Source organism: Amblyomma maculatum, chromosome 3 (assembly GCF_055883805.1).
Source record: "Amblyomma maculatum isolate TAMU_Amacu chromosome 3, ASM5588380v1, whole genome shotgun sequence".
NCBI lineage: Eukaryota > Metazoa > Arthropoda > Arachnida > Ixodida > Ixodidae > Amblyomma > Amblyomma maculatum.
The window spans coordinates 116,064,574-116,136,662 of NC_139346.1; the positions used below are offsets into that span (position 1 = coordinate 116,064,574).

The window sequence follows — 72,089 nt, forward strand, 5'->3', positions numbered from 1 at the left end:
AAACGTTCTTTTCAGCAATTTGGATAACTTTTTTCAAACTATTTATTTGTATCACTATAAAATAGCTCCAGTAATCACTTTTGGCGTTTTAACTTTTCTTGGCACCACTCTGATGAGGACGGGCTCGAGAGAAATCGACAGGGTGGACGCGGCCTGCTATAGTTCAGAATTTTGAGCGTGCTCTTTGACTTTAGATGTATTACTTGTACTGGAGTGTATTATTTCCTCTATTTCCAGTGATTCGAAAGAATAAGACGTTTTTTTTTTATTATTCATTCAGCACAACAGAAGCCGCGCAAACTCTCTGCGAGACGGCCTGCCAAATGCCCACCTGATGGAGAGGAAGAAAGCAATTTCTCCTCAGCTGTTGCTGCAGAAGCTGGCTAAGGGAGCCTGATGATTCTGATGACAATTATGACGGCTAGGTTGTGGCTAAAGTCAACTTGCTTTAGAGTGCTTTGTTTTAACTGTTATACCACACTATACACAGCAGATTTACCAGTTTTCTTACTCGCTATTTCGTGGTTGACATCTTTTTTTGTTTATTGCAAATGCTACTTCACAATGCACACACCAAAATGTTCGTTTTATGTTTGTCGCATGATTCGTAATTTGCATCTCTTTTCACGCGTTGCTTTCATATCTTATCTGTAAGGGTTGCAAACGACTGTAAAAACGCGATATTTATGTTCTTCTGCCTCGGTAATATATATTACAGTTGACTTTTTTTTTCATGTTCGACTGCAGGGAACTATAAAGAAAATAATAATTTGCATTCTGCGTTAAAAAATATCCAGTGAAAACAACGCATTCATAATAGAAGTACAGAGGTGGCGCTAGAAACACAAAATAAAATCTCAAGAAAAAATTCAGTGGGGTTTGCAGCGTCGTCCGGTGTAATCCGTTTCGTTTTGAACACGTCTTTTTGACTGGCTTTTTTTTTCACGTACTTTGCATCAACTGCAACAAGCTACGCTTTTTCAAATTCGCATCGTCTTCGGTTTGCTGTTTTTACTGTCTGCGAGAGTGAGGTTGATAAGCTTCGTTACATACTTGTCTGCAGCCGCAAGAAAGCTGAACCTTTAGGTGTCCAGCATTTATTTTTACAACTGCCTTACTGTTTAGCACCCAATTCAGTTGGCTGAAAATATAATGCAGGCATAGTCGTAATAGTATCATAGTATCTGAAGGCATAGTATACTGAAGTTCATGCATCATTAGTATATACCAGCATCTGCATGTAAACATGTAGTTGCTCCTTGTAAGCAATATACGGCCAAACAACTCTCATTTTTACTTCTAAAGATTAGAAAACAGACCCATATCAGGTCCTGCGACACAAAAAAGAGAACAAGCCCACGCGACGAAAGCGAATCCAACCGCAGAGCGCGAACGGCTAGTGCGCAGTCGGCAACAAAACGACGGATTAAAAAAAAAAGACAAAGTGTCATGTGAAAAACAATACGACAATTTCTGCCACCAGCACAGGGCAGCAGAACAAGCCGGCGAAAGGATCTGTTAAATGCTAAAGCGTTTTCCAATCCCACAGCTGCTCACGTTTGGCCACTTGAGGCCGCAAAATTAAATCGTGTAATTGCTTGTTCAGCAACTGGCTGTCAAAATTACTATTAGGTGTTAAATTACTCGCAATGCAATGCTGATGAAAAAAGGCAATTCAAGTCAGAACACTTGAGGTACCGAAATAATAACGGCGCCATTACGACTGCTATCGCAGTGCATCCCGTGCGCTTTAATATGTCGGTGTCGACGAGGTTGTCTCCACCCTGAACGGCCGCGCTGCATCGAGGCACCCTAGACGGTACCATTGAGAGAACGCAATCATGGCTCGGCCATGGCAAGTGGTATCGGTATGTGACACCAACATGGAGGAAGCTTTTTCTTCCTCTATGGACACGAACCAAGCTGACACAGGCACGACCTCATCGCACGAACGCCATGGCTACATCAACCTGCAGCCTTAGCCTTTAGACATCACAAAACGCAAAATGACTGGAAATTACATTGCGAGTACACCAAAACCCTGGCTTGTGTTCTCGTTTCATAACCGTGCCATTTACTCGCTAGAATTAAGAGTCTATGCTGAAATCCTTCAAGTGGTCAATGCCATTATTTTCTAATTTGCTGCTACGGCTTTAGAATTAGCCTAAATGTGCACATGTACGCGACGGCAACGATACACCCTGCATGACAACACTTTTACCTCATTATAAACAAGGATAATCTACCCATAATCTCGAAACGTTTGTCTGAATGTAATACACAACTTATTTGGCAGAAAACGCTGCTATTCATTGTTCGCAACAGGAAAAAATAGCCGTAAATTTTTGTCGCATACAAGCCGGAAGTGTCTGTCACTGCTGCCGGTAAAATTTTCGCTATTTCCGCATTTAAAAATGTGGTAGAGTTCTAAACTCAGCTGACTGGAAGTTATGAATAAACCACTTGCTCCGTGGTAGGAGTTTATTGTTTAAACAGTTCCTTTATTTGATAGATGAGAATTGCGGACGACTTCACACATTCTACCGTAAAATTAACTGTGAGTACCCCAGCCCCTTCGTGGCGGTGCAGTGGTTAGGGTACCCAACTACTGAGCCCAAGGATGCGGGATCGATTCCCGGCCGCGGCGGGCGCTTTACGATGGAAGTGAAAAGCAAGGTGCCCGTGTGCTGTGCGATGTCAGTGCACGTTAAAGAACACCAAGTGGTCGAAATATCTGGAGATCTCCGCCATTACGTCTCTCATAGCCTGAGTCGCTTTGGGACGTTAAACCAAACCACAATGTGGGGACCCTAGTAAGCTTTGTATGGCAGTAAGCTTGGTGCGACTGAATTTTTACTTAAAATGACGCGCGAATTCCAACAACATATAATGCTGTAAGTCCTTGCCTGCATTTAATTTGCCTGTTTATAACGGGCGTTGAAGTATTTGCACGTGAGGTAGATATGACTGCGCTAAAACTCAAAGTTAGAACAAAAATATATAGCGGACGCGTCATATACCCTATTATGGATCTATAACGCGATATCGCAAGCTACCAGCCCACAAATAAATCCTTACCCTAACCACTGCCCTCTTCGTTGTTCACGAGTCTTAACGTAGCTTGTCAATATCCTCAACCTTGATGTGTTTTCACGGTGTACTCTGTATGCTTTCCCTGCTGCCTTGGAACACTATGCCTGCTGTTTACACTTTTTTTTCCACTCCTGTCAGAGCCTGAGAAAGGGTCACAGTATTGTAAAATAAATAAATAAAGTCGTAGGAACGTGACAGCGTGGCCTAGGGGTAACATGAATGCAAGGGTTCTTGGAGACTGACTCTGAACGCCAACGACAGCGAACGGCCGCCAATGACTCATTTTGTAGCGGCTTAGGCTTAGTTGTGAGTCAGCGCATGTACTGTGGCTTTCTTGTTTCTTGTCCCTTGTTTTCGTGTTCGCGCTGTTTATATTAACAATGAATATCTACATTGGCCACAGTTTCGCCATTTCGTCGTGCCTGTCCATGCGTGTTCGGTGCCTGTCCGTGAGAAGAAGAAAAAGAAGAAAAACAAAAAGAAACACGAAAGAAAAAAAGAAAACGAAGAAGAAGACAAATAACTCGGTAAGTGGTAGAGGCGAATGACAACAGCGAGTTGCTAGGACAGAAGGTTAGTTCGAACGTTGTGACGGCGGTGTACCCCGGAGTTTGACGTAGAGACGATGTCATACCACTGAAAGTCGTCTACACCCGAATAAAAATTATCAACCACGAAAGGCAAGGGGTGCTCATAGGTGAAGTGATTACCATATGGCATAAATAAAACTGAATCCCTCGAGTGAACTACTACATGCAAAATCCATGTCTTTACTTTCAAGCTGAACGTACGCGTAGCCATACAAATTGCTCTCGCGTAAATCCAGGTCTAACCACAAGCTAAACAACAGCAACGCAAACCATTTTCAGCGTCGAGGTTCCCGCATGACTTAAGAGGGCAAAAATAATACTAATATATGGAGGCGGGTGCGTTACCAGTGCATAAAACTCCACAGCAAGTCACTCACTAGCACAGCATGTAAGGTAGTCGAACATATCACTGAGAATGGAACAGAGCATGCAGAAAACGAAAACTTATTATCATCTCTTCAGAACTGACTTCGCCGTCGTTGGCCGACTATCTCAAAGTTACCAGAAGTTGTTCGTGACCTGGCGGTCAGGATTGAGCGTAGCATTCAGATTGATGTCACACAATGCGATTTTGCAAAAGGCGTGTGATTTCATGTGTCATCACAAACCAAGCGCACAGTTTCAAAGCATGATCACAGACGGAGCTAGTTACAACTTCCTCTAAAACGTAAGTTCCAATCATGTTGAAATATTTCTCGTCTTTGAAAACATGACGTCTAAAATAGCTTTTCTTAAATCGAGACTCCTGCAAGGCTCTGTACTTGGACTATCATTGTTTTTAGCTTTTACTATTATTAACTGATTGCTCATTATCTTATCCATATTGTAAAAAAATTTAATACAGTTAACATTACGCAAATTAACTGCAATATCCAGCTGTTTGCAGGCGGTTACATCGTTTGCAGAGAAATGAAAAGCTATGATGGCCAAAGTGCACTTATCCAATCAATTGATGCAGTTATAAAATATGTGAAAGATGGCAGATCGCCTACATTCTGAATCTTTTGTCTCCTTGGGTACCTTAGGGCATACGCGGCATTCCTTTTAATAAAGCTCCTCAGCATAAATATCCAGGAGTCGCACTAATAGCTAACCATAGATGGAATGCACACATTACTAACATTTCACGAGCAGTATTACGAGAGCCTTTGTCCCGAGGTATGCATCTGACTTGCACCGCCATGAAATAAGCTTTTAGAACAAACACATGCATAAGACTCATCCTATAATAAGCTCGCACTCTTTCGTTTCTTCAAAAAGTGACGGGCATTGTGAAATAGATATGCTACAAAGAAAGGCACTACCTATCACATACAACTATATAGTGTAAACGCACTGACTCCCCAGCTGCTTTTGCAGTTTTCTTTAACTTAGTGGCCCCCTCCACTAGGGCTAAGTATGCGCAGATAAGGACTTCATATAAACAACGACACCACGGTTATAATATCGATGTGTTCAAACACATATCTTTGTCGCACACGCGTCCGACACGACACAATCATGGCATTCCAGCACATGCTGTAAAACTCTTGAAGATGTATTATCAAAGCATGTCATTGAATTTATTGAGGATAATGGAATTCTAGGTCAGCACCAAAATGGTTTCCGATACGGTTACTAAACTGGCACAATCCTAACAGAAGTCATACATGATATTAGTGAGACAATTGATGAACTTGGGCAGACAGACATTGTTTTTCTTGATTTTAGGAAAGCTTTTGACCAAATTTCCCATCCTAAGCTGTTACTCAAGCTTAAGATGACATTGCAGAATGATAATATTGTTAAATAGATTGAATCTTACCTGTACAAAAGGCAACAATTTGTTTTCCTGAATGGCTCGTCTAGTGCTTCTGAGCAGGTTTGGTCCGGCGTTCCACAAGGGTCGATCATTGGACCTTTGCTTTTTTTCTATCTATATTAGTGATATGAATGTTGGCTTTCACTCGGATGTAACAATGCGGCATTGTGCAGATGACACAATTATCTATACTAAAATAACATGTTCCGACGACCAGGGTAGACTTAACGAACATTTGGATCATGTTTACCGTTGATGCAAAAAGTGGCAAATGGACGTAAATAAGGAAAAAAAAACTGTTTTTATGCCGGTGACACGAAAAAAGACTCCACTTGTGTTCAATTAAAAAATTTACGCTATTCATTTAAAGGAAACAAAATAATACAAGTATCTTGGTATTTACCTAACTAGTGACCTGAACTGGTCTGTACACGTCGACCATCTTTGCAATAAGTCGAACTTTAAGCTATTTACATTGAGGATGAAACTATGTGGTGTGACGCCAGAATTAAAGCTTCTTGCGTTGAAAATGACTGTGATGCCGCATTTCCCATATGCAAGTCATATCTGGCTACCTTATACCAGAAACAATATACAGAAATGTGAGCGGGTTTAGAACCGCGCGCTTAGATTTATTTATACCGCCTACATTAAAACGCAGTCTGGTATAGAACTCAGAAAAAAAGCTGAACTTGTTACTTTATATCAAAGAATGAGATACAATAGGCTGGTTTTCTTTTTTCAAATCTTAACTGAGTACTATAGCGTGCATATTAAAAACACGTCACACCAGATGGTAATTTTCACTCACGAACAAAGCACGCGAAATGCATTACCCCATTAATCTACAGAACCGATTGCTTCAAATATTTTTTTTTTTAGTTCAGTCAATAGACGCGTGGAACAAGCCGGCAAATGATATTGTCCTTCTTACAGAAATTACAGCGTTTGAAAATGCTTTGAGAAAGTGCTTATTAACGGTATGGTGATTGGTGTGCTGTGTAATTTATTCGGGTCACCAAGAAACGTTATCGCATGTAATTATTGAATTATGTTTTGCTTCTTGTTCTATGATAATTAAGGCTGTACGGGTTTCTTGTAAAATGGTGTGTTTTGTGCATGCAGGTACCGATGAACTGCATAGTTTTATCGTTTGTTTTTCTTCATGTATGTAATATTGTTATTGTACATATCCTGCAACTCCTGTCGACTCATGCTGACAGTATGACTAAATAATAATAATTATTAAAATATGCACTAAGTGAACATTCTTACAACACTGGCGCCTTTAGGAACTCCTTTTCTCCCAAAGCTATCCAAGAAAGACATCAAATGGACGCCTCTGTTGGCAATACAGGGACGTTAGAAATGTTTGCTGAAAAGCTAGAACCGATAATAAAAGCCGAATAACAGTTTGTCCAGTACACTGGTTAGGGAACATTGCGGTATCATCTTGCTGTCTTTCTTTGCCACAAAAAGCTCACGTGCGTTTGCGTCACCCCTGCTGTGTTTTATTTTTCGTTGTCATTGATTAAATGTGAAGACGTTCAGATATCCTTGTATTGTTTGAACTACTCGCCTTATCCTTTGTGCAAGCATTTATTTTTCAATTCAGGACATATTTGCTAGTAGGAATTATGGTATGATATTTCCTTATTATACCTTTGCTCCAATCATATATGTATTCTTTCAACCATGTAAATTGAAGTATTATGCTTGTTGCTTAGAGCGCGAAAACTTTGCATGGTCAGCTGCTATGGAATCTTAAATATACCTGCAGTGTTAAAGCTAATTGAAGATAGGGTTACTACGATCATCAATGTTTTGCGCAATATTGTGTGGACGAAATAAGCGGAATGGAAACTGAACAAAAACATGGTGTTGGGGCTTGGCCAGTGGAATTTAGCGCTCTTTATTACGTTAGGACTCATTCGTGAACCGACTAAAAATTAAAAAGGTAAAAACACTTGATTGTTCTCGAAAATCTTTATTACGATGTGTACCGTGCTATTATCGGACGAATCCGGAAAACGAAAATATTCTCTCACATTAGGCAACCTGATGTAGAAAGCGTCTTTTCAATTCTATTCTTCGGGGCGTAGAGATTGAGGTAGGGCTTCTTTTTCGTGACATGAAGGAGCCGCTACAGATGTGCGCGGCACAAGGGTCTATTACGACTTTTCGTTTTGATTGATATCGCAGTTGACTTGTTTTCCTGAGTCTACGGCATTATATTAAAGCGCGTTTTTTTTTCCTTCTTAAAGGCGAATCTGCTTTTTCTCTAATATCTCACGCTTAGATGTATTTTTTAAATACTGATTGAAGTTTCGAAAACTGGACAGTGCACGTGATCGTTTGTTTTCTTGGAGTAAGTCTGCGTCCCTTGCTATTAGACTTCACGCAGAATATGGAGAAACGACATATTCTGCTTTGCCTACTCGGAGTGAGCTTACTGCACCTCTTCAGTAAGTAATGCAAATGCATTGTGATGTTTCTTCAGGAGAGGTAGCATAATGACAAGTCACGCGATTAAATTGCCGTGTAGAAAACGGCTTTAACGGGACAGGGTTAGTGGCTGCCCGTTCTCCAGAATATCCGGTATCAGCGTTGTGAGCGAGCAATCACGGGCATGGTTGTGGCAGCTGATAAGTACAGGTAGTGATTGGTCGTAGGATTGTCTGGCGCCATGAGACGGCATTACATTGTCAATTTGGTATGCACTGCTATCTCGGGCTTCGCAACTACACGGCAAGCTGACGGGAATCGAATCTTTCGTGTAAGTGATTAAGTAAGGGTACCCATTCTCCTAGCATGGATGAAATGCATTAAAGCCAGACTTAAAGGCAATTTTATTATTAGGTGTCTAACCTAAGACGATAATGTGGCCTTGGGCACAGACGTCGAACGACCTAAACACTGCGCCACCTCAGCGGGGCCTTGCAGAGGTTTATCGTTCTCATAAATTGCGAAAGGGTGGTACTGGCTCCGCCGTGTTTGCAACTACGTAACTATGGCAAAAGAAAACTTTCTAACAAGAAAATGAAAACAACGAGCAAGACCGAAGACACATAAATAGTTAAATAATGTCGCCAATTGCAGTCCGCTCGAGACATACGTCAGCTCACACCCTTCGCAATTAACATGGAGAAATGGACTTGTTTCAAACGCTAGTTTTTTTCTTGCTCTTGGTGTTCTTTTTGCTTTGTGTTTGAGACCTCCAGCAACTTATATTTTGAAAAACGTTGAAAAATGTGAACGCGACGCTCCCTCGATCGGCACGCAAAAACGGCTACGATAACACAATACGATCATGACACCAGCAGTGTCCTGACACCGTATAAAAAGTGCTACAAAGAGCCTGCAAAGTGTTTTTCTAATACATTAGGTTGCTACAAATGCACAGCAGCATTCGGAGCCTTCAGAAACACGCATATAGGTGACAATGTTTTTTGACTAGCAGCTTTCTCTACGTAACTCAATTAGCTCACCGCACATAACGTGCCCCTTAGATTAAGTGCGAATGTTTGTGCTGTTAAGCGAAAACAAGCGGCAGGGAAAGCGTTGCTCACGACCAACAAACTACGACCTGCATATAAATACGACTTTGAGACGCCTGTCCTATGGGCGCCAAGAAAGCACTTATAAAACACCTGGTTCATGTCATTAATTGGTTATTCGCCATAATTGCAGCACCACAATTCGTAGAATTGTGCGAATGTATCGTCTTGGCAGAAGCAGCCGTCACTTTACCAGGCTGCCTATCATGAGGCTCTTTAGCATCACTAAAAGAGGCAGAAAAAGCTAAAGAGACACTGAGACAAAAATAAAGCCGGCCTGTACTAATATACAGGAGTGCTAAAATAATTGCCAGTTTTATGGGAAAGGGTGGTTTTATAAGCAAGAATAGGCCTAGCACAGAAATACTCGTGCTGTCATCACCGGCCGATTGCGTAAGAAAAATGAGCGCGAGCGTGCGGCGTTCTTTGATTCTTTAGCGCTGATGATACAAGTTATGCAACAGTACCATTCGTCCTAAAACGGTGGCAACCCACCCTTTCCGGTGCGGACGACACGAGTTCAACTGGGCAGGCGGAAGCATTTTTTGAATGATGCTTACCCAGCCGTAAACATATTTGCTTGCTTCCAGAAAAATCACAAAATAAAAAATGTTTAATGATATATAGATAAAAAAATTTATTATTTTTTTTTCTACGAGAGTTCCTCAACTTCCTTTTTAAGGCACAAGCCCATCATTGAGTGATATATATTTCTGTTAATATTTCTGTTAATATTTATGTTAATATATTTCTGTTAATATGAAATATTTCTGTTAATGGAATACTCTGCGTAATAGATAAAATTAAACTTTCATCATCAGCAGGCACTGATGAAATAAATTCTAAACTTTTAAAGAACATTAAGCATGTTTGTGCTGTATATTTATCGCTACTGTTTGCTCAGTCTCTTTCCACAGGCACAATACCAGATGATTGGAGCAAGGGAAAGGTCGTTCCAGTACACAAATCCGGTAACAAAAACTCACCATTAAATTATCGTCCTATTTCGCTCACTAGTGTACCATGCAAAATCATGGAGCATATTATCTATTCTGAAATCATGCATTTTCTGGATACTAACAATTTCCTTCACCCTGCGCAACATGGATTTCGTAAAACCTATTCTTGCATCACACAACTCGCAGTATTCCTCCATGATATACACGCTAACCTTGATTTGAATATTCAGACAGACGCCATATTTCTAGATTTTGCTAAAGCATTCGATAAAGTTCCCCATCGACGCTTACTGCTCAAACTTTCACAACTGAACCTGCACCCTAACATCTTAAAATGGATCCAAGAATTCCTTGCGTACCGCTCGCAGACAGTTTCTATTAATAATCAGTGTTCTAATTCCGTCCCTGTAACCTCAGGTGTACCCCAGGGCTCTGTCCTAGGCCCTCTCCTCTTTTTAATATATATAAATGACTTACCAGACCTCCTCTCATGTAATATCCGTCTATTTGCTGACGACTGCGTAATCTACCGCTCAATAAATAACATCTCCGACCAAAATGCCCTTCAGGATGATCTTAACCGCGTTAAAAAATGGTGCGATGATTGGCTAATGACCCTTAACCCAAACAAATGCAAACTCATTTCGTTTCACCGCAAACATCAACCCTTTTCTTTCTCTTACAGGCTTGCTAATACTTCAATAGAGCTCATCCACTCATATAAATACCTGGGTGTCATATTGAGTCATGACTTATCTTGGCGCGAACACGTTACTAACATAATATCATATGCGAATAAAACCTTAGGATTCCTCAAGCGCCATTTACGTCATGCACCTACAGATGTAAGATTACTCGCCTACAACACACTGGTAAGACCTAAACTTGAATACGCGTCCCCCATTTGGAGCCCCCATCAAGAATACCTCATCGATGCACTTGAAGCCATCCAAAATCGCGCAGCTCGTTTCATTCACTCGCAGTATTCATACGAAGTCAGTGTATCATCCTTGAAATCGCAGTCTAACATACGAAGTCTTTCTTTCCGTCGCCGCATCGCCACCCTATCCCTTTTCCACAAATTCTACTACAGCTCACTCCGCCAAGAACCATACATCTGCGCACCTCCGCCACGCATTTCCCATCGCACCGGCCACTCACTTCAAGTCGCTCGTCCACGCGCCCGTACCGTAACCTTTTCGTCTTCCTTCTTTCCACGAGCCGCGTCAGACTGGAACGGCCTATCCCACTCCGTCGTTACCATCACCTGTCCATCATCCTTCAGTGCCAACATTGAAATGTGTTTATCACGTGAAAATCTGTAAAAAAAAAAAAAAAAAGTGCAATATTTTATGATTGTCTACCCCACCCCTTATGTAATACCCCGAAAAGGGCCTTTAAGGTTAATAAATGAAATGAAATGAAATGAAATGAGTACTCTCGTATTGGCTGTTTTAAGTGAAAATGCTTATAGAAATTGCGAAAAGTAAGAAAGACGAAGGTAAGAACAATGTGTAAGTTCTTATGACAAAGCATTTAATGAGGGAAAGGCTCACGAAAGGGACTAGAACATGCATAGGGTGGTGCTGCTCACGTTGCATAACCCACTCCTGAAGTTAACGACACTGTCACCTTTGTCTGGAATTTTAGAAGAATTCAAAACAATGTTGATTGCAAGTCTGGCTTGATCCGTTAGGTGTAGGATGACGTAATAATCGATGCTGATGTGTGGCGAAAATAATATGGCGAAAAAATTTAGAGTTTGTTTTAAAAAGAAAAGCAGAACGGTGCATAGATGCGATGTTTCCAAAATTGTCAACAGCAACTTTCAACTTATATACTTTGTTGATAAAAACTCTGCAGCCGTTATTCGCAACCTCAAGTTACTTTCGATACTGGTGCTTTCGCAAGCTAGACAAAATTAGGTGTTGCGTTCTCGAGATTGTGTTGGTTTTGTGGGTATTTGAGCCCTTCCACAGTTCATATGAGAAATGATGTGTGTGTGTGTGTGTGTGTGTGTGTGTGTGTGTGTGTGTGTGTGTGTGTGTGTGTGTGTGTGTGTGTGTGTGTGTGTGTGTGTGTGTGTGTGTGTGTGTGTGTGTGTGTGTGTGTGTGTGTGTGTGTGTGTGTGTGTGTGTGTGTGTGTGTGTGTGTGTGCGTGTGTGCGTGCGTGCGTGCGTGCGTGTGCGTGCGTGTGTGTGTGTGTGCGTGTGTGCGTGTGTGTGCGCGTGTGTGTGTGTGCGTGTGCGTGTGCGTGTGCGTGTGTGTGTGTGTGTGTGTGTGTGTGTGTGTGTGTGTGTGTGTGTGTGTGTGTGTGTGTGTGTGTGTGTGTGTGTGTGTGTGTGTGTGTGTGTGTGTGTGTGTGTGTGTGTGTGTGTGTGTGTGTGTGTGTGTGTGTGTGTGTGTGTGTGTGTGTGTGTGTGTGTGTGTGTGTGTGTGTGTGTGTGTGTGTGTGTGTGTGTGTGTGTGTGTGTGTGTGTGTGTGTGTGTGAAACTAACAGAACATAGCATTGTGCATGGAGGCTCTGAAGACGGTGAAAACTCTGATAACCTCAGATTTGTGTCTCTGTGCGCTCTACCATTTCGCTCTAATACACCAGATTTATTGTTTTCTAACGCATCTGACAATCACACGGAGTTTTACTTTCTTCCTGGATTAAAGGATGATAAAGCAGGGCTCTAAAACTGAGTCCAATTTGTCAGGATGTTTTTTTATTCTCCACATATAATGACTTGAACCAAATTACCAAAGTCGGTTAGTATTTTTGAGACTGAATAAGAGTGTGCGTAGTAAAAAGCTACGCACCAAGGAAGAAAAAAAATACACATATAATTTTTTCCCCTCAAAGCATTAAATATATATATATTTTTTTTTCCCTCCTCAAAGCATTAGATGTTTACTATAATTGTGTAACAGAACGTGTTCTGTGCTCATTGAATTATCAAAATTCTTCATCTGGTAGATATCTAACGTAAATGAATGCGTCCAAAAATTTTAATGCTGGTCAATGCAACAAATAAATATTTTATTTCACTTGAAAGCAGCATTTACTTGGAATATGTTTAGCAAATTTTAAATCCACAGTTACTATTTCGCAGCAAATCATTAGAAATAATTTTTATTCTCGCCCCCCTAAATTGACCATGGAGGAATTATTCAAAATATTTATGACCTATGACATGTACCACGGTTGGCAAGTTACTCCATGGTTGTCTTAATAAAATATTCCGCTGCTGTGGAAAGTTGTCTCCACAAGAGTAAAAATTCTTTTTCTGGGGGTAAGCTACTTTATAATGGGAGAACCAAAATTGTCTTAGAAAACATTTCTAAGACGTCCCTTGTATATTAATAATTCGCCAGGGCTGAGTGATCCCTAAGGTTCATACAACGTAACATCTAAAGGAAGGAAACGAAACTTTGAAAGTTGCAGCACTCATGCCTATTTTTCAGTAATCCTGCCGTGTGTGGGATTCGATTGATTGTGCTAATGCCCATTCATCTGAAAGCAGCGAAACTCTTTTGGTGATATTCGTCTTAACGAGTGTACGATCAATTTCTGAGTTCCACTTTGCTATAAAAGGAATCTGGCTAGGTGTTGTTAGTGGGAAAGTAACTGGCTAAAAAATTTTATTCCGCTTACCGCAAACAAATGAGAATATGCTCTTCCTATCGTCATTTGCAACATCATCTGCTTCCTTGAAAAGGCCGCAGCTGTAGCGTCTATCCCTACGCTTACTCAGAATAATTTAAAAAATATTTTTTCGGACCACTGAAGATGAGAATGGTTTATCCGCAAACGTGATGTAACTGAAACTATATTGACAGTTCTCATAAATTAAGCTATTTGCATGCCGCAAATAATGCCCCTTGGCGCTGGTTATTATTTTTGAATCATGAATAAAATACGCACCTGAATGTGCAATTTAGAAATTCAGTTACACATTGCAGATCATATTATCTGCCTCAGTCTGGACAAAATACAAAAGAAAAATATGCTTTTGCATATTATCGTGCACAGTTTTGCGACCAAACGTATAAATTTGGTGTGTTCCCCCTCTGCGTCTCCCACGTATATTAGTGGCCCGCCTACTCATTGAGAGGCGATGTTCATTTTATGCCTTTTGCATTTTGCAGCCACTGTATTTACACAGACATGCGAAAAGAAGCTCCTGCGGAAACTCGTAAGTATAATGTGACTACGCGGGAATCATATATGATCTCCTTCTGCGCGTACCCAGCGTCATACAAACATGGAAAATTGTTGGGACCTCCGCCACGCATGATTACTCCCGATAATTACTTCCTATAGCTAGAACAAGAAAAATGTCCCCGCCAATCCCCTCGCACCTTCGGCAACTACCTCAGTTTGCTGTGAAACGATTAATGAAACGGACGCCTCAAGGAAGAGGTTAGAAACTAGCTATGAGAAGCATCATTAATCAAAACTACTGACTATAACTAGCCAGAGTTCCAAAAACACTGTCAGTGTGAATATTATCTCTTCAGACATTCAGTGAAGAGCTGTCAGTGATTTCGTTTCTCCAAATTGTCTGACGAGAAGGTCCGCTTACAGTTCTAATTCGTGTTGAACAATGACCATTTATTAATCGGATGTGGTCAAAGGAGAAAGAGTATATGTATATCATTTACGAAAAAATAGTTCTCTTACACCGGGATTTCCCCTTAGCCGACGAGGAAAAAGAGCATATTATACAGTCCATAATCACCTTTGCTGAACACCTGCAGGCCTACAGACAGGCCAGACGGACATACCACACACCTCACAAACCTCTAGACAAGGTGGAAGACACACCCTCCGCCGGGTACAAACAGACACTCTCGTTACACCGTTTAAACTCCACCAATCGTACCCCTCACTTTACACACCAGAGTACCCACAGTGTGGATAAAAAGCTACGGCTTTTCACATGGTGTGGGCATGCCAATTAAATCCCTTTATTGATAAACTTCCTAATCCCAATTTGGAGCAGTGGGAGGCCATTCTGCATAGCGAGGATTCCGACCAACAAAGAGGACTGGTTCGCAGGGTCCACGGTGCGGCGCTGGCCACTGGGTTGCCGGAATAGGCGGACCACCCCGAAATCCGATAATTCCCATGCACTTAATAAAACTTTTATTTAGTAAATCAAACTAACTTATCAACATTCGGGATAGGCGGGCTGCCCACAATTCCGAGAATTCCCATGCACTCAATAAAGTTTTCAATCAATCAAACTATCCTATCATTATTCACAGTGGGGTATTTCCTAAACATAGAATCAATTTATTTTAAAAAAAAATTTTCTTCAGGACACATTCCTTCGGCACTTCATGTTAATTATAAAGAATAGGGGGCTGAACAATCAAGAAACATAGCATAGCTCAGCATATAAAGTGAACAAGAGTACCAAAACATGCGCCAATGTGAAGCTCGATTGATAATGAAACACAGCGATCCCTTGCCGTATAGCAGTGCTTTCTTTCTTGTCGAAGTGTGTTCACAACCTACTTCAACTCTTTCCCTGCTCCTAGTTTTCTCGAACGCTTGGCTTCCATCTGATCGAATTTGTTGCCAGCATTTCCTTGTCAGCAAGCAAGCCAGAGTTTTAGCGTCAAGTGCTATACTCAGGAGGACGTTTATTTCTCTCTTATTTGTTATTTTGCCAAAGGCAGGTTTATTTTGTCATAATTAGGCCAGCTAGCAAAACAAAGAAACGGAAAGAATACTCAAGCTCTTCAGCATTATCAGAAGACTTTTAATTATTCCGTCTGATATTTTCCCAGGGGCTCACGAGATACATTAGCGCGTGCTGGTACCTCTGCAACAGCTTCATACCAAGAATTGGCTACGAAGCTGACGGAACGCCATGCACGGTGAGTTCACGCAGAGTTTGTCTCCTCGTTTTGAATTTTTTTTTTAAATTCAATATACCTTACAGGACCCAGAAGGGCATTGGGTAAGGGGGGCAAAATTGCGAAGTACAATAGGAACAATACAACGTGCAGTAGAAGACAGAGTAAAAACAATTATGATTATACAGGGCAAATATAATGACAAGACATACATCACCGCGAGCAACAGTTTAGTAATGGGAAACACGTGAGAAGTTTGTATCGCATGTGCTGAGTAAACATCTAAAGCTAATGCAGAAGCCATAACAAAAATTCGAATTGATGAAACAGCACAAGAAACGAAACCATAATATATTAGTAACGATGAGAAAAAGAACCTATAGGACAGTAAATCCTTTAAAATTACACAAAGTCACTGAAGAAAATGTTTGTGCAGCTGGACTTGGAATGGTCCGTGATTGCTGATGGATGCGATACTGTAGGGGAGATCATTCCAAAGAACAATGGCACACGGAAGGGCACTTAGCACAACTACTGTTAGTTGATAATGTGTGTATTTTCGTGAATCGCAGGGCGAAGAACGGAGACATAGCAAGCTACGCGTTTTTAATTAGCTGCAAGAAAAAAGATACAGTTATCAGTGAGTTAACCTAGTTAGACATAATAGCGAGCTAAAGTTTTGTTGAAATAACCATCGCCAGGACATGTGGACTGTGAAGTTAAAATATAGCTAGCTAATCAAGAGAACGTTACACAAGATTCAAGAATGCCGATCTGCTGCAGCGTCTATCGAATGGATTCGCATTAAAAATTGCGGAAAAAATTTTCAAACATATTTAAAAGGTGAACTATAGTTGCTCTAGAACGACAGGCTTCCCTTCAAATTTTCTTTCACTTCCAGCTCTAATGATCGTTCTTTATGGCCTGAAAGACCAGAAAAATATCGCGAAATAGATGGCTGTTGTCGTAGGGTACAGCGCACAAATTGTATCCTGTTGCGCAGCCAGCGCAACAAGGCTGTGCAATTAGGGAATGGTGCTTCCTGAACACATTGCGCAGAATTGAAGCTGATGAAGACAATCACATGCAGAAATGCTAACGTGAGAGACTTTCAGTAAAGGATATTACATGTTTTGGCTACCATCATGGCTTAGTATTGTAATGCACTTTCCAGCGAAAGCTGATCCGTTCGCTTTGCCACGGGGTTGAAACACACTCTCAGCCATAAACTGCTTCATTTTATTTTTGATCAAAAATTGCCTTCGAACAAGCATCGGCAAAATCAGATTGTGGATTCTAGGGCTAGCGCACTAAAAGTGACAATATGAGCAAGGCTAGGTTTACGATTACGGCTCTTAGAGACTCAGATCTCTAGCGGAGGGTAGACTTCGTGATGTGAATTAGAATTACTGTAAGCACGCTGAGGCGTTTGAGTGATGATAGGTAGAAGAGGTTCTAAAGAAGAAAAGATTTAGGCTGACAACTAAGGCAGGGAATCTCTCTGGGTTAATGCCCGTCACCACCTCAGTACATTGCCGATCAAAGCTGCCGTAGTCACCTAGGGTTCCAAATTCTGCCCCTTAGGCTTCGAAATTTGGCTTCGAAAAACACAAAAGACAGCACTTGCACCAAAAACGGATTTTCCACGCTAAGCACACAAAACAAAACAAAAAAATACCACACCACCACTTCAAAGGATCCGACGCACACGCATTCGGCACGCAGTGGGTGAATATTAGCCGGAAACGATCCCACAGCAGGAAAGGAGAGAAGGATTTCGCGAACACCGTGGCGGCGCTTATCTCGTGAGGAAGCGCCGGAAATGGGTCATTTTCTTCTCAGTCGACCGTTCAGCGAGTTGTTGAGACAGCCGAACCCAGCAATCACAGACAAAAGCACGAAGATCCTTCTAGTGTCCGTGTCAGCTACTACCTGACTTCACTCTGTCGGCATTTTTAACAATACATACATACATACATACATACATACATACATACATACATACATACATACATACATACATACATACATACATACATACATACATACATACATACATACATACATACATACATACATACATACATACATACATACATACATACATACATACATACATACATACATACATACATACATACATACATACATACATACATACATACATACATACATACATACATACATACATACATACATACATACATACATACATACATACAGTACTGTGCGTTTTTACCATGACCTGTTTCAGTTTCTTCCGCCAAACCACGGACCCGTTTCCAGTGAAACCGCACACAAAGCCACAAAGCTTGCGTACTGTGGTAATGTTTGTATCGTGGCAAGTTCCAAAACCGTACTTGCATGGTCAAGCCGTGCATGATACAAAAAAGTAATCGTCTACCCTTAGACTTACGAGCCGGAAGTGAAGTAGTAGGGGGTTATTTATTATAAAATAAGGAAAACAGAAGTAAAAAAAAGCATGTTTGACTGACCCGGTATCTGCTATCCAAATACCTAAGGCACCTTAACTGGGGCGGCAGAAATAAAGAGTTATTGAGAAAAATAAAATCCGAGATGAGAGCGATAGAGAGAAAGTAGAGAATATGTTACAATAAAATAAAGGTATATACACTATAATACAAGTAGCACAGTAGGTTGTTTGGGGCCCACACGCAATTATCTTAGTCCACTGAAGCACTCCGCATAGCGAGTGGGCCTCCAAAGTGGTTGCAGCATCGGCATCAGCCGGGCCGCTGTTGTTTTGTCCGCTCCTCCTCCCCTGGTATGGGCTATGAACTGTCGGAGAGCACGCTCCTAGGAGGTAACGGCGGTGGAAAGGGGAGACCGCAGCAGCAAAACCGGTCTCGGAGCGTGGCGGCAAGTGTAGAGTGGAGACGGAAAAATACAAAAAAGAGCAGAAGCTCGCGCTCACTTCTGAGTACCAATGCGCGCCCGCCACACAGAACATCAGAGTCAATAGTGAGTTTTAGTGCACCGCGATAGGCCATCCGTTACCGTGATCCATCACCACGCGTTCCACTGTGCGTGCCCAGATCTCTTTGACACCAGTAGACAGCGCCACAGGCTTAAATTCGGCACATATAGACCTGCAGCGTCGGGACCAATCAGCACTTGGGCACTGTCCGCTCGCGGTAGAGTGTCACGGTGGTGGATCACGGTATACGAAATCTTTCTTAGTTTAGTGCTACCGCGCGCTGTCAGCAGCGTACGCGCTGATTGGCCCCTGCGTGTCGAGTCCGCCATAGTTTCACGGGAACCTGGCGTAATCTGTCAGCCGCAGGGTGATCTGCGCGTGCATGTAGACGCTCGCGCGGTAGCGGTGCCGCGAAACTAATTTGACGGCTTATGTGGGGCGACCGGCCGTTTTCGTTCGAGATGACACATGCGCAGCGTTCGGCCAGAGCGGGCACTATCTGGCGAGGAAGAACACATCGCACATTGACCCCGCCGGTTCAGCCGCAACCCGCGAACGCATTTTTCTGGCTAAAAATTTAGATGAAGCGCGGTGGTTGGGCCATCACGCATTTAGCCACTCCATTGCCGCCGCTTTCTGTTTCGCACTGTAAATTGGGATACCGCAGCTCTATACAGAACATCGGCAATATCAACAAAGACACATGTGCCTTGCAGAACCATAATAACTATTTAGCGCACACAAAATACATGAGAAAGCCCTAGCTCAGGACTTCGCGATATCATCCGCCAATATTAATACCAGGCACTAAAGTTGAATTGGTTACACCCGACATAAAGAAAGATCAAGCAATAATTCTTTTTATTGGTGAAGCCTCGTTAAAGCAGTTGTTTCTGATAGTATCCCTGAGTTGGACGCAAATGTTCGAAGCGCGTAAGGTGAACTAGAAGAAATCGCTGGAACGGCATAGTAAAAGGGTCCGCGCTAATTGTAACGCTTAAATCATTCATTCATTCATAGATCTCTATTTACCAGGATGAATTGAGTTAAGATCGCCTCTTCGCCTTATCGTGGCACTTTCTACTGCAGAAAATAGGAAGCGCCGCAGCCACCCTTAGCGAGTAAACGGTGTTTGTGGGTTTCGGTTTGTCAATCTCAACGAAGGCAAAACCTATGAGAGCACTGCAGAGACCGCATTGGAGAAACGTGAAAGCCTGAGCGTTGTTGCTGCACACGATACATCTCGCGCCCTTTCTGTAGCTTTTACTAACAATGCCAGAGGCCGTGCCGCACAGCGGAAATTTCCTTTCATTGGCGCGCTTCCGTTGCACTGCTCCGGCAAGTGTGAGATTTAAACAGTGCACCACCGCCCCTTTTACATGGCGTTCTTTGGCATTCGTTCGTTGCAGTGCACCTGCAAGTCTAAGATTCGCGGTTCTGCGTCGCTCCTGTCGGGTGGCGTTCTCAGTTACGTAGCATTCCATGCACCTTGACTGTGACGGGACCTTGTCCAGTGATTGTACCGAAGGGACTTTTTTATGCAACTTGGCAATCACGTGATCTTGCCACGTGATACCCTCTTAGTAACGTCATATATGTGACCCATGACTCACTACATTTTGTGATCCAATTTAGAAGCGCATGGCTCAGTACCTTTGCGACCGACAAGTCAATAATATGATGCAACGAGACATTTCTGACCCATGACAGCACTTTTTGTGGCCCGATTTTGTACCCATGATTCAGCACGTTTTCACCCATCAGACATGGCCACGACTCATGAATTTTGTACAACTCCTTAACTATTTCTTTAGCCATGACTCCTAGATCATGACTCTGATCATGACGCATATGTCTATGATTCATGACAAACTACAATGTCTTCCATGACATTCACATGACGCCGTTTATGTACCCCCACAAGTTATACGTATTCACACATGACTATGAATTGCACCATCTGATGACTTCATATTAAGCGTTTCATTTTGCTTTCACTTTTTGCGGACATGTTTGGTACCAACATATCCTAGTAAAGCTTCTTTCTTAATAACCCTTCTGCATCGTGCACAGCTCAGCTACGTAAGTATACTGCTTTGAAACCAGCCACGATACAAAAGGTAAACAATATGCAAGCTCTTTGCACACTTAAGCCGCAAGCGAGCAAGTGGTTGAGGCGGAAAAAGTTTTATAATGTTTCACGATAAAAACGAACAATACTGCGCAGACAAGCTTATATATAGTTCCAATTTGGAGGAGGAAATCGCTAGTGATTTCGGAGGAAATATACGTACAGAACACGTTGCCAAGGCCCCCTGGCAATTTCGTGGACCTACTTATTCATTATTTTCAATGTGTGAGGGGAAATAATTATTAATTGCAGCGAACAAACGCACTAATATTTTCAGTATAACTCAAGCTATTCCCTTTCTATCATCATTCCAGAAGCGCTTCCGGCCCGGCGCCTGTATGAATGGGAACTGCGTAACGTACGTTCCTCCCGACCCGACACTGGAGGAGCCGTCCGGACGCAACAAAGATGGCGGACGCCGCGGCATGAAAAATGATGACTCTTCTCGCAAGCAAGTTGGGGTGTCCAAAAGCCAATCCATGAAAAAGAAGACGCCGTCTGCCAAGATCACAACTAGAAAAACCGAGAACATATTAGCACGAACCAGTGTAAAACCAAAGTCAAGATAACTGCGCTCAGTGATTTTCGAAAGAAGCTTGGCCATTCAAATTACAGCTGTCTTTGGACATGACAGTAGAGTTTGGAGTCGATCAGAGTCGTGTGTTCTGCGCTGCATGTTTTACCCTTATGAGACGCGTGGTGAATATATGCAAGAAACCGTTCCGCCGTACACAATCGGGGTTTTGCAAAACCTGTATTCTGCCTTTAGCATTTTTCTTGTTATGCGCTGGTTAGCCATATCTTTACTCTCAGAGACGAAGAGTGGCTTTATTTCTTGCTTCCAGCCGTGTCAACAAACGCAGCTGTGGGCTCCGAGATATTCGTATAAAGGAAAGAATTGATTAAATATGCAACCTCTGTTAGAATTTGAGCGCCGATGAATATGTCTGAACTTACACTCACAGGTATTCGTGGTTGGGTTCAAAACTGGCAGGGTGTGAAGAGGTGGACGATGTAAAACGATCAATTTAAGTGGGCACCAGCAAGCTCAAAGGTAATAATTAACATTATTGTAGTAGATATTACCTTGACATAAATAAACATTCGCAAGTCCTGTACGCTCTAAAATGACTGAAATAATTTTGAGTGAAGAAAATTTCAATAGTTGTAATTCCAATGCCATAATAACTGCAATCGACGCATATGTCTTTCTGCGAAAAATAACCAGCGCGACGTGTTTGCTTCTAAGTCGTAAACTGAAGCTGTTATGACAAACGTAAAGAGCAAAGGGCCTCGAAAGGTGAGAAGAAAGGTTCGCCTTACCATACAGAGATTTTATTACGATTTGCCGTAGGAGGTGCATGACAACATGGCTTAAAGGTAATCTCAATCGTTTAGATAGTTTGGGTAACCAGGAGCATATAAGGCGACTCATTAGCATACCATTATTCTGCGTAATTGCGTGATGTCGCAGGTATGGGGCGATCATAACTTTCTACAAAGCATCAAATATGTTGTCTAACACGTCGGTGATGGAAATGAAACCTGACAGTGAATAGATAAAATCTATTTATTTTATTTTCTTTGTTTTATTCATGATATACTGCTAGCCTCCATTGGAGGCTTTTGCAGGACATGGTCGAACTATACACACACAAAGAATACATATGGAAACAGTCAGGTTACTGCGAAAACAGCAACAAACAACAACATCATAAACCTTGGTTGCAAAACAGATAGTGAAAAGGAAAAGGCGGTGTAATGCAGTAGGATAAATCACACAGAGTGAAAAATAAATAACAACAAACATTTCCAAAGCAATGTACTTATTCCCATTCAATAATTAACAAGCTTTCCAAAAACGCATCTGCCCATCACGAAGAGCGTAACTGAACATCACGAAGTTTCTGTGGGTTGTACCTACCGTTAAATAAATAGTGCGCAGAACACAAATTATAGCCATTAGCAACTAAGCAAAATTCAGAAATTTTAGTTGCATAGTAAGATTTGCCACCAGACGTGAACTCATATTGAATTGATCAGAGGTCACCACAAAGTGAGCCGAGATGGAGTTGGAATGCAGATGTTCGAGATTCTCTGGGTCTGCACATCGTTTAGGCCACAGTGTATGCCAAAAGGAATAAGTCATCTCAATAATTGATACAGGCCCTATCAGTTTTAGTCACGTCCGTGCCTTTTTGTAACACGTTACGATTTTAGGTGACTTCAATGCCTCACTTTGACTTTACTGCAACTGAAGGCACCGTCAGCGGTGCAAGTAAGGAAAGAGGATGAAAGAACAAAAATGAAATAAAAAAATACCGTGTATAAATACTTTCTTCCCGGAATAAAACTGAGCGGCAATTCAGTCTAGCGTGTGTCCAGTCCCCCTTGTTTTGTTGTGTGTGTCTTCGTTGTGCGCCAGCCACTATATCCGAATCTAGCAACCAGGTAACCAAACTAACAGCCCTGACATCCTCACAGAGGCTGGGGCACAAAGTAGAAATAATAAAGAAATATTAAGATACATATCTCCGTCATTAAGGCTATGACAAGACAGCGTTTCACAAACACACGGGCGATATTCTCACTCATTTATACATGTTTGTTTTTGTTTCTCCTTACTTTTTCTTGTCTGATATTTCATTTCCATCCTTTTTCTTTTTATTTCCCCTAATTTATCCATTTATTTCTGTTTAATTAATTGACACCGATACTTAGCAGCAGCAAACAAATACTGTCATTCTATTTAAAGCACTTTGTCACCTTTGAAAGAAGTTTTCATCTTTCAATTAGTTCAATTATCCATCTGATTTAATGGCACACTCTAACTTTTTTAATCAGCGTCATCAAGCATTCGCAATTCAAAAAGGTCTTAGCATTTTTGAGACCTTTTAACTCCCACATTTTATTTCTTCAACTAATTATAATGATTAAATCAACTCGCCATCACCTATCACAAGTCCACCAATCACCAATAGTCAGAACCACAAATTTCAGATACAATTATTTTACGCAGCCCTCTATTATTTTCTAAAAAACGGTGCCAACTACCACTACTTCTATGACGACAACGAATGCGCCTACTTCTTTTCAACCGAACGAGCAGTATAAGCTAACAGTTAGAACAAAAGTGACCCGAACCATGCTTCTCATGTCTTCTGTATTTTTTTTTTTGGGCAACCGTTCCGCGGGCTTTTACCTATTTTTTTCAAATCACTTCGAGTGGCGCCTTAGCGTTACTACAGTGTACTAGAATACTAGTACACTATAGCGTGACTAGAAGGCGGAGGTGGTGGCGGTGGTCGAGAGTATGTGATATGCTTGAGTGGAGGTTGACACTTGGTCGCGACGCATGTTGGGCAGTGGAGCAGGCGCGCGCTGCGGTCCAACGAAGGAGCGACCGTGGCCCACTGTTCAGTTGCGCCGACTCCGTCCGATTGGGACGGCTGTAGGTGATGCGGATCAGGAGTAGAAAAAGGGCAACAGAAAACGCAAGGCAGTAGGAAAACGCGCCCGCGTGTTAAAGGCGGCTGCGATGGTTTCACGGTTGAACTGCGAGATAAACTGGGTCAGGTAGGTGCTTGAGCGCGACACTTCTTTGAGAAAGCGGATCAGAAAGAAATGGACGTCACGTTAAGACGCTGGGGGTAATCCCAGTCTCCTGCTGCTATCTTGCTGCTCGCCTCTTCATGGAGTACTAGGCTGCGTCTCTGAGCCGCACGAATGAGCAGTGCCAACCAATAGTCCGATCGAGGGATAGAACATGTGTTGAGATGAGAAAAAGGTTTTACTAACGCCACACTAACGTTTGAGTGGTGGGGGGTGATGCACCGCCGCATAAAAAATTGCTCTAAATCATTATTTCTCGACAGCCAAGAATGACAGGGGCAAGGGTGAGTTGAGCAATTTACGTGCGCACAGCGTCGGCTTTCGTGTTGCCATCTACATCAATGTAGGCGGGAGTTCCGGGAAACTCGACGCCGCATCCTAGTTCTCCGTGGACGTCGAGCTTGAAGAAGGTTTAACGACTACGTTCTGCCCTTTATCAGGATGATGGAGTGCAGCTAGGGCTGCTTTGATGTCCGTGATTCCTGTACGGGCCTGTTCCGGTGATCCCCTTCCTAGGAGACAGTTATAGGGCTGTGAAATTCAACGTTTTTTCCACAAATCCCCACCACCATGTTTCGTCGTTCCACAACCAAGACCTCAAGGCAGCCACAATCACTTAGATGCACTTGCCGATCAAGGCGGTCAAGAACGAGCAATAGAGTTCACTGTACTGAAATAGAAGAATCGAATGATGCGTTGACCCTCGTGGGCGTATAGGTAAAATGGAACAGCAAGAAGCTCAGACTCAGCCTGTACATAAAACAGGCCCACGCCAGAACATAGTTCCATCTTAGTTATGGTCGCCCCGCCATGCAAAAAAAGCAAAGTCGCTATGTCCATGTTCAAACTACCCCAATGCATCTGCACCTCCCATGATGACCAGGCAAATTACTTTCGAGCTCCGCGACATGAACATTCAAGCCACGACTGCCCGACCTGATTTATCCAACTTATGGAAAAACAGTTATATCGCACAGCAAGGTAACCCAGTCGCCTATGAAATGAGCTGCCGTGCTCTGCAATCCCTGAATGAGCAAGGCATTAGAGCGCATTCTGCACATTTAAAAAGTCCATGTCGCACATGTTTAGACTAGAAGACTGCAAAATGCGTTGGTCGATGTTAAAGATCTTTACCAAGGAAACATACCCTGATGTAGTTTACAGACTGCTTCTGACTGTGACTCTGGCTGAATTGGGGAAAGTTCTCACCCGTAAGGCACGTAAAAAAACATTGGTCGAGCATTGAGGTGTCCTCCAAGGCGGAGTAGATTTGTAATAATGGAATAATTACTCATTGACATCATCCCAAGTGCAGCCATGCTGTTGCAATGAAAAGCTATACAGCTTTCTCAGACACATCGTGGTTAAATAAAAATCTGTCCCAGTCCGGGGATCAAACCTGGGACCGCCGCCTTTCCGGGGCAGTCGTTCCACCAACTGTGCTAACCAGGACGGTTACAGTTCAGATGGTAGGGTGAGAGCTAATTGATCATTGCGATAATTCAAAGTTTATAAACGGTTTGGTGGAATATTTAGAGGAATCCCCCTAAGTGGAGTAGATTTGTAATAAGGGAGTAGCTCCTCATTTAAAGCCACCGAAGCGGAGGCATATTGCTATAAAGGAAATCTACACGGCTTTCTCAAAAAAATTCGATGTTAAAGAAAACTTCGTCCCGGTCCAGGCAACATCATAGACGCAAGAAAAAGCAACCGTAGATTGGAATGCAATCGATGAAAAAGCCGTGTAAACACGCCGCGATATCGACTGAAGCTGGGCACGTATGTGCTGAGAACCGCAAAAAAAAAAAAAAACGCTTCCTCGCCTCCACCTGAAAAAGCTAATGCTTAATTAAACGTACTATAGCCGCATCCTCAACTGGAACGCAGGGTATATCAACGCTTACTACGCACGCTCCCTGCGACCTTCTTGAAGCCTATTTAATTCCGCTTCCTGCTTGCTTCATTGCTGTGTATTATGTAAACAAAGCTCCATTACGGGAAACTAAACCTCCTATTTTTGTTTTTTGTTCGGTAGCCGTTCTATTTTCACGAGTCAACAAATTTTATATTGATTGACTGACTGGCAAGAATGTCATGTAGCTGGTCAATAGCTTGATGAAAGAATAATTTCGTGGCTGTTGCTCGGAGGCTTCTATATTGTGCTGAACGTTTTTTTTTTTTCAGGTCCTAAGCAGTGAAATGGCGTAACTGAGACTAAAACTGCCTAGCAGTGAGATGCTGCTTACTTACAAACGCCACATGCGATTAATGCCTTGTCTTGGGAGCTATCGGTAATTTTTGTCATCACACACGGAACCTGTGCTGAATTGTTCGTACGTTGAATTTATTCAGAAATACGCAATGCTGAGAGGAAGTGCACCTAACAACAAAAACAAGAGCACTTGTTCGTATATGCAGGTCATTCTAGTTCTTTAAGGATGCGTCATGCGTGTCTCTATATTAATGGCCGCTGAATAGGCCCTGCTTCTTCTTCTCTTGGCGTTTGGTTTGCACTGACCTGAGGCCATATTTCCTGCTCCCTTGGGATCCACTTTCCAAGAAAGAAATGGAACCGCTATGGCGAAGAACGCTGGGAAATTTGCTTCGCAATCTTACGCAAGCGTTTTTCTTTCTAGCGAAGCGTTTAAACACGTTCTTTTGCGGTATTATCTAGGCAGCTGCTAATTCTCGTCCTGGAGGAGGTTTTTCTACAAAAGAAGGCGGAAAAGATAAACGGGCATGACGAGGGTAAATGTCAGCTTTTGTTTGTCAATTTCAAGTTCATTGTTTTCATAGACCTCAAGGGGGCGGAATAAAAATAGCCATTGTATTGGCGGGCGTTCCTCTATTTCATGGACGTTTGTTTCAAGGAGGAGCTGAAAACGCGTTCTGGGAGAGAGATGACGTGTGACTTCAAACGCAGAGTGATTGTAATGACCCCGTTTTCGCTATGGAAGGTACTGTTACGTACCATCGAAGTGCACACCTTACAAACAGCAAAACAAGTGTGATTAGCCCGCTTTGCGTTGTTAATAACCGCGACTCTGCTTTTTGCTGTATCAGCACTCAGAAAGTGACCTATCTTCAAAACGTCGCGGTGCGTAATTTGCTTATCCTGAAACACAGATCAATGAAGCTATAAGTGCACTGCTGAGAAGGAATGCATAGGTGAGGGCTCCGTAAAAGTTTCGACCTTCCTGTGTTCCCTGACATGCACCGAAAGGTAGCAAATGAGAACGCTTCTACTGTGCGAATGTCGTGATGCGGCCTGCGCCGCCGAGACTGAAACCACGACCTACCATCAGGTCAGATGCGCACAGGCATTGCATACAATCAAAGCAGAAAGCTGGGCTAGTTGGTGTATGATCATAAATAAAAAGACTAGCTCAAATAACATAGACCTATGTCTGTGTCTATGTTATTTGCGCTACTCTTTTTATTTAATATGACATTGCATACAAATAACGCTGCTGTCAAGATTTGAAAAACCGGGCGCTGTTTACTCTGCACTGTGACTGCCACAAGAACCATATCAATCTCTTGAATTATTCTCCATAAACAAAGTTTTAGGCCCAGCTGGTGACGAAGCTAAATAATGCACAATGTGCAGTTAGGAGTACTTCGACTAAAATTATGTGTGTGGCTTAGTAGAGGCTCATCGAAAGCTCAAACACTTTCGTGAAAACAAAAATTTCTCGCGCAATATCTGGTCGCACGAATTGTTTTCATCTTTCCAAGTGATAGAATTTCTGAAAGTTAACACTGCATCTGAAACCAATTACTGAGGTGGGTAATTTTGCTGTTGATTAAGTGAAACTTGCAGGCTGGTGGAAAATAGACTATAAGAATTCTATGAAACACACCATTTGTAATGAATAACCGTCTCCATACACCATACAAAACCACATGAGTGATGATAATGTTCATGATGGGTCCTTGCAGACGGCCGCCCAGGACGTAATACGAAAACAATAAAATTCTCAATAAGATATGCATATCCATTCCAACAATGGAAATAAATATATTGTGACATCATTAAGCGGGTGTAGGATTCACACGGCAAACCAAACATCTATACGTGATTGCGGATGCATCCAGACCTGACCGACCGGTACTATTATTACGTCAGACAATTACGTGCGCGTCGCTCGTCAATACATTGTCTTAACTGACAAATCTCCATCTAGTGCCGGTTGTTCTGACATTCCTGTCAAACTTCTGACGCAAATATGTCTCACAAAAGAGTCTGAGATGGGTCATTAGATTTCTCATAGTATGTATGATAAATGTACTGGTCTAATTGCAGGCGATTTTGCGATTTTGGCGAACATCGACTTATCTATCTTCAATTTCATGCTTTCAAACCGACCTTTCGACGAAAGGGGCCACGGGATGGCTCATAAAGAAACAAATTGGCACAATCACATCAAAAATAATGAAAGAAGATTTAATACATGTTGAAAAGTATCATCATCATCATCAGCCTGACTATACCCACTGCAAAGCGAAGGCCTCTCCCATATTTCTCCAATTTACCCGGTTCTGTGCTGGCTGCATCCACTTGACCCCTGAAAAGTATATACAATGTTAAATAAAAACCTTTTGATGCAACCTGAGATTTTGTTGCCAACTTAAAGGTCCTCTCACCGGAATAGATTTCAGTCTCGAGACTTTGTGGCTATCGCATGCATACACGTAAGCACTCGTGAATGCGGTTTTGAGCGGCCGCCGGGCGCCGACGCATCAAGATACCGGACCGGTGACTCGCTTGGCGGGGATGCTCCAGTTCCAATGATTGTTTGGAGGTTGACGAGAAAAATACTTGAATGTGTTGGTACAGCTTCCACCGCCCCCTTTCCTACACCAACTCGTCCCAGAAAAATAAAATAAAAGGGAACGCAATAACACCGCAGTACGTATCAGCTCATGTAATATGCTATATCTCCATTTGTTACAGTTCAGATGTTTAGATTACGTGCCCTCTCTAGTTTCACATGAATAGTCCGGTGCCCTAAAGCATTTAATTGAACACGCCGCTGGTGCTAGGGCGCTCCCTGGGCGTGAGATAGCGACGTCCTGCGAGGCGTCATGCTTTGCTGAACACACAAAGCAGGTATGTAATCTTTCGTCGATTGTCGGTCAGCTCGGACCGGGTTCTAGCGGCAGCCAGGGCAGCTGGCCGCATACAAAGGACTTCGTTTTCTATTGTTTATACCAGTTCACTTTCGATCGCCGCGGACACACGTTGTCGGCAGAACGTCACACCTGAGGACCAGCTCGCAGTGTCTTCGACACCCTGCGCCTGACTCACGCTAGAGACTAGAGCTGGAGGCTCCGCCGACGTCGTGGAACCTACAAGTACGCCAACATGAAAGGGGCCACAGTGGAACTACTACTTTGTGTGGCCCTTCTTTGCACGCTGCTTCAGGAATCGGGTGAGTGTCTATTGCTGAGTTTATTTAAGGGATAAAGAAGTATTGCTTGTTTTAAAAAAAAGGAAAGGAACACCATGTATTTGTGTCCAGCTACTGAAGTTGTCAGAGAAGTGCCCGTTTCAAAAAAGCCAGGAATGATATTAAAGGCAGAGCTATCTGTTGAGAATTGAAGTAAAAGCATCGGACAGCGCGCCTCTTTTTCTCGCATTCTTTCTCCTTTCTGTGATAGATATTATTCGGCTTAATTGCAGTTTCAAGTCTGGCAACATTTTCAGGGTTATGCACAGTGCTAAAGCAAAATGTTGTGATATCAACGCTGGGCTTCTTAAAGTAACTTACCCAAAAATAATCAAGCCCAATTTTCTTATGCAAACTTTATGGTGTTGATATTTATCCGAACATTGAAATACATCTTTTTAAGACGTCGTTTTAAAATAGCCGACTCGTTCAAAAGACGGCTGCTGCAAGTAGCTCGTACAGCAACCTGTTCATTCAGGGGTTGCTATATATTTTCAAGATGAAGTTACAAAAGAACTTTTTCGAGCTTTCTTTGGCTGCGATTCTAAACCTTAGATAACCTTTTAAGTGCAGCTGATTTATTTGCGCTGGGACGTAACGACACAATGCGCGGCTCAACCCAAGGCGGGAATTTAAACTTAAACTTTGAATGCAGTCGGAATCGGAATGAATCGGAGCGGGGATGTCAATAGCGACGTGGTTAATATTTTGAACTTCTAGCTAAAACAAAAAAGGAACGGATGTGTGCCCTGTAAGTTTGACATGGATAACGTTTTTTGGCTTGCTTGAATACTAAACGCAAAGGATTAGACCTGACGTAAAATAGCCTCTTCAACGCTGTCCCAAACCATGCTCTGCTTCTGTGACGTTTGACCCGTCAACACCTTTTAGCTCTAAGAGACAAGGTCTTCTATGGCTTTTGAATAAGATCACTTTTATTAGTGCATGACTTCAGCTGTACAGTGTTGTGTAGTTTTAAATGCCGCTCTGCCCAAAGGCCGTTATACTGGCGACCAAAACACAATTTAAATATAGTTCCAATTCGACATTACGGTACTCTGTGCTTTTGAAAACGATCGGCCAGCATCGACAGATAATCTTGCTTACCTTCGTAGTTTTTATTTTATCTTGTTGTCAGGTGTAATAAAATACCCCATATGCAATGCAACGCATATGTATGCTAAGTTTTGCTCCTTGTATGTGCTCACTTCACTACCACTCACATACCTAATGTGTATTGCCCAGAGGGTTCATGGTTACTCGCACATCTGGAAGGCAAAATGCAAGAACGGTTGCGAATTAACGCATAAGCCTAAATATCAGAAGAGCAAACAAAGCTCCTACTCAGTTCTCCCCGAACAGTAGGGAAGTGATAAATGCAAGAACGGTTGCGAATTAAAATATCGACTAAAAAAAACATTAACGCATAAGCCTAAATATCAAAAGAGCAAAGAAAGCTCCTGCTTAGTTCTCCCCGAACAGTCGGGACGTGATAAATGCACCAAAAATATAATTCGAGTGTGTTCTTTGAGGCTTTAGAATAAAGCAGTTAAAACATTTACCTATAGCTACACGTGGGGATACTGACGACTGGCGCGAAATAACATTTTTGTGCCCTATTCTGTGCTTGTGTTGTCGGGTAGCTTTCCTATTGCTTCATGATTATAAGTACGTTTTATCAGTGGTTTGTACTGAGGACACTATTCATCGAAAGACTTCACACGCGAGAGCGGCCTCTCTTTTGAAGTTAAGGAAACATTCTGCATGCTTGAAACATTTATGAGGCGTCAAATTTAGCAGATCACCAATGGAGATAAAAATCGTAGAAATTGTAGTCTACATTAGTGTTGTTTTACTTGTTATCCTCATCAGCTCGCAAACTGGAGAACGAATAAAGCACTGAGTCAAGCAGCGCGGTTGACCGTATTTATGCCCGGTTACCCTTCTTGCACAGGGAATGGTGCAAGGAAACAAATCACGATACTGTACACGGACACTGACAGCAGTGATAAAGCTCATGCACGTACCTAAAACCTAAAACCCTTCTTTACCAGGGAGGTAGCGGTCTTATTTCGAACGTCGTGGTATCGGTTTTGGTTTATGAAAATAGCAGCCATTCTCACATGTCACCTGGTGACACTGTAACTACTATGAATACTGAGGTTTGTTAATTGAATGAATTAATAAATAATTTATTGCAAGAGAAGGAGGCGAAACGAAGAGGCTTCCGTGCGCTGTGCGATGTCAGTGAAAGTGAAGATCCCTAGCTGGTCAAAATTACTCCCCACTAAGGATCCTATTTTTCTCTTTACACTTTCAGTCCCTCCTTCCTCCCTTCCCTTACAGGGCGGTTCAGGTGTCCACAGAGCAACTGTGACAGATACTGAGCTTTTCCTTTCCTGTGAACCAGTTATTGTTATTATGAAATAGAAGGGATGGATCATGCCTGCTGTTATGGCAGTTTTGAGCAACTGAGGTGTAGATACAGGAGGATCCTTGCCATTTTTTTTTCGTATCCCTCAAAGGTGCACTTCGTTAGTCAGTGAGACTCTTCTAGAATACTCAAATAAACCGTATAGCGCAATGACATGCTGTGCTGAGGCGATATGGTGGTTTTTGTTTCTCCGTGTATGCAGTGAGTTTTAGCATAGTGAAATTCTTTAGTGTTTAATCTTCTTTTTTGATAGTAGTTACTCAGTGAGGTACCTTTCTGTCTCGGCAAGTCTCGTCTCTTTACATAATAAATTATGACTTCATGGAATGGAATCAATTGAAAATTAGATTCAATAAATAAGTTGATTATAAAAAAATAAGCGTTAGAAAAGATTAAAAGATTCAAATGATGACAGTAGCATGAGGTACACTGGGCTGGCCGGGTCATCATTGGACTTAGAGACAGCCCGTGATCCAAAGCCAGCACGCCTCAGTTGCCTTCCTTTGCTCTGACGACAAGCGACTGCTCTCCGACCCGCAACTTGCAGCCGTTGCAGAGTCTCTCCAAGAAATAATTATTAGAGCGACGCTCCCACATAGCAACACGGCATGTTCCCACGCATTCGTAGCTTACATGCGGGAAGGCTTGATGAATAATCTTGGCTGTGGTGGCTATGTTAACCACTAATTGTCGCAGACACACAAAAATTTACGATAGGTGGTTGCGAAGTCAGTTATAAAAAAAAAATAAACGCAAAAACGGACACTGAACGGGCGCGTGAGGTAGTCCGCCGACGTCGTCTGGAGCCCTACACAGCAAATAATCAGCCAAGCATGGTCAGCAGAGGTCATGGCGTTCTCAGTGTCTGCGGAAAAACACAAAAAAACCTAAAAACCTAATAGAGACAACATGCACATGCGTGCACACTATGCACCAAACCGGAATCACCCTAGAAGCAAACCTCTAGTGTCGGCGAGCACACGGGCCGCCTCGTCTAAGGCGCCCGAGATACCGAGAAGATAAGAAGAGGTACCCACCTCCCCTTCGGTACATGCGGCGCTCCGTCAGCGCAACTTTTAGGGCAACTCTACGGAGCGCGACTAAAAAAATAAATAAATAAAAGCGAACGAGCACGCACACATTATTACCTTAAATGGAAACTAAAGAACAGCAAACGAAAAAACGGCATATATGTCAAAAGAGCACAGAATAGAATGCGTGATGACAAAACAGCAAAGGAAAAGCAGCATTACGACAAACTAGTCAATGTAAAAAAACAACGGTGTTAGAACAGCCCGGCGACATAGCAGCTCACATAAAAAAATAAAAGCAAAGCGCCAAAACGGCACAGCGTAGTAAAGTGGTTGATTATCATTGCCATAACCACCCCTGGTAGAGGAGAACCCGTACTACAATGACATTTGAAGTTATCGATTGCAGTTTTCAATAATTAAATAAAGGAACGGGATTTGAGCGGTGCTGAGGAAATGTTTAATGCAGAAAAACTGAAAGTATATGCCCAAAAAGGGCATGAGTGGTGTCCCCTGACCGGAACCATGCAGGACAAAGCCGCCGCCCTTTCACCTTTGGCCAGAGCACGTAGGGATTCTAGCGAATAGAAGGTGAGCAGCGCCGCTACTCATGATTAGGGTAGACGAAACAGTGTAGGAAAGAGTTGTGCAAGAGCAAGACATTTTGATCTAAAGATATATGGGCAGTGCCCACACCTGTGGGGAGAATTTTGATGTTTATCCCATGGTGTGGCATGTCCAAAAAGAAAGAAGGCTGGGTGAAATCAAGGCTGTTCGTGGTGCGCAGATAGCGTTAGGTTAGGTAAGGTTAACCTAATGGACGCTTTCATTGTCGAACGCCATATTACATCTACTTTTACCCGCCGGGGTGGCGCAGTGTTTACGGCGCTCGACTACTGTTCCCGAGGACGCGGGATCGAATCCCGGCCTCAGCGGCAGCTTTTCGGTGGAGGCGACAGGCAAGGCGCCCGTGTGATGTGCGATGTCAGTGCACGTTAAAGAACCCCAGGTGGTCGAAATTTCCGGAGTCCTCCACTACGGCGTCTCTCATAGCGTGAGTCGCTATGGGACGTTAAACCCAGCAACCAAACCAAACCTAAAGAAGCCTTATTAACGTCAGCGTATAGAAGTGTAGCCATCTTACTCATCCTCAAGCATAACAGTTCCAACTAGACATACCGCTTTAAATATGCGCTATCTTTTTTTTGCATCCCACAAGTAACATGGTGTTGCCCAGGTTCTGCTTGCACAATACAGATCAAACTAAAAAAAAAGAAGCGAGGGATGTGAGGACGACATAACCAATACTTCTGTACACTTAGAGCAACATGCACCATGCTCCGTTGCGCTGTTTTGTCGCCGTGTAGCTTTTGTTGAGCTATTCTGTCATCGTACTGTTTGTTTTTTTGTGTGTTGTTTTTTCGCTGTCCGGTTTTATGTGGAGTGATATTTTGACGCGTACTCTTTCTTTTTTTTTACGTACGCTTTGTCGGCGAGCTGTTCTTTCGTTGTGCTGTTTTCTCGTGTGCTGTTGTTTCGTGGCGCCGTAAACAGCATTTGCTATACCTTTGTTTGGGAAGATCCCTCCTGTTCAAGTGAGCTTGTTGTCAGTATCAAGCACCGAAACTGGTGTTTCTTCGGAAGAGCTACGCCTACTGTCTGCTTTCATTTTGGGCGTACAGAGTGGGTCCGTGTTTTCGCGGGGTGAACTTTCGTAAACAGCTTTCGGTATTTCGGCCTACCGGGTTTGCCAGGGAGTTGCGTGCGAGCCACTGCGCGAGGGGTTAAGTTCACCAACTTGTTCCGCCGCGTTTTCCTCTGTCGCTCTTGTACGTTCCGTCGTCCATATAAGTTGCATATTTGATTAGAAGTCTTGTTTGCGTCTCAACGTCTTCCTAATGTCAACATCAACCTCATCGTTCGTCGGAGCCGCCAGTTTTTTACTGCTGCGAATGAGTCGATTCTAAGCGGGAATTCATTTCCATTTCTCAGTTCTAGAGTGACGTGATACATGCACTAAAGCTACTAGCATTCTTTTCATAAAGTATGCTCGCACACAATCATCTTGGGCCGCAAATATTTTAAGGCCTTAATAGCTCATGACACACCAGCGTGTCCGGTAGCGAGAAGTGTCACACTTCGCGAGATTCCGCGGTATTCCGCTAGATTGTGATGTCATCGGTCATAACCAGATGTGACGTTATGATGACATCAGTTCTGGTTATTAAACGTTACAGGATGTGACATCATCATAACGTCACGTCTGGTAATTTCTGATGACGTCACCAGGTGATGACAATGTCAGGTCATGGCTCTGGCATCACCAGGCGAATCACGCATACAGTATACGCATACGGTATTGAACGCATACAGAAAGCTGACCCTGCCGGTTTCCGATCCAGACTTCTGTGCTGCGTCTTTCACTTCGAGCTTCCTTGAATTTAGCGCCACCACGCCGCATACAGAAGCATATGTGGTCGGAAAATGTCTCCACTGAAAGGAATAAACCTTAGTTTTGCAAGGTACGGCGTAGTTTTCTTGGTAAAAAAAATGTATATTCGTACAGGCGGAAGTGCTGGAAGGTATATATAGTGGCTGCACAGCAACATAGTTCTGCATAAAGAAACAAAATTCTCATAAAGAAGGGTGTTAGGCAAGGAGACACGATCTCCCCGGTACTATTCACGGCTTGCTTGAGGAAGTATTCAGAGACTTGGTGTGGGAGCAGTTAGGAATAAGGGTAGATGGAGAATACCTCAGTAATCTGCGATTTGCTGATGGCATTACCTTGCTAAGTAACTCAGGAGATGAATTGCAAAGAATGATTGGTGACCTAGATAGGAAAAGTAGAAAGGTAGACTTGAAAATCATTATGCAGAAGACTAAGGTAATGTTCAACAGCCTAGGAAAGGAACAGCAGTTTACGATTGGTAGCGAAGCACTGGAAGTAGCAGGTGAATATGTCTACTTAGGACAGGTAGCAACCACAGATCCGGACCATGAAAAGGAAATAACAAGAAGAATAAGATTGGGATGGAGCGCATTTGGCAAGCACTCGCAGATTATGACTAGCAGCTTACCGGTATCGCTCAAGATGAAAGTATACAACAGTTGCATCTTGCCTGTACTCACCTATGGAGCTGAAATGTGGAGGCTAACCAAGAGGGTTCTACTTAAGTTGAGGACAATGCAGAGAGTTATGGAACGAAAAATGGTAGGGGTAACATTAAGAAATAGGAAGCGTGCAGAGTGGGTCAGAGAAATAACTCAAGTTACTGAAATTCTAGTGGAAATCAAGAATAAGAAATGGGCATGGGCAGGACATGTAGTCCGAAGAGAAGATAATCGATGGTCGCTGAGGGTAACAAACTGGATTCCAAGGAAAGAAAAGTGTAGCAGGGGGCGGCAGAAAATTCGGCAGGCGGATGAGTTTAAGAAGTTCGCAGGGGTGAAGTGGATGCAGCTAGCACAGAGCTTGGTTAATTGTAGAAATATGGGAGAGTCCTTCGTCCTGCAGTGGTTATAGTCAGGCTGATGATGATGATGATGACAGGTAGAAAATTCCATTCTGGCCATTTCAAAAAGTTGGAAGTTTGAAGACCTGCTGCTTGCGTACCACAACTTATACATTCATTATTTTTTGCCCACAAAATCTCCAGAACCGTTACTGTGGCAGGAATTGTTTAAAAAAAAGTATTACATGACAGCTTTGTTGCAGCACTCTGTATAGTTAAGAAATCGCAAACTTTTCTTAGGAGCAACGCGCTGCAAAAACGTCCATTTTAACTCTGCATGATGACATGACGCCTTAAGTTGTTTGTGTTAAATTTTCTTATCATTATTATGCAGGTTATGTTCTTAATTTCAGAAATGTTTAAGCTATAGACAGCTAGTTTGTTCTCCGTAAATCTTCAAAATCGTTCGAAATTGGAAAACAGCAAAAAATGGGGAAACATTGATTCGCATTTATGGAAAGAAAAACATATGCGATCTTTAATAAAATCTCTCCAAGAACTCCTCAGTAAGTCAGTAGTATTACGGACTAAAAATGTTTTCAATTCAAAAGGTTAAAACTATTCAAACAAATATAGAACGGAGTGCTTGTCCTGATAATTGTCGATATTCAGCTCTACATTCTGGCATGACTCAATACAGTGCTGCGTACTATAAACTGTTTTCAATAATATTATCCAGGCCCCTGTTCCTCATTCCGGAAAAATTTTGAAGCTTTAGATTTATTCGTTCTTTCGCCATATGGTTTTTTAAATCTGCCAAGATTGAAGAATATAAAAAATGGACAACATTGCTTTTAATTAAAAAAAAACTAACGTGTCTTCGATTTTTATCGCACGTCCACCCCCTAGTGCCTAATGTCGCAAGAGAATAAAGCGCTGACGACAAGGTGTCTTGGAAGGCACGACGTACTACTCACTCTTTTGTATCCCTACTCTAAGCTTGTCAAACTTCGTTTCGTTTCAGACTGTCTTCTCAAGAAGCAAAAATGTGGAAAGATAATAGCCAGCAAATTTGTAAGTACTCCACAATTTTTTTTTTTTTTTCCAAATAACTCCGGCACCTTATTGTTCTCGTTTTTACGAAACTTGTTCTTCGATTTCCTGCTCCTCAATGTTTTCCCAGACGAACCTCTTCGGTCGCACGCCGTATTGCAAGTACCTGTGCCGATCATTTCCTCCCAAGGTAGAAAGCGAGATGGACGGAACACCCTGCTGGGTAAGGTTAATGTATGCTCTTTACATACGTTTAAAGTAGGCGTATTTGTATCATGGGAAGAGGGTGGGGGTCAAAATCGCCCAAATATTCAATATTTCTTTCGTAATGTAGGCCTTTTTAGTAGGTGTGTAGCAGATTTTAGTAGTTGTATTGTTTTTATTTATATAATAACGTTTTCTAGTCTGTAGTCCTGTAGGGCTTTACTGTTGTTACTACAGAAAATTCTGGCGTTACTACACCCATTTCTGTTGTCACATCGGGTTCATAGTCTAACCACAAAGAAATTCTGCCGCGAAAACAAAAATATCTGTTTCGCTTTATTCTACACGGATAAAATGAATAAGTAGCGAATGAACGGGTTTCTTTTTCCGCTTGAAATGGAATGTAGTGTGGGCCAAAAGTGTGAGAATGTCTGGCCCCCCAGTATAAAAACAATATAACTAAAATATAAAACACCTCAAAGGTAAGGTTTAAACAAGGGAGGCTCTGATTGCAGTGATAGTAACAAGGTAATAACAGAAAATATCAAGGACGAAATACTTCCAAAGTGCTGGCAGAAAAATGCTGGCAGCTCAATGCTTCTACGTTACTCTGTTCTAAGAATAAAAGCTCATTCGAATGCACTGGGAGGAAAAGAAGGGATTTCGGTTTTAGTTCTAACATCAGTTAAACAAACGAGCTCTGATATAATAGTAGTGTCTATACGCCAATATTTTGTTCATATACAGCCTTTGTCAAAAGTGTAGAGCTCAGAGGGTCTGATTCTGAGCCCTGTAGTGGCTCTGATTTAGTATTAACGGAGTAGTCTTTCCCATTGCAAAGGGTACGACAAACAAATCTTACCATCAAGCGATTCAGAACATTGGAAAGGCATCACAAGCTGCACGAAGTGGCTCAGAAATAGATCCCTGGGCTCCACACTTTTGAAAAACACTGTACATGCCCTGATTATTACACAGGCTGAAAATATACATCTTCTTGAATTTTAACATGGTGGGATGTATTATAACATCGGTAGCGGCGCGCTAATATTGCAGTTTTATCATACGAATCGAATAAGAATGAGGAAAAAAGGCCTTCGAGCATCAAATCAAATATCTGATCAGTAATTAAAAAGGAGAATTGCGCATTCCATAGGCTGTTAGTTCTGTTTATTTTATAATTCATATAATATTTGCTAAAAATATTCAACTATAATTGGACAAAAGTGTATACAAAACTGAAACATAAATTATTAATTTGACACAGGATTCTATATACTAGCTTTTTGTACAAGAATACCGGAATAACCTGCATGAAAATGGGTGTAGTCATATCACTGCTGATGCAGTAAAGTCTCTTTAATTTGGCCTACAATAAATGAAAAAAAAAAAAATGTCCGCAATAAGTGAAAAGTCGAATTATCAATGGACCTCGAAAAACTGCCGAGAACAATGTGTATCTCAGGAATTTTATCATAATAGATGTCTTTACCTAAGATAAAATCGAAAGGCGTATTTTTTTTTTCTTTTTTTTTTTTGTTTGTTTGCCGGTTCCGTTAAGTGACGTGCCTTGTCCGAATTGTGGTGAAGGCCGACTTCACAAAGTGGACCGTCGTGTTTTGAGGATGCTTCACTCCAAAATTCATACGGTGAAGTGTTGCGGTGAAGCGCGCAGTGCGGGACAGCTGCGGTGAATTAGAAAATGTTCGGTATATTCCATAATTTTCAAATAATCAGAAATTCTGAGAATCAGTTTTTCGAAAACGAATGTGAGCTGAATATCAAACGCATCCGAATTCTATTCGAACTTTCGAATAGTTGTGGACCCCTCAAAATTATCCACTGTGGGAAAATGGAGCCTCAAATAATATAGAACCCAGTATTGAAAGGGGAATATAATAGGGATAATCTCACATTCAGTCAATGCCAAGATGATACTCTGACATCTGAACTTTATAAAGAGTCCCAATGATCATTATAACAGCTTAAGTTTCCTTTCAAGCATCAATAATTCATTAAACGTTTTGCTGCGCACGGGTTCTGCTACGGACTCTAGTGGCACAGAATAAAAATTGAATCACATTTTATTAGCTTTAATTTCGGAGCAATGGCAAAATAAAGTCAGAAGTAATAACTCATCTAAATGAGTGTGGGTACTTGTAGTTCCTCCCCACCTGTCACTCTATGAATGAATAAATCCACGAAAGAAACCGTTTTCGCCATCTTGGCTTGTCTAATCTGGCAGCCACAGCCTGCCTTCTTCTCCAGGTTGTGATCATAATATCACATGCCTGGGACAGCTGCTTATTGTCTGGCAGAATGAGTATGCTAGCTCGGACAACTAGAGACAATATAATACGAAAGGAAGCATGCTGATACAACAGATCCACCTGACAAATCTGCAGAGTGAAAACGTGCCCCGAAATACTTAACGAGACTGCTTTCGGGACTTGAAATGAAACAGTTGGGCTTCTCAGAAAACTCTAAACATTTATTTATTACTTTAACAAAATAATACACCAGCAGAACTGTCTGAGAACTGTTTTCTTACCGTTACTCATTGCTGCAAGGCAAAAATGCTTTCTTAGAGTTAAATAATAAAAGCCGTTACATTCTCTAATAAAGGTTTTCCGATTTGAAGACGTCCAGAAGGTGTCCAAGCAGTACATGAGGACGGATTGTTTATTGGGAGACCTGCTGCTGCCAGCTGCAAGATTCTCGTTTTCTTCAGTACATGGTGTGACCCACAACAAGTGCTGAATATCTGCCGCAGTATTTAGGAAATCGCAGAGGGACCAACTGGGTCAGGAATATGTGAAAACATATTGAACCCACTTTCTGGTGCTGGCAGGACCCTTCAGAAAACACATTTACAAGCATCTTCTGTCTACAGCAGCATGGAAGTTTCATACGGCTCGTCGTCATGTTTTCTTGACATGAAGTGCAATCAACTAGAAATAAAATGTGAGCACTAAAATGGATCTATTTACACAAAGACAAAAATACGGCGGGGAATGCAAGTGAGGTTGATCAGCACATCTAATGGACACCTTGAAGCTATGATGCGCTAGTGTTGAGCTTTTCGCTATTGAAATTTTTTCATTTTGCTGATCGTAATTAAGATGCATTATTTACGTTCAATTTCTTGTTGATAGTTCATGCCAATATAGACTGCATTACATTTTCCCCTAAGAATGCCATGAAATTATACGATTCCAGCTTGAAAATCGCGCGAATAGTTACGTTTGCCATCGCTCGACTCAGGTATATGTACCTTCTCTATACAAACAACGAAAACATTGGCAATCATGAACAATACATTTCTCTCTTTCATCTACTCAATACCACACGACGTGCAAAGAAGAAGCAAACATAATATGCCGCGACTTAACTCTGCCGCTCCCCGGCCCGTTAATGTCACCGCGAGCACTCATCAATTATTTTAATTACTTGGGGCCTCTCACTTTACATTAACCAAGAAGGACCGGCTAAGAACGCGCGTTGGAGCATCTCCCTAATCGGTTAAAGGCGATTTTAAAAATGCATCGCTAAATATGCACTTTCCACATAAAGGTAACTACTCTTCTCGTTTGTGTTTCAGGGCCTGCATGGCAAAGGCACGTGCCAGAGTGGCAAGTGCGAAGCAACCGAACGCAAGCGTGTTACTACAGCTCGTGAGTGGCCTGCGACTGCAAAACCAGAGAAACCTACAAAAGTTTATGGCTAGTTGCGCCTCCCGGATTGCCCAAACGGACACAGCACCCCAACGTTGACGACCCAGCGTCAAGCTCGATGTTGTGCGTACATGACTTAGATTTTCGAAATAAGATGAATTTCCTCTGTGATCACTGAAGAAAAAAGAGCGTTCTTTGCAGGTCTACTGACATGTGGGCCTGTCCATTTTGTGTGCTGCATGATTTGAGATTATTCGTCCAGTAAACGCGAACAGATTTCTTAATTCGACCCAATGGTTCAGCTGTCATGATTTGCAATTTGTGGATAAATTTGAATAAATATCTGTACTGTTTTGTCCCTCATATGGGAAATAAAGTTTCTTTTTAGTATTCATGGCAGTCATCATTGTATCCCATGTCATTGCTATTTTGTGTCTTGAATCTTTATTTGTCTAAATATTCAGAAATGTACTTTGCGACCTATTCAGTCGAGTGAATAAAGGCGATGGGGGCGGAAGTTTATGATGTGCAATGAAAAGAGGTATGACAATCTCAAATTTTTAAACGCTTTAATAGCACGTGTTAATTCTTTTCGATGGAGGCGAAAAGATAGGCGCCCATGTGCTGTGAATCTAAGTGCACGTTAAAGAACCCCAGGTGGTCAAACTTTCCGGAGCCCTCCACTACGACGCCTCTCATAGCCTGAGTCGTTTTAGGGCGTTATACTCTACAAACCAAACCTAACGAACTAACTCTTTTCAGTTCAACCTAACAAATTTTGACATCGATTGATGATCAATACCGCACGCGATAGTAAACCATCGAAAGCAGTGAGGTCGTAACTAGTAAAGCTCCAACGTAAAGGGTGGCAAAATCAGAAACAGAATTGATATCTTAGTGCCACTCTTCTGAGTTGCTGTTGTACCGTTTATCAACATACCCTTGGGGCTATGTGGGCTAAGTGAGAGCATAAGGCCTAATAATAGAAGCATGTAAATATTAGAAAATTTCGAATGATAATAAAATATCCTCCTTTTTATAATTCGAACTAATGTCATAGTTTATCAAAAGTGCAAAGCCCGGAGGATCTGCTTTTGATCCATGTAGCGGAGCTTATTTAACGTTAGTGGAGGTGCTTCCCATTGGAAAGGGTAGAACAAAAAATCTTCTGACAATCAAGAGACTCGGAACACCAGAAATGCATTCAAAGCCTCACTAAGTGGATCAGAAGCAGATCCTCTGGGCTCTACACTTTTGACAAAGAGTGTACGTTCAAAACCGCTCCAAATAATCAGATCTGTTCTTAGCCATACAAATATCTGGGAAGATTCTTAAATGATGCGCGCTTTGACACCGGCTACAGCGCCCGCCCAAAATACACACCCGAAAGTGATTGTACTCAAATCCTGTAGCGTGCCTCGTTTTGCATGATTGGTGACCATAATTTATTGAAAATGGCAACTCCCCATATCCTGATATATCCTGAACATTTAGCAGCCATGTGCGCTAGAGAACACCGCCTCCCTAAAAAGCTTTCAAACAAATATCTTGGACTGTATATTTTTTGAGGGGAATGTACCATCTTGCCGGGACCTGTAAGGATGGGATAAAAATTGAGAAACCGACGGTGTTCGTTTGTTCCAAGGCATTCACATCGTTCCTGCAGAGCTCCAAAAACCGTACCACGCGGTAGGTATCATACAAGTTCAGCAAGCCCTGCTGCTTTGATCCAGAACTCGATCCCCATATCTTGTATGTAACACCTCTGGCGTGTGTGTCCTGAGGTATGGATGTGTATTGATTATTTGGGCGTCAATTTGATGAGCCATTTTTCTCATACGTATCACTTGACGACCATACAGTCAATATAATGACATGCTTCGCGACCCCGTAGTGAAGGTTAGTGTCATGCCTTTGAACAACCGAATATTTGATTTGATATGTTATGCAGTCTTACCTGAGTGCCTCCACGCACGCTTCTATGTTTCATAGGATTGCATGTTTTGCACAAAGGTCCGCACAAGTCGAGAATACTGATCACATATTCAATCCGATTCTATCACTAATCGATTCTTATTCGATAGGTCTGTAGCCGGGTGATTGATATTCAATTGAACTTGGGAAAAGTACTATATGGTCACACCTATACCTCGTAGCATTGATCTGTGAGATTATGTTGTAGTTAGTGCTCTTGGGGGTAGATGCTGAAAGAACCTTCCCATAAAAGGTATGCATGTATGGCATGCGGAGGAATGGTAAGGTACGTTTGTTGCTGGCATGGATGTCTGACACGGCTGTCAATCAGTCAGTTTTAGGTTCCGTTTCTGCGACCTACAGTTCGCGTTATGAAAGGTCGCTTGATGGCACAGCGTTGCATACGAAAGGAAAGCGAAATACAAACTTAACATTCCTGAGCACCATGGAATAATTAAAACGACTAGCGCATGTAACGAGGACAGAGACGTAGAGCAGATAAAATTAGCGCTCGTCCTGTCTGCTTCTACGTCCGTGGTCACGTTACATCCGCTAGTCTTGTAAATAATCACGACCCATCAAGTATCTCTGTGTTCTGCCTCGATTGAACACCATACTGCTCCAGATGCTTCGCTATTCATCTTTCGCACAGAAACTGCCCACCACAACTGTACATCCACGAAAGGAGTTGCTTTGATGACGAAGCGACAAACTTAAGCACGGTATATTGCAGCAAATACCAGGCTCTTATAGGAGCGTCCATAGGCCCACTCTAGTTCCTCTGGAAGCAACTTTTATGAAAGAAGCAGTATGGTTCTCCAAATTAGTCGACACCTTGCATCGTAGCACGTGACAGGTGTGGCCATTGAGTGTGCGGGCTGTGAGTCACCGGCACCGATTCAAAACAATTTTTTAATTAGCCCATGCTGGCGTTTTAAGAGGACTTTTTCCATAAAGTACGTTGAATACGCACAACAATTTATTTGAATATTCAATTTACCCCTAATAGCACTCCAGAAGAAGGCATTACATGGAGGAATTGCGCGAATAGCGTTAAGCGTGTTCACGCTGAATGGAGGGAGTTTGACCAACTCACATCATACCATGTTCATTTTCAGAACACGTCGTGCCGCACTGCCGTTACCGCTTCTCAGATGCATTGAAAGCGACTGTGCGTAAGTTCTATCGCACCGTGGGAGCACAACCGCAATATTTCTAGCGTACCGTAATTCTGTAGCACGTATCGGGTGTCCTGGCAGCAACAAGGGGCACTGACGTTAACAGTACATAAATAAACTGATTATAATCTTATGCGGGATGACAAAATACTCGATAGCCTATCAGATTTAGCAGAAAATATAAAATAACATTAGAAAAGTAAACCGTCGTAGCTGAGAATCTCATCAACCCACCTTTGATATTGAGACGAAGATTACGCCTCGGATGAAATAAAACACCAGTGCTGTTCCGGGTAATTTTTCCTCTTGTGTTACCGCGCCTTTGGCTGGTTGAGATGTATTTGGCTGTGAAGAGGTGCTGAGATCGCTACTCCGAACTTTACCAGATGTCACGGAGTAAAACGTCACCGAAGACCACAGAGCGACAGCAAAAGGCCAGCGTCTGCACAGCAGAACTTCGGTTTCCTCGCCTCAAGGAGACATGCGCTTGCAATCAGCGCAGAGTCAAAGAAAGATTGCTCCGTGTCAATATGTTAGATTCGTATAGTGTTTTTGTTTCTCCAGTGTCTGCTCCAGCATCATTCAACTTATCAAGCCGTTAACAAGTTGCGTGACAGAGGGTTTTTTCTATTGACAGAACACCAATATGCATTTAAGGTGCATGTGATGGATGGATATGACTTGTTTTTCTCAGGAATGGAGTCGTTTTAGTGTCTAAGCAGAAGCACGGCCTCTTGATGAAAATAGAACGGCCGTGGCAGAAGGGTCACGCTCATGGGTAACCTATTTTTTTCTCTGAATGCTACATACTGCTAGTTATGCCTCTACATTTTATTGCTAACAAGAACTTACTAAACAGTACTTTTGTTTTCTCTTTCAGAGAGCAATGATTCGTTGTCACAGCCTAACAAGAAAAACACTATTACGCCTGTCTTCCATACTTGCCTCCACACCGGCTTCACGTGCTCCATCGCGCTGTGCACAGTCGCCACTTCCAAAATCTTGACAAGGCCAGCGCACTCTAGCAGCGTACACCACGAGTGCGGATTGCCGGTTAAAGTGCCAGCTAATGAAGCTGCGAGCGCTGATCTGAGTCGACTCACGGGGAGTCCCCTCTCTATTTTATCCAAGTCCGTGAGCGCCAATACACTTGCTTACACCTTTCTCTCCCATCCGTTTTCGTGATGGTAGGTGCTGGGAGAGAAGGTCATCAACTGACTTTGTTAGAGTCTTGGTGGTGCGGCACAGCCGACATTTTAGCCGATCACGCTGCAGGCTCCATGCGCGCAGATAAGCAGTAGCAAGCTTATGGGCCCCACAACATACGTCGGTTTGATATACTGTCAGATGCGGGCTTAGCTATTTAAAGAAGAAAATAATAAATGATTTCGTTATTCGCTTGCAGGGAGCAATACCACTGTGAATGTGGAGAAGATGAAAAGCTGGCTAAAGAAATGAGAGAGCTTGAGATCTGTGAAAATGAAAGGAGAAGGAAACAAAGTTTATGTGCTCGTAAACATACACATACGCGCACGTATTATCTTGCGTACGTGCGCAGTGGCCCGTTGGATGATAAAACCACTTCACAATATAACGTTATCAGGATATTGGTACTATACAGCATGGTGTCATGTGGTCGACGAGCAGCACCACTTTTTAAGGCGAAAGCTTTTAATGGCTCATACTGTCGTCGACGAAAGCTGTCCGCACGAGCGGCGCACCTGATTGGTCAACAAAGAAGTGACGTCATCAGCCCCCAAATTCGAAGCTACCAACCAAACGCCTCATCTTGTGTAGCGTTCCTGCCATCTGCAATCCCACACTTGAACGCGCGCCAAGGAACACCACGCGACAGGAGTGATAGTGTACCGTCCAAACGCACACTTGTCGGAGAAAGTGGGACAGATAATACACCTTTACTTTCCTCTAAACTAATTATATTTATATGTAGCACTGTAACGAACGCGATAAAAGGCAATCTATGGCGCGCTGTACCCACAGCCAAAGTATTATATAATTAGTGTCATATCAGGCATTTATTAACGCCTATGCGAGCAAAGCTAGACTGCACGCCATTATCTCAGATTCCTTTTATCTGGATGCACATGTTGCGACAAGAATGACTGCAGACCTTTACCATTTGTTATGAGCTTGCCAAACTATAAAAACCACGCCATGCTCGACAACAAAACTCAATCTGGATTAATTGGGAGGTTTCTCTGCCCAGCTCCGACCTAGCGGCACGAATGCATATCATTCAGAAGAAAATTGTTCGTAGTATTACCAATTCTTCGCGATTTGATCACACTAAACCGATTTTTGGGGCACTTGGCATCATCTCCATTCACCAGCTGTATGACACCATACTTTTTAGGAGGTACAAGACTAATATTTTAAAACAAAGCTCATTCATGACGCAGCTGTCTCTTTTAAAAGCAAAAGACCAAAATTATTCTACTCGCGCTCGTTTCACATGGACTGTGCCAAAAATTAGAACCAATTATGGTCGCCAAATGTTGCGCTATACTCTTCCTTATTTGCTAAACAATGTACAAGTAAACTAATGTATACAAAACACTATCAACAATGTTGCATCACTGTGATTTCTACTTGTTTTTTTTTGTATTATTGGTAATGTAAGTGTTTCACGTTCTGTTTTATACACTATTCATATACACCTAGCTGCTATTATTGTATTGTAGAGATTTTACTTATGTAACTAATGCTTGTTTGTGCATACTGCTGCCAACTCTTTGGAGGGTGCGTCAACCTCTGTCAAGCCTTTTTCTGGCTTTTTGTCGGCGCACCTAACATCTTCACGGTGTTGAATAAATTGAATTAAATTAAAGGTCCTTGGTTGCGAGAGCTCCGGCGGTGGCTACAGTCAAGGGAAGCCTGGACCCGACCAACTTCGCCATTAACACCCAAACAAATTTCCTTAAATAAATATTTTATTCTACTACTGCTACTTCCTGCTTCTAGCAAACTGCAGTCACGGATCACTTTGTGTATGCATGCGCTTCACAAAGGATGACAAATATGGTGCGTCCGACACAAGCGGCGCCAGCGCACGTGCGGGCGTGGCCAAAGCAACGAAGAAGATATAGTGATCTGGTGTGGCGGGACTTTCAAAGGCTGACGTGTTGGAAAACCAAGGTGTGAAGGGAAGCATCGTAAGGAACGACATGGCCTCCGAGCATGGATGCGGTAGCTGATGAACTTCGATACCGTGTTGCGCCTCCCTCGAATCGTCGTCTTGCCGTCTTCCGCCACGACAGCCTCTAATTTTGAAACGCTCAACACTGCATCATACGCCGACCACCTGAGGGCGTTGAATCTATTAAGGCGAAAGCCTTAGGAGACGCTTCTGAGAAATTGAGCGCGAGATGTGCGCGCGAAATTCGGGGGAATTCCGCGAGATATCGGTGGGGTTCTGGTATATGGAGACTGATAGTTATATAGATGATGATCGTCAGTGATGAGAGAGAGATAGTTTCTACTCTCTCTTTTCTAGAGGAAGAGAGAAGAGAAGAGAGAGGGAAGTGAAAGGTATTTAGAGGAAAAGAAACTCCTTCTCTCTCTCTTTCTCGCTTGATTTTCCTCTTTCACTTTCCTTCCCCTCTCTCCCTATACCCTTATATCTGAAGCCACATTATGTCTTTTATATATAGCAGTTGTTTGGAGGTTTCTGAAACAGTTTTATGGCCGCGATTGATTTCACGGACACAACCTTAATAAAGTGCCCGGACACACCTTTGTACGGTGCTATCATCGGCAATATCCCAGGATCTTCTGAGTCATCAAAGTCAGAATTAAATTAGGATAAATCCAGAAACGGTTCAGAATCGTGTTTTTGAGTAGGTATCAATAATGTTGCGAATGAAAGCAGGGAGTGCTAAGCCGCTAAAATGATTTTGCAGGAGACAGGATCCTAATTGGGTTTACACTATAAATACCGCTTCGTTCATTTTTGTTCATAATTCGGTCTCGCTGTACCACATTTACACAGTAGCGGTCCTCCCGGCTAATACGAAATCGCCGCAACACATATACTGTTGGAGCTGCGTGTGCATGGTAGGCAGCCAATGCATTGAACTTTTCTCTGGGTGGCTTTGCTCGCTATCCGTTGCATACTGCATTTGAAATGTCTTTCATCTGTACCCAGCTTTAGACGTAATGCATTTGATATTTGTGAAAAGCAAAACTTCCGAGTGAGACTTTGACTATTCAGCGTAGAGCGACCCCCGCATCATTTTATTGTGCATTTCAGGTTGAATACGAACATGATCATTCCCTATTTTGTAATTCCTATTGTTTATTGTTTTAGGCTGTACTTGATTATGATTTATTAACCTTTTGTGCGAAGAGATGTCCATTTTGAGTGTGAATGGTCCGTGCAAGCTTGCAGCTTATGCCGAAACTCGCATGAGGGATTAGGCATAAGAAAGAAAACTAATGAAGGGAATGGCTTCTATTGGTGCAGTCTACCATCACAATCATTTATAACCGCCATGCTAGCTCTACCTCAAAGAACATAGCAAGGTGCGCCTTAGTAATGAACTGCATATGCATATATATCACCCAAAACAGCACAACATTGGTGAGGCAAGCAATGTCTCGGGGAAAATCATTCGTTGATTCCTTTTTAACTGGTAGCTCAATGGTCCCCGCAACACAGAAGGCTTGAGGCTTATCTAGGCACAACACGTCCGGCTATCGACATCGATGTCATAACGGTCTTGCATGGTTTCTTCACGGGATGCACCTACCTTGCTTGCATCTTCCTTTCAGGGATAGAAACTAGATATATTGTAAAAAAATAAGAAGAGATCAGGGGAACTTGAAATTTAATAATGCGGTAAAAAGTGGTGGTTGTTAACAAAGTGGCTGGGGAGCAGCAGAAAAATGGAAGCAAAACAAAGAAACCAAGAGAATAAATAAAAAAGCAGCCCATATGAGCAAGAACATTGAAATGAAAAGGATGCAATCAAAAACTAGCCAAGCATCTTCAAACAATTGTGCCGCCAACATTCAAGTAGCGCCGTGCCTTATTCCTTATGTGTGTATGCCACATAATGAAAAAAAAAAACCTTGTTTCTCAATAATTGTTGAGGCGAAATTAGATAAAGCATGTCACATCAGGTATGTGATGTTAAACCCAACATACATGGGATAGTATCATTCATAGTAGGGTACAAACAAAACGGGCAAGTATTAGAAGTCATGAAAATCCTCTGAAGCATTTGCATGCTTCAATGACCCCGGGCCCCTGCTCGCAAAGCCAGCGCACATACCCAGCACTTCGTTCCATTTCTCTCGAGGCCGAATCTTGGAGGGAGACCTTTGCAAACGTAGAAGCACATAAGCAAGCGGCCATAAAGAAGCAACTGTAAAGAAATTTGAAAAAAAAAAATTACAAGGATGACCGCCTGTCTGAAACGATATTCATTTGATAATCATTTAGGTAGTGGGCATGCATAGACTAACCGAATCCTTCGGGAGAAGTCTATGGCAATGTCGTCCTTCTGTCGCGTGCTCTGAAAAGTTACAGAGTGAGTCACGGGGCAATTAGGATGGCCGCTTAGTCTCCAAACAGCCAACAGGATTAATTTAAGAAGGCGCAAAAGTCTCATAGGGGGCCGGTGACTCGAGAGAGTTTAAGAATCGACATTTATGAGCCCTCAATTTAACTAAGCACGAATTTGGTGGTGCGGCCATGTCAATCGTAAAAGGTCTGACCCTTTGTCGTTGTTGGTAATAAATAGATACTAATGAGAAATCAGTTTGAATTCAGATAATTATGCAGCTATTTGTATGAATGGAGGATGCAATTCATTAGTGCGAGCCAAGGGAGTGCAACATAACGACAAATCAGGTTTCACATTTTTTTGGTTGGCTGTTTAGTGGGAGTAAACATTAAGTCATATTTTTGGTTACCAGTGCTCTACGCACTAGCTCAGTACGCACAAGCGTCGCAGCATTGAAAACAAATGTAAATTACAACAATAAAACAAATGAAATTACTAAAAGGGAACGTTGGTAAAGCAGAACTACATGAATAAAAAATAAGTGTTTGCTTAAGCAACGTTAACAGCACGGGAAATTTCATTGTCGAATGCACATTAAGTATTCTTGCTACCAGAGCTAATTATCCTCGATAATTATTAGTCGTAATTACTTGTTTTCAATAGCAGACCTCAATGGCAGTATTCCGTAGTGGTTTTACTTAGTACTGCTAAGTAGTGCTCGTTAGTAGTGTTAATTAGGGGTCTTACTTTCTTCTAAAAGCAGCTGCAATGTAATGTGCTGTTCATATCGGCTCTAAGTTATGATACAGTCGCATAAGGCTTCTAAACTATCCATTGTGTGGTGTGGAGTTGGCCAGCTCTGCTTGCACCCGAAAGTACAGCGCTTCGATTACAACACGACCCCTTTTATTGCGACCGCAATACTGCTCTAGGTTTCGAACCTTCAGCGTAGCGCGGCCGGTAGCCACGTCTTACGGTAGCCACGTGTCACTGTGACGTCCCACCCCACGTGGACTGGCAGGAGCTGCCAACTTGGGTCCCACGTTTCACATGGGACGGTTATGTGAGAATCAGCCTTCTAGGACCCTGGCATTCACACTACTTCTATGGGCCACTAAGGCACGTTCATACGGCTTGGTTAAAGCGGACGTTATATGTGGGCTGAGGAAGAAAAAAAAGAGAAGAAGAACAGCGCTCGGTCACCCGCAGCTAATGCTTTTGCTCAATATTTGGTTCAGCAGCGTTGAACCCTTGTAATTTTTTCGTTGTGCAAGGGTGCTTTTCTTTCATAGCAGGCAACTACAAGGGCGGTTTAGTGTTGGAACCACCGCTGATATCCTAAATGTGTTCTCCAGTCATAAAAAGTCGCAATGACCCAGTCTCTTCAGATATCGCGGACTCTAACACTTGCGTAGCTTGTAATAGGGAAAGTCTTCGAAGCTGGCCTCAGAACCCGCGGCTTCCACCCGCCGGAATTAGTTACGAGGGCTTGGCTGCCTTTCTTTAGATCACAAATATTTTGTGATCTCTTCAACTAGCCAAACGAATTCCGCAATGGCGACATGTTGCAACGGGCCGCAAGGACGATGAGGTGGTATATGTACTAAACAAGAAGATAAAATGAGTCGTGCGCGCGTAGAGCCAGACACGACTCTCTCTGACGACTGATGTCTGACGAGATCTTAGAGGTGCCCCTGACCTTCCGTTTTTCGTCAAGGCCTTCAGTGTAAAAATATTTATTTTGGATGAATGCTGTACACCACTGGCAGCAATTAAAGCGCGGCAGAGGATTGAAACTAGCAGGTTCATCCCATTCTCTATGTTTGAAAGGTTCAACTAAATAGGACATAGGCTATATACCTACCGCAGCGGCAACATGGCAGCAACCGGTTGAGAAGACGACCACGTAGGCAGGTTCTTTGCTTTTGGAAAAAGAAAATAAACTCAGAACCGATTTAAAATTTTTACTGCGGTATGTCCCCATCTTTCTCAGCCTAAGTTGGAGCGGGTTGAGTAATAATGAAAATGCTGGCTTTCACATTTTTCTACCTTTTCGTCAGGTCGTAGCCGCCCTCTTCGCTCCCTCGATGTAGACTGGTCGCGTATATATGGTCAAGAATGGTGACCGGGTCACCTGACGTGCAGCTGGTTTCGTGCGCATTAGAGTACGTCGAGGTCTGCATAGCTGGCGCGTTTTAAGATTTGTGTGCTCAAGTCATGTTCAGTTCGTAAAAGCAGCCATTACAACGGGACTGCCCAGACCGATACCAAGCGTAATCATTCCCTATCATGGAATATGTACTCCACATGCGCAGCTTTGACGGGCACAGGCACTGGGCAACACCCTCAGAATGTGACTGCAGAGAGTAAAATTGCATCGGGATGCAGAGCGGGACACAGCTGAGCTCATTAGCTTCAATTATGCAACTACGCAAGTCTATCAGGAAACAATGTTTCTCTTCTAACCACAAATACAAAAACCTGACTTCTAAGAAGATTAATTGCTTTCAAGCGCTTTTGCCTTCTTTTATGACGAGAGCTGGTTACAGTGCGCACCCTGGGGCTTCGTGTATCCATGGTACGTGCAATTTGGTTTATGAATGGGCGTTACGGTGCCTGTACAGTGCCATCCCCGGAGTACCTATTGATGGTAGCACCACTTGGTATCCTCGGGACCCGGATAGTATTCAGAGGCTACTTCCTTCCGCTGAGAACCCCTCAGAGCTGTGGGTGCATATGTGTCCCACCCGTTAAAAGTTTAGAGGGCAGAGCTTAAGCATCCGTCTTGCGTTTGAGCCGGGCCACTTTTGTTGTCTGTGTAATCAAACTAGCTAAATGGTCACGGATCACGAGAGAGTCAAGAGGCAAGACAAAAATAATTTCTCATACGAAGAAAAAGAAGAGTCACGAGCGCCTGAGAAATATACAGTACTTTGTAGCTGCACATATATAAGCAGCTATGAAGTTTTTCACCTCAACATGAACCTAAAACGCTTAAATTTAGTGAGTTCAAATTTCGCCCATCGTATTCTCCGTGATCAGTTTTCTTGCTATCCTGAAACACGTACGTGCGCCTGAGCTGCATCTCAAGAGCAGATGGGTCTTGAACTGCTTTCTCAGACGGGGTTCGTGCTATGAAAGCCGTGCAGCAGAGGGTGTGTAAGAAGCGGCCGCGATGATTAGTCGCCGTGTCGGGGCCATGTTTGTGAAAAAAGCCGTAGCCTATAGTTTCCTAAATAATTGATTGCATGCAGTCTACCTAGCCCTTCTGCACCTTATGTGCTCTTTCCCTATTAACAGATCTATCAGCGTAGAATTGATGTTTTATTTCCGCTTCATGACAAAATTCTTTTCGAGCTATTGGTTAGCCACAAACCGAATTTCACAAGAGAGAATTTGCACATGAATTAAGCGGAAATAGTTCACCCAGTGCACCGTACTATCAGGACATTATTCTGGACATTCAACAAGTATATGTACTTTCTATTCTTGCAGTAATATGAAACTCGATGGCTCCCCTGGTGCAAAAACAGGAAACATTAACGGCGTTACGTGTAGAAGGGAAGTTTCAGATGCTCTTACTGATTTTTTCTTAAACGTCCTCCAACTACTCACCCGAGTATCGCACGCAGAGGCAAGAATTCGTGAACAGCAGCAATAAGGCCACAATAACCGCCTTCTCCATAATGCCTCCAGTCGAAGAGGGCACTCCACACGTTCGATGCTTCTTTTGGACTGCTTCGCTGTTGCTCGCCCGCTACGCATATCGTTCTCTTATGCCTACCGTACGGGCATTCATAAAGCATCCGAACATTTCGCCGGTGTCTTGCCTGTCTGCCTGACAAAGCCGGAGACCTCTCGCGATGGCTTTCGTCAGCGAAGCGGAGACCTAAAAAATCGCATAATCGAACTTGTGCTTGCTGTCACCGCGCCACGGCTATGTATGACGGCAGCGAAGATCCTGAATATGACTCCAAGCACGCTTCGACAGCGCTCGGTTTTATTCAAGTCGCGTCAATAGCGCCACCGTCAAAAGTGAGAGAAACGAAGAGGCTTTCAACCGCGGGAGAGGGTAAAGTTCACGAAGGGAGGCACCCCTACTGAAAGTGTTTCCGCTTTTCTGCACCGCTCGTCTAGCTCCATGGTTTACGACTCTCATATTCAATGATCACCCAGCGCGCCAGGTCTATACTGCTGCGATGTCGATTGAAGAAAATTGTATTGGCTGCATCGGGAAAAGGAAGGCGTGTTACTGCAAAGTCGGCGGGCAATAATTATGAGCCTCGCCGGCACAAGTACGCAACGTTCATATCGTTGATGCGGCAGCGAGCACTTGGCAAAATACTGTTTGCACGTGTAAATAGTTTAAAAATTTTACAATCTCGACTATTGGATATTTTGCAGTGAAACTGAGCACAGAGCGTGACTATTGTAGTAATCTTCGTATCGGGTCAAGATTCATATTGGTACTCACATGGTTGAGCCGTGCATGATGCATATGCAAAAGCGCAATCGTCTACGTCGAGATTTTTCACTCCCATTTTTTAGCTCTCGTTAAGGATTGAATCAGAAAACCGTCCAAAATGCGGTTACATCGGACGAGCTCACAGCTCCCTAGTACTGCATACGGCAGTGCGCAACACAAAAACGAATGCTAACAGGGCATTACAAGCAAACATCAAATGAGGAGACATGAAATTTAGGGATAGGTCACTGAGAACAGCTGGAATCAGGTAATTAAATTGTTATTTTCTAGTAATGTCCCTGTTTTGTTTACAAGGTTTTTGTGTTGACTCAGAAGGTATTTACTAGGAAGGCGGTTAGGAGGGATGGAGAACAGTTTATTGCCATGGATACGATGTAACACTCAGTATATGTAGACTCGATTTGCTTTGAGAAGATTATAAGTTTGGTATTTTTCTAGCGAGGAGATGTTGTTAAGTTATCCTGTTTGACATGATAACCCCTCAATATCTCGGAGTGCCGTTTTTGTAGAATCAATAGCTTCTTATTTATATTAGAAGTTGTGCTACCCCACACCAGTGCACAATAAGGTAACTTAGAAAAAATAGAGGACAATACATAGATGCCTTTAGCGAACCTGGTAAAAGGCCGCTGATGCTATACAAACAGCCTATGGTTCTGCTAAGATCCATTGCAAGTGTAGAAATATGTGTCCTCCAGCGTACGTATACGTTCAGCAAGACACCAAGACATTTGTCAGTGCTTACCTGCCTTATTTGTTTGAGAGAATAGCATTTATAAAGCGTGTAATGGACTGTGCATTAATAGGCCTGAATATAATATATCGGGTTCTGGCCAAGTTTAAGTAAAATTTATTCGCCTGCATTAAAACGTGCAATTTTACCAGGCAAAAATATACAGTAGTTTCTAAATCTGTCAGAGTTTGGGCAGTCAAAAAAATATTTGTATCATGAGCATACGTAACCAAATCTAGTGAATCAGGTATGTTACCAGTATCGTTTATCTATACTAAAAGAAAAGTGGGCCTTCATTTATCCTTGCCGCAGACGTTGGATAACACACAAACTATTGGAAACAAAATTATTGCATTTCACAAACTGAGATCTGCTCCTCAAGTAAGTTCTAAGCAGGTTTAAGTGAATCCCAAGTGTTCCATGCCTATTTAGTTTGCCGAAGAGGAATTAGTGCTGCACATATTCAAAAGCTTTTCGTAGGTTTAAGAACAGAGTGACTATGTACGCTCTAGGCTCAATATTACCAATAACTCCTTCCTTAACTGCGAGTAAAGCTTGCTTGATCGATATATTTGTCGAAACGTCCTGCTGGGACGGGCAATACATTATGAACGCTGGAAAACTTTTCCAATCTGCTATTAATGGCTCTTTCGAATACGTTAGTCTGTACAGATATTACGGATATATGTTGACAACTCGTGACTTCAATTATGTTTCCTCCTTTATATACCGAGCACACTCGAGTTATTTTCATTTCATTCTGGTACACACCGCAAGGCATTGTCAGATTTATAACATAGGCTTTAACGTCGTAAACTAATGCGGATATGTACTTCAACGGTACCGCTTTGATGCAGCCATGGCCTTCGGAAAGATAGCTTTTATTGTACAAATTTAAAGAGCTACTTCTACTGGAACCACAGGCGGCAACGCGATAAAATTATAGCTTAAGAGTTAATGAGGTCACGCATGGAGTGTGTGATATACATTGATCCAAAGTGCGTTTACCAACTTCAATGAAAAAGTGGTTTATTGTGGTCACTAAATTTGTTTCACTGGCCTGGGAATGAGATATAAGAATTCTTGCATTATTTCTGCACTTGTGTTTTTTGAATAAATATTTTATTTCATGGCAAACTTTCTTCCTGGCATTATTCATCCTGGAGGAACCCTTTGTATCGTAAGCTCTGTTTGCTGCATTGCGATCATTGTTAAATTTATTTTTGAATTCTTTAAACTCAGTAAAAAGGGCTGCATCACGTGTGCATACGAAATAATCACACATTTTATTTTTTAACTTTGAGTTCTTTTATTTACCAGCTTATTGATCGGACTTTCTGGGCTTTCGAAATTTGTTTTTGTCTTCAATTACAAAAAACTCAGCGTTATAGCATTCCGTAAACTTTTCGAGAAATGTATTATATAGCAAGGATTAATCAGATATGTATATCCATTCTCCCAGCTGATGTTTTCAATATGAATTCAAAATCCGATATGTAGCTTACAAGCTAGCTAAGCTCTTTTCTTAGGGCCTTTATTTCAGAGCTGCAAAGTAATGCTGCAAAACTGTAAGCTTTCTTTTAGAGAACGAGGCTCAGCTATCTCCTCAAGTTTGAAATTGACCAGTACTTCCGTTATTTCTTCATCTTTCGACATGACATAAGGATGACAGAAAGGCCAGTAAACGAAGTTTCAAGTTTGTAGCAATTCGCAACGAAATATGGTGCAAGCAACAAAAGATTCAACGCTGACTGGCAAAAAGCAGAAAAGATAGCAACGTCCTTTCCTCCCCGTCCCGCTGCCAAATCGGTCTTTTTTCGCTCTTTTCTTACGGTCCGAAACCAGCAAATTCGTTATTTTTTTTTTTCTTACAGAAGAACGGTGAAGGCGCCATCTCTTTTTTTGCAGTGGAAAGCGCCAGACGATTCCGAGGTGAGGGTTGCAAACAGCGCGGGCACTTTAAATACGCCGTTCTCGCCGTCTCGTCTTATTAACTGAAGCGGGTGGAACATTCCCGTTCGAAATGACTGGTTAACAAGGCTTTACCAATGAATAAGTATTATTCGTTCTTGCCTAATTTTCAATCGCCTGCTTATATCGTCTGTTTTCGTGACGTGAAATCTTGAGCTGCGTTTTTTTGTCGCTTATTACGTTTTGTATTGAGCAGATTTTATTTTTCTGTGATGTTCTGACGTCATTGCTTGACTCTCCTGTGGTGTTCGCACCAGCGCTGTGCCTATATCAGTGCATAAAAGAAAGCGGCAGCAGTAGTGTGAATAATCAAGAGATGGGCGGCACCGACGCCCTTCAGCGGGAAGAGGGTATTTGCGGGCTTTGGTACGTCTATCTCAGCGCAGACGATTACGCTTTTGCATCATGCATGGCTCTACCAGGTCTCCATTCTAAAACTTGTAACGATACAAAAGTTACCGAAATACGCAAGCTCTGTGTTAATTGTCATATCGAACACGCCAGCGGCGGAGGCGGAAAACGTTTTGAAACTATTTACGATAAAAACACCGAGTACTCTACGATGCTAATCGAGTATATCCGCTTTAATACGGCATCTTTAAATTTCCTGTCCTCCAGAAACTCCGGTGCCGCCATTATCGGCGTTGAGAGCTAAAGGTGTTTGCATGCCTCCGTCAGAGGTGAATTGGCAGGTGACATGACGGGACATGGTCGCTACAGATCACTTAGAGGCGGCCCATGGTAGCGACAATTCAAGTTAGAGGTAGCCCTGACAATGTAGCTCGGTGAAAGAATAATGGGGCTGACAAGGCAGTGTCCGCACTATAACCAAATGATTGTCGAAAATTTCGTATGACGCACTGAGGTAACCGAAAGTGCTTTTTCTATGTCACAAACCATTTATTGAAACGTCGTGAGGTCGTACGAGTAATGCATTAAATGTGACGCAATTAAAATATATGATTCTACGCAGGACCTAATTCCTTGCGTGTGCTGTCTGCCCTACGATAGCGGAAATGAAATGGTTGTTGCTTAAACCGTTCCTTTAACTCTAGTGATGCCTGTATATGATTTAAAATAAAGAACTGGCTAAGTTCGTATGATTTTATGCATTTCCAAGCTGAAAAATAAAAATGAATGTTTTGGCTTATGCGGTTTAAAATCAGAAGCGACTCGGGGTATGTGGGACGCTGCAGTAGACGAATCGGTTTGGTTTGAATTTGAGTTTAACGACCAAAGCGACGGAGGCTATGAGAAACACCTTAGCGGAGGTCCTCGGAAACATCGGCCGCGTGTACGGTGCTTACAACCGCTTCCTTGATTTCTGTCCCTGGTGAAGCGTCATCATCATCAAGCTGTTACTCTTTCTCCTGCCTTCTTGAGAAGAAAGTTGAAAGCATCTCTCAGTAAGTTACTCGAGAACGACGAACGTCAAAAACATGATCGAATCAAAATTGTTGCCACTGAAACACTTTCACACATTTTGTATACTGTGCATACTGAACGGCATGTAGCATGGTAGTTCCGCAGTAATAGGTAGCAAGTATTTAGAATGCGCTCCGACTAAAGATTCCGGAGGCGCATGAAGATGACAAAACAAGCCCTGCGAAAAACTATGTCATGTTTTGAGCAATGCAGCTCTTTGTGTTTTCTCCCTGTTTCCATCAGCTGATAGCGTGGTCTACGGCTCTTCCATTGAATATTACCCGCTCTGAGCTTTACTGCTAAGGCTTTTGAAATAGCCTCTTTGATGAAGCGTAGATAGTTGGGCCAGTTGGTGGATACGTAGTTAAAGGTAAAACCAGCGAAAAGAGAATGCGTTAACAAGGAAGGAGTGCACAAACGTCGTCCTGGAGCGTCGTCCTTGTGCACTCCTTCCTTGTGAACGCATCCTCTTTTGGCTTGTTTCACCTTCAGTCTCTTTCACGGAGCATTCGCTGCGCCTTCATCGATGGAATAGATTTATGAGCAACGCAGGCGCACAATGGTCAATGCTCTAGGTGGCATGGCTAGTCAGGGGAAGTCTCCATTTTTCTTTTGTCACACAGTTACACAAGAACAGCAACTTTCTCCAAGATATATGTTTATCATTGTAGACAGCACTAGGGTTACGCATGTAAAAAAGAATTATCGAATCATTTCCTGATATAGACGCTTACAATCTTTATTCTTCAGATTACTGTTGGAGAAGAATTGCGAAAATTCGAATAACATTTTCAAATCAATGCGGTGATTTAATATTTTTCGGACATCTTTACTAATCTTTCATGAAAACTTTGTAATTAAGCTCTGGACTCCTCCGGACTAAACCAGAAGAACATCACCCTCTACTTTGTTGTGCCCGTCGATGTCTTAGAGTTGGCTACCCGTACTAGTGATTTTTACCAAGTATTTGGCCCTTTGGGTTGCTGTATAAAAAGTGGTTTGGTCGCAATGCAGAATGGTAGACGAAGCGCTGGTTTCACCGTTGCCATAGTTTGAAATTTATATGAAAATTGGCTATCGGATATGGTTACATCTTTAGAGTGAGATTTAGGCTCTAGATACGAAGTAATAAGCCGTTATCGGGCATTGGTACGACACTATGCTGCCCGTGTGCAGTATTGAAGGCTCATCATAAAGCGGGAAACGCATGTGAGCGAAAAAGTGAGCGAAGCGACAAGGCGGCGCGGCGTAAGCGATCATGGTTCGCTCCGTCGCCTACTGGGGAAGACGCATGCACGCGACAGCGCGAACCGAGCGAAACGGCGACAACACTCTGTGTAGGTTGTGTGGCTGGCATTTGGCTGGCATAGTGGCTTAGTACACAGCAAAACTATTGCCAAATCCAACAACACTCATAACGATTACAAGAATTAGTTATTTTGCGACAACATGGCAAAGTAAAATGTATTTACAGCAAACGGTATCGAATGTGTGTGAACTTTCACTGTAATCGGCACGAATAGTGACGTGACCCCTTGTTTCTATTGTTGTTTCGGTTGCGATTAGACGTTCTTTGAATCCTTGGCTATCCACCATTGTTCGTACAAAGCGAAATGTTTACGCGGTAATGCACAATCACAATGCAACGCAGCAAAATAAAGAAAGCATGCGAAATGAGCGGCAGTGACGTACGGTTACTTCCGGGCGAAAGAGCGAAATTTTCTATTTCGGCAGATCCGACAGACGAGCCAAGCGACACATGCATTTCCGTTCGCGCGAAGGCTTCGCGCGACGCGTGCCGCCGTCGCGTTCGCGTTCGCGTGAGTTTTCGTGTGCATGCGATTCAGCCTTAAATCTTCCTCGATATAAGTTTTTAATCTCTAGTTCCATATTGTCTCATAACTCCGTCCAAGCTAACGTTGTGCACGACAAAGGGCGCGGTTAACTGGCATAAGCGCTTGAAAGAGTAGATTTTCTAACGTTTCTCATTTATTTTTCAATGCATTTAAGGGCGGCGAAAGTGCGAACTTAGTGCTCTCTCCTTCTAAACGGAGTATAGTGGCTTTCCTTTCTGCAGCGTACGGTTGTCACATATGTTGATGTCGGAAGATGCAATATTCAGTCATGAGCGCAAATGTAGAGATAGCACGAAAATTAAAAAAAAAACTGCCTCTAAAAGTTTTCGTATGGCAGAGGGCCTTTGGAGATATGCATAGGGTGGCGTACATTATAGCTGGTTTATTTAGGTGTAAATGGTTTAACGCCCCATTACGGTCCAGGCTATGAAAGACAGGGCTCCGGAATTTTCGACCACCTGGGGTCCTTTTACGTGTCCTGTCTTCCTTTTCACGTTAGTCGAAAAGCGGCTGCCGCAGCGGGGTACGTCCGTTGAACTGCTTGCTTGCTCTGGAAAGCGAATAATTGGGCTAGTTGTCCCTCTTGTCGTTGTCCCTCTTCCTGTCTGTATATTTCATGCTGCGCTGCCTCATATTCATGCCTGCTCTGGCCTAGCGTTCTCGATCGAGGATTCAATCATTATGCAAATGCTTGTCGCTTGGCCTGGCATGTTCATCAGGGTTGCTTTTCTTTTTTGAGAAAAAAACAGTAATGATAGCGATCGGTGTGGTCGCCCCAGTATTGCACACGATTTACAGTATTATTTGAAGCGGCAAATAAATGGTAATTGGAGTTCAGAGGAGTAATTCAACAACCCGCAGCTTGTGCCTAGTTTTGTTACAGCACTCACTGAATAGCGAGCTAGCGCTAAAGCTACGGAAGTGCGACATAGATTGCCAGAGTGAGCGCCTCTTCTATCCACGCCCCACTAAATCATCTGCTATACCCCAGTGCACCTTCCGCAATGCGAGGCATTTTTTAGAGCACAGCTCTTTGGCGTCCGTTCCTGGGTTTCGTGTCGGCGTCGTCGTCGGCCTCGTAACCAGCTCCGCCCCCCTTTCATCCCCCCAGCGCTGGCAGTGACCGACTGATACCGCTGGATGTCGTTGATGCCGCTAGAGAGTCAAGATAACGTGACTGCATAGAACACCGTCGCCGCCATGCAGAAAGAGGAGGGGAGGGTCCCCCCCCCCCTCCCTGTTCCTGTGTGGCGGATAGGGTGCTCTTCAGTTGCCGACGCGCCGGTTATTTCACGTAGGCCCCGGCACGTCGACGAATACGTGACCACCTTCCCACGGTTAGACCTGGTTCTTGGCGCTGCGGAAGCGAGGGTATCATATTGTTTGCGTCGGCATCGGCGGCGTTGCCCCTGAAACCAACTCCGCAGCTGGGGTTGACTCACTATCGGCGTCAGCAGCATCAGTCAGTCGCTGCTATCTCTTCCCTCCTCTCTTTATCGCGTTGTCCGCTTGCTACGCGCGCTTCTGCCCCCATCGTTTGCCGCTGGGTGTACACGCCGCCCCCTCCCCCCTCTTCCTGCGAGTCTCCGGTTGTCAAAGCACCGGCTCGAACTTAGTTCCTTTCTTCGCTCCTCCTCCAATGCAACCCCTGTGCGGTGGCAATCAGAGAGCCAGATCGGTGGCGGCGGATCTGTATATGTGCACTGCCCGAGCCGAAATTGCCGCTGCCGTTCGCCACTGCGAAATTATCTGCCAGTTCTTTTTGAGCCATGAGCGAGACGACCGGTGGAAATCCTCCGGCTGCTGCTGCTGCTGCTGCTGCTGCTGCTGCTGCTGCTGCTGCTGCTGCTGCTGCTGCTGCTGCTGCTGCTGCTGCTGCTGCTGCTGCTGCTGCTGCTGCTGCTGCTGCTGCTGCTGCTGCTGCTGCTGCTGCTGCTGCTGCTGCTGCTGCTGCTGCTGCTGCTGCTGCTGCTGCTGCTGCTGCTGCTGCTGCTGCTGCTGCTGCTGCTGCTGCTGCTGCTGCTGCTGCTGCTGCTGCTGCTGCTGCTGCTGCTGCTGCTGCTGCTGCTGCTGCTGCTGCTGCTGCTGCTGCTGCTGCTGCTGCTGCTGCTGCTGCTGCTGCTGCTGCTGCTGCTGCTGCTGCTGCTGCTGCTGCTGCTGCTGCTGCTGCTGCTGCTGCTGCTGCTGCTGCTGCTGCTGCTGCTGCTGCTGCTGCTGCTGCTGCTGCTGCTGCTGCTGCTGCTGCTGCTGCTGCTGCTGCTGCTGCTGCTGCTGCTGCTGCTGCTGCTGCTGCTGCTGCTGCTGCTGCTGCTGCTGCTGCTGCTGCTGCTGCTGCTGCTGCTGCTGCTGCTGCTGCTGCTGCTGCTGCTGCTGCTGCTGCTGCTGCTGCTGCTGCTGCTGCTGCTGCTGCTGCTGCTGCTGCTGCTGCTGCTGCTGCTGCTGCTGCTGCTGCTGCTGCTGCTGCTGCTGCTGCTGCTGCTGCTGCTGCTGCTGCTGCTGCTGCTGCTGCTGCTGCTGCTGCTGCTGCTGCTGCTGCTGCTGCTGCTGCTGCTGCTGCTGCTGCTGCTGCTGCTGCTGCTGCTGCTGCTGCTGCTGCTGCTGCTGCTGCTGCTGCTGCTGCTGCTGCTGCTGCTGCTGCTGCTGCTGCTGCTGCTGCTGCTGCTGCTGCTGCTGCTGCTGCTGCTGCTGCTGCTGCTGCTGCTGCTGCTGCTGCTGCTGCTGCTGCTGCTGCTGCTGCTGCTGCTGCTGCTGCTGCTGCTGCTGCTGCTGCTGCTGCTGCTGCTGCTGCTGCTGCTGCTGCTGCTGCTGCTGCTGCTGCTGCTGCTGCTGCTGCTGCTGCTGCTGCTGCTGCTGCTGCTGCTGCTGCTGCTGCTGCTGCTGCTGCTGCTGCTGCTGCTGCTGCTGCTGCTGCTGCTGCTGCTGCTGCTGCTGCTGCTGCTGCTGCTGCTGCTGCTGCTGCTGCTGCTGCTGCTGCTGCTGCTGCTGCTGCTGCTGCTGCTGCTGCTGCTGCTGCTGCTGCTGCTGCTGCTGCTGCTGCTGCTGCTGCTGCTGCTGCTGCTGCTGCTGCTGCTGCTGCTGCTGCTGCTGCTGCTGCTGCTGCTGCTGCTGCTGCTGCTGCTGCTGCTGCTGCTGCTGCTGCTGCTGCTGCTGCTGCTGCTGCTGCTGCTGCTGCTGCTGCTGCTGCTGCTGCTGCTGCTGCTGCTGCTGCTGCTGCTGCTGCTGCTGCTGCTGCTGCTGCTGCTGCTGCTGCTGCTGCTGCTGCTGCTGCTGCTGCTGCTGCTGCTGCTGCTGCTGCTGCTGCTGCTGCTGCTGCTGCTGCTGCTGCTGCTGCTGCTGCTGCTGCTGCTGCTGCTGCTGCTGCTGCTGCTGCTGCTGCTGCTGCTGCTGCTGCTGCTGCTGCTGCTGCTGCTGCTGCTGCTGCTGCTGCTGCTGCTGCTGCTGCTGCTGCTGCTGCTGCTGCTGCTGCTGCTGCTGCTGCTGCTGCTGCTGCTGCTGCTGCTGCTGCTGCTGCTGCTGCTGCTGCTGCTGCTGCTGCTGCTGCTGCTGCTGCTGCTGCTGCTGCTGCTGCTGCTGCTGCTGCTGCTGCTGCTGCTGCTGCTGCTGCTGCTGCTGCTGCTGCTGCTGCTGCTGCTGCTGCTGCTGCTGCTGCTGCTGCTGCTGCTGCTGCTGCTGCTGCTGCTGCTGCTGCTGCTGCTGCTGCTGCTGCTAAACGAGCTGCCAGAGCAGAGGCCCAGCGCCGTCGCCGCCAGAATCCAGAGCAGTAAGCGAGGCTGAAGCAGAAGCTCATCGCCGCCGTCGAGAAGACCCTGCCGTTCGCACCGCCGAAGCGGAGGCTCATCGCCACCGTCGAGAGCAACCAGGTGTAAGCGAGGCTGAAGCAGAAGCTCATCGCCGCCGCCGAGAAGGGAGTCTTTGTTAAAGGAATATGTGTGAAAAATAAAAAAAAAATCTGTGATAGCGCATACATGTGTTGCTTGATTTCTTTGCCTCAATCTATCGAAAAGGTGAAACAGCTTATTTGTTGCGCTCAAATTTCGCATTAGGAAGTAACGTAATCGTCGGTAATTTTTTGTGTGAGATTTAGAAATGCAGCAGCAAAAGTGCGATGTGTACTCGGCAAAGAGTATCAGCGCTTGAATGTGTGGTGCGTGGAACCCAAAATTGTAGCACCTTAAAATGAAGCCACAGGAGAAATTATGACCTAACTTTCAACTTTATCCCTGCCATTGAGGCAGCTGCAATTCGAATGAAGGTAATGCGATGTTTAGAGAGAATTCTGCTTTGGAATACTGGATTACTAAAGGGATTCACAAGCAACACGTCATATGGCACATGCCTTCTGACATTTCAGCAACGTTGACTGGCAAGCAATCTTTTTAATCACCTGCCTCGCCAGTGGTGGTACAAGCCAATCCGCATATTTTACGGGGTAGCTATGCGCATGCGCACCCCTCCCATGGCTGAAAACAAACCACCAGCCACCGCTGTTCATGCGCGGATCTTGGCCTCCACGATGGCGCAGCCGGAGGTGACCTTCGGGGCCATGCGCAGTTCATATTCATGACAGGCAGATGCTACAGATGGCGGTAGCTGTCAAGCACACATATCACCATTTCGCAGGCGGCTGCGTCTCACAAGGGCGTTTTCAACCAGTAACAGACAATTTTTCAACCACTCCCAGATGGTGTCACGTTTTGTGAAAAAGGCAGATTTTGCGTTTTGCAGTCAGCTTCCTTGTCTTTGGCACTGCCTGTTTTTTGTGAAAGTAGAAGTGCAAATGTTTTCAATCGCACCAGCTGCTAGTGCGGCTCTTGTTCCGCTTGGTGGCGCTCTTTATTCGCGGACTTTTATTTTGATGATGCCCACTGACACGCAGTCAGTGCGTGGCAGGGCGGAGTGCGCTGATTGTCAGCGCTGACTCCCTCTGCCTCTCACTGCTGAAGCAGAGAAGGTGGGTCAACCTCAACAATATGCTGTAAAAACCATTGTTACTCAATACCCCACACCGATGGCTGCGTCAGCATTCTCAATGGCCTGCCTTCGAGAATGAGCGAAAGGGTCAACACTATAAAACCATGCTGTACATGCGCGTTTTAGATGCCAAGGGCATGAAACAAGAGTACAAAGATTTGAAAACACGCGCCGGTGAAGGCGGAATATCAGACGCTGTACACGGAAGAAAGAAAACGATCAAAATGAGGTATTCAAGAGTCACATCACTGCTAAGCCATTCGGTTTTGAGCGTCTGATGTCTATAATTTTTTTGTATGGTTGCTGGAAGAATCAAAAAGATGCGGAAGATAGAAGAGATCACTTGCAGTGCTGTGTGCGTCCTCTATTTTCTTCGCTGTCGGGCTTTTAACGTTTCGTTAATAACGATATACCGACTAGCCCAGACGAAAATTCCAGCCCAAAATTGCTTAGGAGGGAAAGACCCGCTAAGGAATTTGGCCGCCCATCCAAAATACGCCACAACACGAATGAGGAAGATCATGAGGATATCTCCTCGCTACCCGGCAGGACGCGAGAGGAAGCAGTGAGGTAAGTCATTCAGTCGAGGAACCAACTAAGGACATGGTCATCTTGAGTTTTTAGTTGAAAGCCACCTCTGACAACTTAAAACACAGTGTGATTCTGACATATCTCGATGAGACCAGCTGCGGCCTCAACACTTGAAACTATATAAAGGACCTTCTAACCAATCGAATTAAGCAGTATCCAAGATACAGAATATGGTCCGTGTTAAATGGGTACGCCTAGAAGGCCACAAGGTATTGTGCTATCCACCTATTATTTATTTTGGCGATGCTCAATCTCCGAGACGAGAAGGAGGGTATCAAATGAAAAAGGTACGCAATGTATGCCGATGATAACCGATGATAACCAATGATACCACGATCTGGGGCTAAGAGGAAACGTAGGGCGCATGGAGAAATGTCTACAAATAGGAGACCCCGTAGTTAATCGTTTGGTAAAACACTATGAATCTAATGTGAAATGAACAAATCAGAAATTGTCCACAGCATTGCATCTCCTATGAATACTTTCTATATACATCTCTCCTTTACAAGTGGCTTTATATATGACGCTAAACAGATTTAAATTCTCGGACTCATCATGCATTATCAAGGAGTAGACAGAACAATGGATAAGCTGTGCGAAATTCGAGATCAGGTGGAGCTTATCGTCCGCCGCATCTCCTGCAGGAGATGGGGATTGCGAAAAATAGTTTCCATGAGGTTGGCCCATGCTTTCATAATCACCCGAATTCTACATTAGATTTTCTATATCCATTTGCGGAAGAATGAAGAAAATGTAGAGTTAACCCGAAAAGTGAGGAACAGTGCCCTTGACCTCCCTTTCTCCACTTCCAATGCGAGATTCCTTGCATTAGGGCATCTGATAGGGTGAACACCTTCCAAGATCGCAAGGAGGTCTATCTCGATAATCAATACGCGAGGCTAATGCAACAAAGTCGTGTCGGCAAGTGGTAACCCGGGTGCATATACAACGTTATCTTCACATTCCGGAGCGTGTCCTTGTTCCCGAACATAGGACACCGCCATCAGAATTTTGTCCCTTGCAATTAAAACTGATAAGGAATACCATATCGGCCGAGCCAGGGTAGGATCGAAGTCTTGGTGCGTAACTAGGACACAAACATGGAATGTATTACGTAGATGTAGCCTGGATGAACAACGGGGTGGGGGATGGCTGAAGGCCGCGCTCGTACAACAAGAATACAGGTGGATGGGCGCCTGTTTCGAGCCCCAGATATAACACAAGGTGAAGAGGTTGCCATCGCCCTAGCTTCCATTGATCCAAAATCCAAACGCATGATAACAGATCAGCGGATGGTGAGTCGCAGTTGTGAAGTCGGCTGGGTAGCCTACCATATGTCGCATGTAAGCGATCTGTAGCAGGGGTGCCGATATTTCTCCTAACAGCTTAGGCTGGACTCCGGGCCATCAAAGACGAGCGAAATAAGTCTCCAGGCGCGGCGACCACAGCACTCATTCACAGGACATTCAAATTTGCTCCTGAGCACCTGGAGTCTGAAAATAGCTGCTTAGATCCTTTAAAGCTACCACATCCTATGATAAGAAGAGGCATCGTAAGTTGCCAGTGCCTCCAAACGGACTGGCAAAAGGAAACGAATGCGCTTTGTTTAGATTATTCAGCGGTTAAATGCTGCTCGCCGTAGTACTGAAACTTTTTGATACCGCATTCACTGGCAAGTGCTAACACTGTGGAGCGCGGCACATAGAGTGGGCTTGCCAGCGCAACTCAGCTCTCCCGCATCTCCTTACAGCCTTACAAGAGAGGAATACGAGGCGGCTGAGCTTGATTCCTCAGATCCTCAGGCTCAAAATACCATGCTGATGATGGCTAAGTTGCCCCTCCGCGATGGTGCAGTGGTTAAGACGCCCGACAACTGTGCCGGTGAACTCGGGTTCGATCCCGACCGCCGGCTGCTGCGTTTCGATTCAGGCGTGAAGCGGAGACATCCGTGCGCTGTGTGCTGTCCGCGCACGTTAAATATCCCCAGGTTGTCGAAATTACTTCGGAGCCCTCCACTAAAACACCCCTTTCTCTCTGTCTGCATTCACTCCCACCTCCCTCCCTTCTTTTATATCGCGGTTTAGGTGTCCGCAGAACAAGTGTGACAGATACTGCAGCTGTCCATTCCCCTGAACCAGGTATTATTCAGATGGCTGAGTTGGCAGCTTTAGGCAGTCATTGGGTCCCCGGAGTAAAGAATACACACTTTGTTATGCTCTTAAAAGAGCCTCACTTCTTCATTTTCACTTGAGAACTGTTCATCCTCGTCACCTTAAAGCTTGTAATTTGCAGTTAGTTTTATAATTCCAGGTTAATATTGTGCGTAATCTAACCATGAGTGCATAGAAGGATTCATGTGCACCATCGGGTATTCATGACTGAACACCGGTGTCCGTAATATTATCATTGTCCCATTATCTCGATGTCGCACGCTAGAATATATTCTCAAATTTAGCACTCTCAAGCATGTGCATATATCACATTTCTCGCTGTAACGGCTTATTAAGCAGTAATAAAAAATGAAAGAGAGCAACCGTCGTTCAAGAATACAGAAAAGGATGCGCGAAGCGCTTTGTCCGCCCTCTTTTTTTTCGCGCTCGCCTTCCACGCTTATTTATTAAACATAATTAATCATGCTTTTCTAATTCACCTTCTGCCTGAACGACAGCAGTTGTAGGTTGGAGTCTAAGACTACGTCTACAGGTATAGTTCCTACGAGGATAATTTCAAAATTGAGCAGCTGCATTTGCACGTGCTACACAATTTCGCGGCGGTGGCTGCTGACAAAAAAGCTTCACGACTTCGTTGCCCCTGGCACTCCCGTCTACATGTCCACTCTCGCGCGCTCAGGATACTAGCAGAGCTTGCAGATTGTTAGGTAACTACACCACGGTAGTTCATAAAACGTTTGTGCAAATTTATAGAGCAATATGAAACTGTTCTCAAGCGAAGGCTCGCGCCTAAATGGTGTCCATAGGAGGCAACAAAGATATCAAAATCCTACTGTAGCATGGCTCTATCGGAAGGCACCAAAGTTCGCTTAAAGCTCGCTGACGAGTTGTGAAGCCATGTTTGAAGTATGACAAGGTTGGCGTACCCCAAAGATATCACGTGCTCCAGCTTCACCTTAATGTCAGTTGGTCAACTGCGTCACGCTTCAAAAAAAATGAACAATTTGTTGCATTATCCAAGCCCATATACAGCACCACCAGTTTATTTTACCACTCAACAGCTTCTTTTGACTTGTCGTCTCCCTCGTTCTGTCAAACGCTTTTCAACCCTTCACATGACGGTACAAGTGCTTCTTAAGCTTTTGGCAGAATATGAGCACGTTTTTTACCACACCGGCAAAATGTGGCGAGCGGTGCTTGGTATGTTGTTTGTGAGGGCATCTTCGATTATAGTAGCAAAAACCTATTGTGGGTCGAGAAGTACTGACCGATACGTTACTAGTGCGAGAACATGCAGATGCGCACGTCAGTCACAGCGCAAACTTTCAAAGTAATTTTGCCTGCAATCTTCAGATGCTACTAAGATGACGAAAGTACACGAGTTTAAACTATAGGTGCCTAACTACGCTCAGGAATACTTTTATTTATACTGCATTTGATTACTCCTAAAATTACCCTTTAATTCTAAGAATCTCTCAACATTAAAAGTGTTGAAGTGGGCGCTAGTTCTCACCTGAATTCAAATATCCTTGTGGCCTATGTGGTAACCAGGGGATGGAGAAACGTACACGTACGGTCAAATAAAATCATGCAACTGCAGAAGTTCAGCAAGCGTGAAACGTAGAAATGCATCAATTTAGAACAGGCTGGTTTTCAGTATCTTCCCCTCATATTTCCTAATAGTCAATTTTTTCATAACGTTGCGCAGAGGAGTTGGTTGTGTACCGTCCTGATCTTTCAGGACAATCATTAATTTGTTCAATAATAAGCGGCTAAATGGCTCTCAATTTGTGAGCTTTTTCTTATCTACAGCAATCTAATTAATATTTGCGGTGCGTCGCTATGTATAGGCAATATATTGAGCATGACATCAGGAATGAACTCCGGACACTTTATTGCACCTTTGAAGTAATTAGACACCTACTCATGATCGTTGCACGCACACTTATTTCACATTCATAATTTTCGTTCGGAATTCTTTCAAGGCGAAATTTTGTCGAATCATTTTTTTTTTTTTTAGCGGCATCGTCGTCTTACGAGTTACATATTGTATGGAACTCCGGGTAATCGTTTTCTACTTTTGATATGAAAAAGAAAACAGATGATCGATTGACTGTACTACGGCCCGAATGAACACCGCGGAAAGACATGGAGAAAATACTGGTACAAAGTAGGGAATTAGACGGCATAAAGCATAGTGTAGTATATGGATTATAGTTTATATTTTATTAAATGAAAAAATCCGCCCAGTCCAAGTGGCAGAAGAAGAAAACCGTCGAGTCTCGTCAGCTGCAGGTGAATTTGAAGGAAATAATGCCAGATGTTTATTCAGGCAGAATTTGGCCCAGAACCAATATGGGCGTTCATTAAATTTCACGAGACTATCCTTATGACTTGCAATTTCCATCCTTGCATCTTCCTTTATGAATCCCATGCTGTTAGAGACAAGGAAACACAAAAGAAGCAGTCGTAAACTTGAAATCAATTATAAAATAGCAAAAAGAAAAAGAAAGCTGTGCTTGACAATGCCTGTGTGCATCAAAGCAGCTAAAGCTTAAGGAAAGACAGAAGCGGGAGGATCTAAAGAATGGCAAGTAGAACGAAGTTTCAAAGTAATATATAGATTCACTCGAGAGCCTTCAGGGCAAACCGGCTTCAAAGCTCAGCCAATTTCTCGAATAGATGAATGAATTATTGAATCAGTGAGTGAATAAGAAACAATGGCAAACCCAAGCACACGGCTTTATAAGGACTCAGTGGGGACAACTGCAAGAGCATCATATCGTTGGATCTTTTTCGTGAGAACATTGTTTGCTCATGGGCTCAGGAATACAGGAGCAAGAATATACCTACATTTTTGGTTTGTTACAAAGCACATTTTCTTGCTGGCCAACTTGAGGGGAGAAGTATTAACATCGGTAGAACACGTGCACCTTTGACATGATGGGACCCAATTTCCGGGTGGGTGCAACGTGGAATGAATGCGCTAAGTAATGCAGCGAAATAGAATGATCAAAACTGTATGCATAAAATCAATCAATATACACTGCTTCGGCTATGTCTGCCTAATCTGTACCACTAAACACAGCATTTAATCTAACAAACGAAAAAAAAACAAAGAAGGCTTACCCAGCATTTTGTACCATCAGGTTCGTTCGCGATAGCAGGGTAGCCTATGCAACCATAGTTGCACACAATAACACGACCTTCAACCTGCGAGAAAAGTTTGAGGAATTAAGACAGCGGATAGGCCAACCATTTCATCCACAATATTTCATCTCACCTTCTGACCGAAGTCAGCGAGTACAAGTATCTAGGAGTTACAATAACGAAAAACCATAGCTGGACTAAACATGTATCAAACGT

General features: G+C 43.7%; 2 protein-coding genes across 2 annotated transcripts; both read left to right on the top strand.

The window, feature by feature from the left end:
* The first annotated feature begins 13,180 nt into the window (after positions 1-13,180).
* Positions 13,181-26,733, top strand: LOC146195763 (uncharacterized). Its single transcript, XM_084596857.1, has 6 exons — positions 13,181-13,190; positions 14,136-14,182; positions 15,786-15,875; positions 21,238-21,378; positions 23,144-23,201; positions 26,720-26,733. Exons 1-6 carry the CDS (start codon positions 13,181-13,183, stop codon positions 26,731-26,733), a joined length of 360 nt encoding a protein of 119 aa, XP_084452983.1.
* Positions 26,734-29,675: 2,942 nt separating this feature from the next.
* On the top strand, positions 29,676-42,060 carry LOC146195764 (uncharacterized). Its single transcript, XM_084596273.1, has 4 exons — positions 29,676-29,970; positions 37,933-37,982; positions 38,092-38,184; positions 41,767-42,060. Exons 1-4 carry the CDS (start codon positions 29,904-29,906, stop codon positions 41,890-41,892), a joined length of 336 nt encoding a protein of 111 aa, XP_084452399.1. The 5' UTR covers positions 29,676-29,903; the 3' UTR covers positions 41,893-42,060.
* The last annotated feature ends 30,029 nt before the right edge of the window (positions 42,061-72,089 follow it).

Coding starts and splice junctions, on each gene's coding strand:
- LOC146195763 (XM_084596857.1), top strand. Junction 14,183..15,785: donor AGAAGCTCCTGCGGAAACTC/GTAAGTATAATG, acceptor ATATTTTCCCAG/GGGCTCACGAGATACATTAG. Junction 15,876..21,237: donor CTGACGGAACGCCATGCACG/GTGAGTTCACGC, acceptor TCATCATTCCAG/AAGCGCTTCCGGCCCGGCGC.
- LOC146195764 (XM_084596273.1), top strand. CDS start 29,904: ATGAAAGGGGCCACAGTGGAACTACTACTTTGTGTGGCCCTTCTTTGC. Junction 29,971..37,932: donor CACGCTGCTTCAGGAATCGG/GTGAGTGTCTAT, acceptor GTTTCGTTTCAG/ACTGTCTTCTCAAGAAGCAA. Junction 38,185..41,766: donor TGGACGGAACACCCTGCTGG/GTAAGGTTAATG, acceptor TTTGTGTTTCAG/GGCCTGCATGGCAAAGGCAC.